Source organism: Lolium perenne, chromosome 3 (genome assembly GCF_019359855.2).
Source record: "Lolium perenne isolate Kyuss_39 chromosome 3, Kyuss_2.0, whole genome shotgun sequence".
NCBI classification, from domain to species: Eukaryota; Viridiplantae; Streptophyta; class Magnoliopsida; order Poales; family Poaceae; genus Lolium; species Lolium perenne.
Window position 1 is genome coordinate 31,810,524 of NC_067246.2, and position 59,080 is coordinate 31,869,603.

General features: G+C 42.9%; 6 protein-coding genes and 1 long non-coding RNA gene across 8 annotated transcripts; 2 read left to right on the plus strand and 5 right to left on the minus strand.

Annotated features, from left to right (window-relative positions):
* Positions 1 to 29,846: 29,846 nt before the first annotated feature.
* Positions 29,847 to 31,336, minus strand: LOC127338074 (rust resistance kinase Lr10-like). Its single transcript, XM_071826924.1, has 2 exons — positions 31,203 to 31,336; positions 29,847 to 31,100 (listed from the first exon to the last, which is right to left on the minus strand). The coding sequence occupies exons 1-2, from the start codon at positions 31,237 to 31,239 to the stop codon at positions 30,004 to 30,006; spliced, it is 1,134 nt and encodes a 377-aa protein (XP_071683025.1). The 5' UTR covers positions 31,240 to 31,336; the 3' UTR covers positions 29,847 to 30,003.
* Positions 31,337 to 31,443: 107 nt separating this feature from the next.
* LOC139829873 (uncharacterized) lies at positions 31,444 to 32,191 on the minus strand. Its single transcript, XM_071827137.1, has one exon. It carries the CDS (start codon positions 32,149 to 32,151, stop codon positions 31,444 to 31,446), a length of 708 nt encoding a protein of 235 aa, XP_071683238.1. The 5' UTR covers positions 32,152 to 32,191.
* A 519-nt stretch (positions 32,192 to 32,710) lies between these two features.
* Positions 32,711 to 36,095, plus strand: LOC127340820 (rust resistance kinase Lr10). The gene is made up of 3 exons (XM_051366572.2): positions 32,711 to 33,561; positions 34,649 to 34,672; positions 34,812 to 36,095. Exons 1-3 carry the CDS (start codon positions 32,790 to 32,792, stop codon positions 35,882 to 35,884), a joined length of 1,869 nt encoding a protein of 622 aa, XP_051222532.2. The 5' UTR covers positions 32,711 to 32,789; the 3' UTR covers positions 35,885 to 36,095.
* On the minus strand, positions 36,096 to 36,474 carry LOC139838391 (uncharacterized). The gene is made up of 2 exons (XR_011754721.1): positions 36,281 to 36,474; positions 36,096 to 36,195 (listed from the first exon to the last, which is right to left on the minus strand). It is a non-coding gene; the product is annotated as an uncharacterized lncRNA (long non-coding RNA).
* Positions 36,475 to 36,763: 289 nt separating this feature from the next.
* On the minus strand, positions 36,764 to 39,325 carry LOC127340819 (LEAF RUST 10 DISEASE-RESISTANCE LOCUS RECEPTOR-LIKE PROTEIN KINASE-like 2.5). The gene is made up of 3 exons (XM_051366571.2): positions 38,463 to 39,325; positions 38,164 to 38,324; positions 36,764 to 38,068 (listed from the first exon to the last, which is right to left on the minus strand). The coding sequence occupies exons 1-3, from the start codon at positions 39,155 to 39,157 to the stop codon at positions 36,966 to 36,968; spliced, it is 1,959 nt and encodes a 652-aa protein (XP_051222531.1). The 5' UTR covers positions 39,158 to 39,325; the 3' UTR covers positions 36,764 to 36,965.
* A 190-nt stretch (positions 39,326 to 39,515) lies between these two features.
* LOC139838392 (rust resistance kinase Lr10-like) lies at positions 39,516 to 43,024 on the plus strand. Of its 2 annotated transcripts, none has more exons than XM_071827835.1 (3): positions 39,516 to 40,619; positions 41,604 to 41,627; positions 41,772 to 43,024. In XM_071827835.1, exons 1-3 carry the CDS (start codon positions 39,647 to 39,649, stop codon positions 42,842 to 42,844), a joined length of 2,070 nt encoding a protein of 689 aa, XP_071683936.1. In that variant the 5' UTR covers positions 39,516 to 39,646; the 3' UTR covers positions 42,845 to 43,024. The 2 variants fall into 2 exon arrangements, with proteins under 2 accessions (XP_071683936.1, XP_071683937.1); XM_071827836.1 differs by having other exon boundaries at positions 41,775 to 43,024.
* Positions 43,025 to 45,794: 2,770 nt separating this feature from the next.
* Positions 45,795 to 46,594, minus strand: LOC127340817 (germin-like protein 8-14). Its single transcript, XM_051366570.2, has one exon. It carries the CDS (start codon positions 46,544 to 46,546, stop codon positions 45,908 to 45,910), a length of 639 nt encoding a protein of 212 aa, XP_051222530.1. The 5' UTR covers positions 46,547 to 46,594; the 3' UTR covers positions 45,795 to 45,907.
* Positions 46,595 to 59,080: the final 12,486 nt, after the last annotated feature.

The following is a 59,080-nucleotide window of genomic DNA, read 5'->3' on the forward strand; positions in this document are numbered from 1 at the left end:
GGGCATCCCCAAGCTTAGACGCTTGAGTCTTCTTGAAATATGCAGGGATGAACCACGGGGGCATCCCCAAGCTTTGACTTTTCACTCTTCTTGATCATATATCATCCTCCTCTCTTGACCCTTGAAAACTTCCTTCACACCAAACTTCTCATAAACTTCATTAGAGGGGTTAGTACTCAAAAAACTTGAATCCACCTTGGTCCTGTAGTGACACATTGCAAGAACTCAATAAAACATTAGCTGCAGCTCTCCATGTCTAGAAAACCTCGCTTAATGTCCACAAGAGACAATGCAAAAAACAGAGACAGAATCTGCCAAAACAGAACAGCCAGTAAAGACGAATTTTAAAAAGGTACTTCCGTTGCTCAAATCAGAAAACTCAAAACTAATGAAAGTTGCGTACATATCTGAGGAACACGCACGTAAATTGTCAGATTTTTCTGAGTTACCTACAGAGAAAACAGCCCATATTCGTGACAGATAGAAATCTGTTTCTGCGCAGAAATCCAAATCTAGTATCAACCTTCGATTAGAGGCTTCACTTGGCACAACATTGCAATAAAATAAAGATAAGGAGAGGTTGCTACAGTAGTAACAACTTCCAAGACACAACAAAACATTAGCAAAATAAACACATGGGTTATCTCCCAAGAAGTTCTTTCTTTATAGCCATTAAGATGGGCTCAGCAATTTTGATGATGCACTCGCAAGAAATAAGAGTTGAAGCAAAAGAGAGCATCAAAAAGGCAAATTCAAAACACATTTAAGTCTAATCCGCTTCCTATGCATAGGAATTTTATACAAAAATAAATTCATGAAGAACAAAGTGACAAGCATAAGAAGATAAAACAAGAGTAACTTCAAAATTTTAAGCATATAGAGAGGTGTTTTAGTACCATGCAAATTTCTACAACCATATTTTCCTCTCTCATAATAATTTTCAGTAGCTTCATGAATAAACTCAACAATATAACTATCACATAAAGCATGTTTTTCATGATCCATAGACATATAATTTTTATCAAGCTCAAAAATAGTGGGATTAAAACTTTCAAACTCACTTTTATCAATAACATAGCAAGATGATTGGTCAATCTCAAGAGATATGGGACTCCTAGATAAAGTAAAGACTTCTCCAATCCCATTTTCATTAGTAGTAAAATTAATATTATCAAGTAACACAGGACCATCATCTAGAGCTTTATCATAAACATTTGCTAAGCAAAATTCTTTAGTACCATGCATTTCGACATCAGGCACAAACAAAGCATTATCATAAGATTCATCAAAGTAGCATGGATTATCATAAATAACAGTAGCATAATTATTCTCACAAGTTTTACTCATAGGTAATATTTCAAGAGAATCCACAGGAACATAACATTCAACCTCTTTCGGTAAGCATGGAGGACAATCAAATAATGTAAGAGATAAAGAGTTACTCTCATTAGAAGGTTGGCATGGGTAGCTAATCCATTCTTCCTCCTTTTGTTCATCACCCTCCTCTTCATTTTCATCCAATGAGCTTTCAGGTTCATCAATTTCCTCCTCTTTTTCATCCAATGAGCTTTCAGGTTCATCAATTTCTTCTTCCACAGGTTCCTGCAAATTGTGAGTGCATTCTTGTGCATTAATGAGTCTCTCTTTATAATCAATGATATAAGGATTATCAGTGTAACTTTCATTGCAAAAATTAAGGATAGAAGAGACATAATCTTTAAGGTCCTTACAAACAACACAAGTTTCATAATTCTCAACCCATGAAGGATTCTATCTCAGAGGCTCCCATAAATATGACAAATTGTTCTACCTCTTCAAACCCAAAATGAATATAGCTATTCCGATTATAGTTCTTAATTAAAAATTCCTCACTAAAGCCACATTGAAATTTAAGATGTTTAGTGTCTTCTATAGAGCAACAGTTTATATCATGGCGTTTAAGCAAGATTTTAGCAATTGTATTCAATTTTTCTATCACAGCACTCATCACTTCACCCGCTCTTGATTTTCTATAATTATTATATAATTCTATAAGCTCCAACATGGTTATGCGTTCTTCCATAGCAACAATTTTTAATTTTTAGGTTTTTCAAATTTTTATGGATTTTGGGTATATGAGAAAAGTAAAACAAAACAAAAAGAAACTAAGCAAAAGTAAACTAAGGAAAATAATACTAGACAGAAATAAACTAAGCACAAATAAACTAAACAAAAGTAAACTAAGCAAAACAAAATAAAATAAAATAAAAACAGAGAGAGAGGTAGAGTGTACTCCCCAGGTGAACTTATGAGTAGAGCTATGCCTCCCCGGCAACGGCGCCAGAAAACAGTCTTGATAACCCACAAGTATAGGGGATCGCAGCAGTCTTCGAGGGAAGTAAAACCCAAATTTATTGATTCGACACAAGGGGAGGTAAAGAATACTTATAAGCCTTAACAACTGAGTTGTCAATTCAGCTGCACCTGGAAAAGCACTAGTAACAGGGGTGATGTGAAGGTAGCAGTAATATGAGAGCAGTAGTAACAGTAACACAGCAGCAGTAATAGTAACACAGTGGCAATGGCACCAGAAAATAGTTGATACTACTTCCAGTGACATGTAGAACAAGTATATAATGATGAGAGATGGACCGGGGTTCCCAGCTATCTTCACTAGTGGTAACTCTCCAATAACAAGTGTTGGGTGAACAAATTACAGTTGGGCAATTGATAGGATTGAAATAGCATTAAGACAGAACATCAAGATTATTAATTATGTAGGCATGTTTTCCATATATAGTCGTACGTGCTCGCAATGAGAAACTTGCACAACATCTTTTGTCCTACCAGCCGGTGGCAGCCGGGCCTCTAGGGAATCTACTGGAAATTAAGGTACTCCTTTTAATAGAGCACCGGAGCAAAGCATTAACACTCCGTGAAAACATGTGATCCTCACATCACCGCCATCCCCTCCGGTTGTCCCGATTTCTGTCACTTCGGGGCCTTTGGTTCCAGACAGCGACATGTGTATACAACTTGCAGGTAAGACCATAAACAATGAATATCACGATGAAACAATAACATGTTCAGATCTGAGATCATGGCACTCGGGCCCTAGTGACAAGCATTAATCACAACAAGATTGTGATGGCGTGTATTTCACACGTTCGTTGGGCAACCCCAAGAGGAAGGTATGATGCGCACAGCAGCAAGTTTTCCCTCAGAAAGAAACCAAGGTTTATCGAACCAGGAGGAGCCAAGAAGCACGTTGAAGGTTGATGGCGGCGGGATGTAGTGCGGCGCAACACCAGAGATTCCGGCGCCAACGTGGAACCTGCACAACACAACCAAAGTACTTTGCCCCAACGAAACAGTGAGGTTGTCAATCTCACCGGCTTGCTGTAACAAAGGATTAACCGTATTGTGTGGAAGATGATTGTTTGCAGAAAACAGAGAACAAAGATTGCAGTAGATTGTATTTCAGTAAAGAGAATTGGACCGGGGTCCACAGTTCACTAGAGGTGTCTCTCCCATAAGACGAACAGCATGTTGGGTGAACAAATTACAGTTGGGCAATTGACAAATAAAGAGAGCATGACCATGCACATACATATCATGATGAGTATAGTGAGATTTAATTGGGCATTACGACAAAGTACATAGACCGTCATCCAACTGCATCTATGCCTAAAAAGTCCACCTTCAGGTTATCATCCGAACCCCCTCCAGTATTAAGTTGCTAACAACAGACAATTGCATTAAGTATTGCGCGTAATGTAACTAGTGACTACATCCTTGAACATAGCACTAATGTTTTATCCCTAGTGGCAACAGCACATCCATAACCTTAGTGGTTCTTGTCACTCCTCCAGATTCACAGAGGCATGAACCCACTATCGAGCATAAATACTCCCTCTTGGAGTTACTAGCATCAACTTGGCCAGAGCATCTACTAATAACGGAGAGCATGCAAGATCATAAACAACACATAAGCATAGCTTTGATAATCAACATAACAAGTATTCTCTATTCATCGGATCCCAACAAACGCAACATATAGAATTACAGATAGATGATCTTGATCATGTTAGGCAGCTCACAAGATCCGACAATGATAGCACAATGGGGAGAAGACAACCATCTAGCTACTGCTATGGACCCATAGTCCAGGGGTAGACTACTCACACATCACACCGGAGGCGACCATGGCGGCGTAGAGTCCTTCGGGAGATGATTCCCCTCTCCGGCAGGGTGCCGGAGGCGATCTCTGGATCCCCGAGATGGGATCGGCGGCGGCGGCGTCTGGAAGGTTTTCCGTATCGTGGTTCTCGATGCGGGGTTTCGTCACGGAGACTTTTCATAGGCGAAAGGGCAGGTCAAGAGGCGGCACGGGGCCCCACACCACAGGGCCGCGCGGCCAAGGGGGCCGCGCCGCCCTAGGGTGTGGCCCCTCCGTGGCCCCTCTTCGTCTCTCCTTCGGACTTCTGGAAGCTTTGTGAGAAAATAGGCCCCTGGGCTTTGATTTCGTCCAATTCCGAGAATATTTCCTTACTAGGATTTCTGAAACCAAAAACAGCAGAAAACAGAAACTGGCACTTCGGCATCTTGTTAATAGGTTAGTTCCAGAAAATGCACGAATATGACATAAAGTGTGCATAAAACATGTAGATAACATCAATAATGTGGCATGGAACATAAGAAATTATCGATACGTCGGAGACGTATCAGCATCCCCAAGCTTAGTTCTGCTTTCGTCCCGAGCAGGTAAAACGATAACACAGATAATTTCTGGAGTGACATGCCATCATAATCTTGATCATACTATTTGTAAAGCATATGTAGTGAATGCAGCGATCAAAACAATGTATATGACATGAGTAAACAAGTGAATCATAAAGCAAAGACTTTTCATGAATAGCACTTCAAGACAAGCATCAATAAGTCTTGCATAAGAGTTAACTCATAAAGCAATAATTCAAAGTAAAGGTATTGAAGCAACACAAAAGAAGATTAAGTTTCAGCGGTTGCTTTCAACTTGTAACATGTATATCTCATGGATATTGTCAACATAGAGTAATATAATAAGTGCAATAAGCAAGTATGTAGGAATCAATGCATAGTTCACACAAGTGTTTGCTTCTTGAGGTGGAGAGAAATAGGTGAACTGACTCAACATTGAAAGTAAAAGAATGGTCCTCCATAGAGGAAAAGCATCGATTGCTATATTTGTGCTAGAGCTTTGATTTTGAAAACATGAAACAATTTTGTCAACGGTAGTAATAAAGCATATGTATCATGTAAATTATATCTTACAAGTTGCAAGCCTCATGCATAGTATACTAATAGTGCCCGCACCTTGTCCTAATTAGCTTGGACTACCGGATCATCACAATGCATTGTTTTTACCAAGTGTCACAAAGGGGTACCTCTATGCCGCTTTGTACAAAGGTCTAAGGAGAAAGCTCGCATTGGATTTCTCGCTATTGATTATTCTTCAACTTAGACATCCATACCGGGACAACATAGACAACAGATAATGGACTCCTCTTTTATGCATAAGCATATAACAACAATTAATAATTTTCTCATTTGAGATTTGAGGATTGTTGTCCAAAACTGAAACTTCCACCATGGAACATGGCTTTAGTTAAGCGGCCCAATGTTCTTCTCTAACATATGCATGCTTAACCCTATGGTGGTAGATCTCTCTTACTTCAGACAAGACGAACATGCATAGCAACTCACATGAAATTCAACAAAGAGTAGTTGATGGCGTCCCAGAAACATGGTTATCGCACAACAAGCAACTTAATAAGAGATAAAGTGCATAATTACATATTCAATACCACAATAGTTTAAAGCTATTTGTCCCATGAGCTATATATTGCAAAGGTGAATGATGGAATTTTAAAGGTAGCACTCAAGCAATTTACTTTGGAATGGCGGAAAATACCATGTAGTAGGTAGGTATGGTGGACACAAATGGCATAGTGGTTGGCTCAAGTATTTTGGATGCATGAGAAGTATTCCCTCTCGATACAAGGTTTAGGCTAGCAAGGCTTATTTGAAACAAACACAAGGATGAACCGGTGCAGCAAAACTCACATAAAAGACATATTGAAAACATTATAAGACTCTACACCGTCTTCCTTGTTGTTCAAACTCAATACTAGAAATTATCTAGACCTTAGAGAAACCAAATATGCAAACCAAATTTTAGCATGCTCTATGTATTTCTTCATTAATGGGTGCAAAGCATATGATGCAAGAGCTTAATCATGAGCACAACAATTGCCAAGTATCACATTACCCAAGACATTTATAGCAATTACTACATGTATCATTTTCCAATTCCAACCATATAACAATTTAACGAAGGAGAAACTTCGCCATGAATACTATGAGTAGAAACCAAGGACATACTTGTCCATATGCTACAGCGGAGCGTGTCTCTCTCCCATAAAGTGAATGCTAGGATCCATTTTATTCAAACAAAACAAAAACAAAAACAAACCGACGCTCCAAGAAAAAGCACATAAGATGTGATGGAATAAAAATATAGTTTCGGGGAGGAACCTGATAATGTTGTCGATGAAGAAGGGGATGCCTTGGGCATCCCCAAGCTTAGACGCTTGAGTCTTCTTGATATATGCAGGGGTGAACCACCGGGTGCATCCCCAAGCTTAGAGCTTTCACTCTCCTTGATCATGTTGCATCATACTCCTCTCTTGATCCTTGAAAACTTCCTCCACACCAAACTCGAAACAACTCATTAGAGGGTTAGTGCACATTATAAATTGACATATTCAGAGGTGACACAATCATTCTTAACACTTCTGGACATTGCATAATGCTACTGGACATTAGTGGATCAAAGAAATTCATCCAACATAACGAAAGAGGCAATGCGAAATAAAAGGCAGAATCTGTCAAAACAGAACAGTTCGTATTGACGAATTTTAAAATGGCACCAGACTTGCTCAAATGAAAATGCTCAAATTGAATGAAAGTTGCGTACATATCTGAGGATCATGCACGTAAATTGGCTTAATTTTCTGAGTTACCTACAGGGAGGTGGACCCAGATTCGTGACAGCAAAGAAATCTGGAACTGTGCAGTAATCCAAATCTAGTACTTACTTTTCTATCAACGGCTTAACTTGGCACAACAAAACACAAAACTAAGATAAGGAGAGGTTGCTACAGTAGTAAACAACTTCCAAGACACAAAATAAAAACAAAGTACTGTAGGTAAAAACATGGGTTGTCTCCCATAAGCGCTTTTCTTTAACGCCTTTCAGCTAGGCGCAGAAAGTGTGTATCAAGTATTATCAAGAGATGAAGTGTCAACATCATAATTTGTTCTCATGATAGAATCAAAAGGTACCTTCATTCTCTTTCTAGGGAAGTGTTCCATACCTTTCTTGAGAGGAAATTGATATTTTATATTACCTTCCTTCATATCAATGATAGCACCAACGATTCGAAGAAAAGGTCTTCCCAATATAATGGGGCAAGATGCATTGTATTCAATATCCAAGACAACAAAATCAACGGGAACCAGGTTATTGTTAATGGTAATGCGAACATTATCAACTTTACCCAAAGGTTTCTTTGTAGAATGATCAGCAAGATTAACATCCAAATAACAATTTTTCAGCGGTGGCAAGTCAAGCATATTATAAATTTTCTTAGGCATAACAGAGATACTTGCACCAAGATCACATAAAGCATTACAATCAAAATCTTTAATCTTCATCTTAATGATGGGCTCCCAACCATCCTCTAACTTTTTAGGAATAGAGGCTTCACGCTCTAGTTTCTCTTCTCTAGCTTTTATGAGAGCATTTGTAATATGATGCGTGAAAGCCAAATTTATAGCACTAGCATTAGGACTTTTAGCAAGTTTTTGCAAGAACTTTATAACTTCAGAGATGTGGCAATCATCAAAATTCAAACCATTATAATCTAAAGCAATGGGATCATCATCCCCAATGTTGGAAAAAATTTAGCAGCTTTATCACGAGCAGTTTCAATGATTTTAGCGATTTCAGCGGTTTTTAGCGCTTTGCATTCGAAGTGGAAACATTGCTAACACCAATTCTTTTATTAGTATGAGTAGGAGGTGCAGCAACATGTGTAGCATTAGCATTACTAGTGGTGGTAATAGTCCAAACTTTAGCTATATTCTTCTCTTTAGCTAGTTTTTCATTTTCTTCTCTATCCCACCTAGCGCTTGATTCAGCCATTAATCTTATATTCTCATTAATTCTAACTTGAATGGCATTTGCTGTAGTAGTAATTTTATCATCTAAATCCTCAGGTTTAGCAGCCATTTTATTAATTAAAGAAGATTGTGATGCGGACATATATGAGATTCGGGTTTCGCATTAGCAAGTTTAGTTTGCAACCCCGAGATCTCCCTATTCAAATTTTCAAGTTGATTCCCTATATTCTTCAACAAGGTAGATTGCTCATTCATAGTTTTAGTAAATAGTTTATTTTGCTCATGTTGTGATTGCATAAAGCTCTTAGTGGATCTTTCAATTTCTAGCATCTTTTCTTCATTAGATGAAGCATATCTACCATAAGAATTACCATTAGCAGGGTATGGCACGGAATCATTGTGATTGTTATTTTTAATGAGATTCACATCAACATATTCTTTTTGATCAACTAATGACGCTAACGGAACATTATTAGAATTAACATTAGGCCTACCATTCACAAGCATAGACATAATAGCATCAATCTTATCACTCAAGGAAGAGGTTTCTTCGACAGAATTTACCTTCTTACCTTGTGGAGCTCTTTCCGTGTGCCATTCAGAGTAGTTGATCATCATATTATCAAGAAGCTTTGTTGCTTCACCAAGAGTGATGGACATAAAGGTACCTCCAACAGCTGAATCCAATAAATTCCGTGAAGAAAAATTTAGTCCTGCATAGAAGGTTTGGATGATCATCCAAGTAGTCAGTCCATGGGTTGGGCAATTTTTAACCAGAGATTTCATTCTCTCCCAAGCTTGAGCAACATGTTCAGTATCTAATTGTTTAAAATTCATTATGCTACTCCTCAAAGATATAATTTTAGCAGGGGGATAATATCTACCAATAAAAGCATCCTTGCATTTAGTCCATGAATCGATACTATTCTTAGGCGAGAGATAGCAACCAATCTTTAGCTCTTCCTCTTAATGAGAAAGGGAACAATTTTAGTTTAATAATATCACCATCTACATCTTTATATTTTTGCATTTCACATAGTTCAACAAAATTATTAAGATGGGCAAGCGACATCATCGGAACTAACACCAGAAAATTGCTCTCGCATAACAAGATTGATAAAGAAGGTTTAATTTCAAAGAATTCTGCTGTAGTAGCAGGTGGAGCAATAGGTGTGCATAAGAAATCATTATTATTTGTGGTTGTGAAGTCACACAACTTAGTGTTTTCAGCGTTGGCCATTTTAGCAACAGTAAATAAAGCAAACTAGATAAAGTAAATGCAAGTAAACTAATTTTTTTGTGTTTTTGATATAGTAAACAAGATAACAAGTAAAGTAAAACTAGCAACTAATTTTTTTGTATTTTGATTTAGTGCAGCAAACAAAGTAGTAAATAAAACTAAGCAAGACAAAAACAAAGTAAAGAGATTGAGAAGTGGAGACTCCCCTTGCAGCGTGTCTTGATCTCCCCGGCAACGGCGCCAGAAAATATGCTTGATGGCGTGTATTTCACGTTCGTTGGGCAACCCCAAGAGCAAGGTGTGATGCGTACAGCAGCAAGTTTTCCCTCAGTAAGAAACCAAGGTTTATCGAACCAGGAGGAGCCAAGAAGCACGTTGAAGGTTGATGGCGGCGGGATGTAGTGCGGCGCAACACCAGGGATTCCGGCGCCAACGTGGAACCTGCACAACACAACCAAAGTACTTTGCCCCAATGAAACAGTGAGGTTGTCAATCTCACCGGCTTGCTGTAACAAAGGATTAACCGTATTGTGTGGAAGATGATTGTTTGCAGAAAACAGTAGAACAAGTAGTGCAGTAGATTGTATTTCAGTAAAGAGAATTGGACCGGGGTCCACAGTTCACTAGAGGTGTCTCTCCCATAAGACGAACAGCATGTTGGGTGAACAAATTACAGTTGGGCAATTGACAAATAAAGGGAGCATGACCATGCACATACATATCATGATGAGTATAGTGAGATTTAATTGGGCATTACGACAAAGTACATAGACCGTCATCCAACTGCATCTATGCCTAAAAAGTCCACCTTCAGGTTATCATCCGAACCCCTCCGGTATTAAGTTGCTAACAACAGACAATTGCATTAAGTATTGCGCGTAATGTAACTAGTGACTACATCCTTGAACATAGCACTAATGTTTTATCCCTAGTGGCAACAGCACATCCATAACCTTAGTGGTTCTTGTCACTCCTCCAGATTCACAGAGGCATGAACCCACTATCGAGCATAAATACTCCCTCTTGGAGTTACTAGCATCAACTTGGCCAGAGCATCTACTAATAACGGAGAGCATGCAAGATCATAAACAACACATAAGCATAGCTTTGATAATCAACATAACAAGTATTCTCTATTCATCGGATCCCAACAAACGCAACATATAGAATTACAGATAGATGATCTTGATCATGTTAGGCAGCTCACAAGATCCGACAATGATAGCACAATGGGGAGAAGACAACCATCTAGCTACTGCTATGGACCCATAGTCCAGGGGTAGACTACTCACACATCACACCGGAGGCGACCATGGCGGCGTAGAGTCCTCCGGGAGATGATTCCCCTCTCCGGCAGGGTGCCGGAGGCGATCTCCTGGATCCCCCGAGATGGGATCGGCGGCGGCGGCGTCTCTGGAAGGTTTTCCGTATCGTGGTTCTCGATGCGGGGTTTCGTCACGGAGACTTTTATAGGCGAAAGGGCAGGTCAAGAGGCGGCACGGGGGCCCCACACCACGGGCCGCGCGCGGCCAAGGGGGGGGCCGCGCCGCCCTAGGGTGTGGCCCCTCCGTGGCCCCTCTTCGTCTCTCCTTCGGACTTCTGGAAGCTTCGTGAGAAAATAGGCCCCTGGGCTTTGATTTCGTCCAATTCCGAGAATATTTCCTTACTAGGATTTCTGAAACCAAAAACAGCAGAAAACAGAATCGGCACTTCGGCATCTTGTTAATAGGTTAGTTCCAGAAAATGCACGAATATGACATAAAGTGTGCATAAAACATGTAGATAACATCAATAATGTGGCATGGAACATAAGAAATTATCGATACGTCGGAGACGTATCAGATTGCAGCAACAATAACTTCACAAACTTTATAGATAGACTAATCGTAATGTATCATCCATCGGATCCCAACAAACACAACACCGATTACATCAGATGAATCTCAATCATGTAAGGCAGCTCATGAGATCATTGTATTGAAGTACATAGGATAGAGAGTACCAACTAGCTACTGCTAGAACCCGTAGTCCATGGGGGAACTACTCACGGAGCATGATGGAGGTGGTGGCGTCGATGGAGATGGCTTCCGGGGGCACTTCCCCGTCCCGGCAGGGTGCCGGAACAGAGACTTCTGTCCCCCGAATTGGAGTTTCGCGATGGCGGCGGCGCCCCTGGAGTCTTTCTGGAGTTTCGTCAATTGGTCCTGCGTTTTTAGGTCGAAAGGGCTTAAATAGGCGAAGAGGCGGCGCAGGAGGGGCGACAGGGTGGCCCCACACTAGGCCGGCGCGGCCAGGCTTGGGGCCGCGCCACCCACGTGTGTGGTGGCCCCTTGGCTCTCCTCCGACTCTCCTTCGGTGTTCTGGATGCTTCCGAGAAAAATAGGATGTTTGGCGTTGATTTCGTCCAATTCCGAGAATATTGCCCGAACAGCCTTTCTGGAACCAAAAACAACAGAAAACAGGAACTGGCACTGTGGCATCTTGTTAATAGGTTAGTTCCGGAAAATGCATGAAATCATCATAAAGTGCAAGCAAAACATGTAAGTATTGTCATAAAACAAGCATGGAACATCAGAAATTATGGATACGTTGGAGACGTATCACAATGTTATTAGCATGAATTCTTTGAATACTATTATTGCTAATGCTATGGAAAAATCTAAGCTTGGGGAAGCTGGTTTTGATGAGCATGATATTTTTAGTCCCCCAAGCATTGAGGAGAAAATTTACTTTGATGATACTTTGCCTCCTATTTATGATGATTATAATGATAGTGGTCTTTTGGTGCCACCTACTATGGAGAGTAAATTTTGTTATGATTATACTATGCCTCCTACACTTGATGAGAATAATGATGATAGCTACTTTGTTGAATTTGCTCCCACTACAACTAAAATTGATTATGCTTATGTGGAGAGTAATAATTTTATGCATGAGACTCATGATAAGAATGCTTTATGTGATAGTTATAGTTGAGTTTGTTTATGATGCTACTGAAAGTTATTATGAGAGAGGAAAATATGGTTGTAGAAATTTTCATGTTACTAAAACACCTCTCTATATGCTGAAGTTTTTGAAGCTACACTTGTTTTATCTTCCTATGCTTGTCACTTTGCTCTTCATGAACTTGTTTATTTACAAGATTCCTTTTCATAGGAAGCATGTTAGACTTAAATTTGTTTTGAATTTGCCTCTTGATGCTCTCTTTTGCTTCAAATACTATTTCTTGCGAGTGCATCATTAAAACTGCTGAGCCCATCTTAATGGCTATAAAGAAAGAACTTCTTGGGAGATAACCCATGTGTTTATTTTACTACAGTACTTTGTTTTATATTTGTGTCTTGGAAGTTGTTACTACTGTAGCAACCTCTCCTTATCTTTATTTTATTGCATTGTTGTGCCAAGTAAAGTCTTTGATAGTAAGGTTGATACTAGATTTGGATTGCTGCGCAGTAACAGATTTCTTACTGTCACAAATTTGAGTCGCCCCGTCTGTAGGTAAGTCAGAAAAATATGCCAATTTACGTGCGTGATCCTCAGATATGTACGCAACTTTCATTCAATTTGAGCATTTTCATCTGAGCAAGTTTAGCGCCCCAGAAAAATTCGTCTTTACGGACTGTTCTGTTTTGACAGATTCTGTCTTTTATTTCGCATTGCCTCTTTTGCTATGTTGGATGGATTTCTTTGTTCCATTAACCTCCAGTAGCTTTGGGCAATGTCCAGAAGTGTTAAGAATGATTGTGTCACCTCTGAACATGTGAATTTTTGATTATGTACTAACCCTCTAATGAGTTTGTTTCGAGTTTGGTGTGGAGGAAGTTTTCAAGGGTCAAGAGAGGAGGATGATATAATGTGATCAAGAAGAGTGAAAAGTCTAAGCTTGGGGATGCCCCGGTGGTTCATCCCTGCATATTTCAAGAAGGCTCAAGCGTCTAAGCTTGGGGATGCCCAAGGCATCCCCTTCTTCATCGACAACATTATCAGGTTCCTCTAGTGAAACTATATTTTTATTCAGTCACATCTTATGTGCTTTACTTGGAGCGTCTGTTTATTTTTATTTTTGTTTTGTTTGAATAAATTCATGCTTGTGTGGGAGAGAGACACGCTCCACTGGTTCATATGAACACATGTGTTTTTAGCTTTACTTTTAATGTTCATGGCGAAGGTTGAAACTGCTTCGTTCATTGTTATATGGTTGGAAACAGAAAATGCTACATGTGCTAATTGGTATAATGTCTTGAATAATTTGATACTTGGCAATTGTTGTGCTCATGTTTAAGCTCTTGCATCATATACTTTGCACCTATTAGTGAAGAAATACATAGAGCTTGCTAAAATTTGGTTTGCATGATTGGTCTCTCTAGAGTCTAGATATTTTCTGGTGAGGTATTTGAACAACAAGGAGACGATGTAAAGTCTTATAATGCTTACAATATGTTCATATGTGAGTCTTGCTGCACCGTTTTATACTTGAGTTTGCTTCAAACAACCTTGCTAGCCTAGCCTTGTATTGAGAGGAATTCTTCTCGTGCATCCAAATCCTTGAGCCAAAAACTATGCCATTTGTGTCCACCATACCTACCTACTACATGGTATTTTCTGCCATTCCAAGTAAATACTTCGTGTGCTACCTTTAAACAATTCAAAATGCTTCTAAATTTGTGTCAATGTTTTATAGCTCATGAGGAAGTATGTGGTGTTTTATCTTTCAATCTTGTTGGGCAACTTTCACCAATGGATTAGTGGCTTCATCCGCTTATCCAATAATTTTGCAAAAAGAGCTGGCAATGGGGTTCCCAGCCCCAATTAATTACAACTTGCATTAATAATTCTCTTCACATGTTTTGCTCTGATTCATCAGTAAGCAACTTAATTTTGCAAATAGACACTCCTTCATGGTATGTGAATGTTGGAAGGCACCCGAGGATTCGGTTAGCCATGGCTTGTGTAAGCAAAAGGTTGGGAGGAGTGTCATCAATAATGAAACTAAAATACATGTGTAAACAAAAGAGAAGATGGATGATCTACCTTGCTGGTAGAGATAACGTCCTTCATGGGAGCCGCTCTTGAAAGTCTGGTTGATAAGGTAGTTAGAGTACCCACTACCATTCGTTGACAACAACAAACACCTCTCAAAATTTTACTTTTATGCTCTCTATATGATTTTAAAACTTGAAAAGCTCTAGCACATGATTTATCCCTGCTTCCCTCTGCGAAGGGCCATTCTTTTACTTTTATGTTGAGTCAGTTCACCTACTTCCTTCCATCTTAGAAGCAAACACTTGTGTTAACTGTGCATTGATTCTTACATGTTTACCTATTGCACTTATTATATTACTTTGTGTTGACAATTATCCATGAGATATACATGTTGAAGTTGAAAGCAACTGCTGAAACTTATATCTTCCTTTGTGTTGCTTCAATGCCTTTACTATGAATCTATTGCTTTATGAGTTAACTCTTATGTAAGACTTATTGATGCTTGTCTTGAAAGTACTATTCATGAAAAGTCTTTGCTATATGATTCAGTTGTTTAATCATTGTCTTTACCATTGCTTTGAATCGCTGCATTCATCTCATATACTTTACAATAGTATGATCAAGATTATGTTGGTAGCATGTCACTTCAGAAATTATCTTTGTTATCGTTTACCTACTCGGGACGAGTAGGAACTAAGCTTGGGGATGCTGATACGTCTCCGACGTATCGATAATTTCTTATGTTCCATGCTTGTTTTATGACAATACCTACATGTTTTGTTCACACTTTATATAGTTTTGATGCATTTTCTGGAACTAACCTATTGACGAGATGCCAAAGGGCCAGTTGCTGTTTTCTGCTGTTTTTGGAATCAGAAATATTCTCGGAATCGGACGAAATCAACGCCCAGCATCTTAGAATCCCACGAAGCTTCCAGAACACCCGACAACCACCAGAGGAGGGCCCTGTGGGCCCCACACATGTAGGCGGCGTGGCCCAGGCCCTGGCCGTGCCCCCCTACTGTGTCGTCGCCTCGTCAGCCCTCCGACTTCGCCTCTTCGCCTATTTAAAGGTCCCTGACCTAAAACTTCGATACGAATAAGCCACGGTACGAGAAACCTTCCAGAGCCGCCGCCATCGCGAAGCCAAGATCTGGGGGACAGAAGTCTCTGTTCCGGCACGCCGCCGGGACGGGGAAGTGCCCCCGGAAGGCATCTCCATCGACATCACCGCCATCTCCATCAACGCTGCTGTCTCCCATGAGGAGGGAGTAGTTCTCCATCGAGGCTAAGGGTTGTACCGGTAGCTATGTGGTTAATCTCTCTCCTATGTACTTCAATACAATGATCTCATGAGCTGCCTTACATGATTGAGATTCATATGATGAGCTTTGTATCACTATTAATCTATGTGCTACTCTAGTGATGTTATTAAAGTACTCTATTCCTCCTCCATGATGTAATGGTGACAGTGTGTGCATCATGTAGTACTTGGCGTAGTTTATGATTATGATCTCTTGTAGATTATGAAGTTAACTATTACTATGATGGTATTAATGTGATCTATTCCTCCTTTCATAGTATGAAGGTGACAGTGTGCATGCTATGTTAGTACTTGGTATAATTGTGTTGATCTATCATGCACTCTAAGGTTAATTAAATATGAATATCGAATGTTGTGGAGCTTGTTAACTCCGGCATTGAGGTGCTCTTGTAGCACTACACAGCTAGTGGTGTTCATCATCCAACAAGAGAGTGTAGAGTGGTTTTATTATGTGATCAATGTTGAGAGTGTCCACTAGTGAAAGTACGATCCCTAGGCCTTGTTTCCAAATACTGCAATCATCGCTTGTTTACTGTTCTGCTGCATCTTTACTTCCTGCAATATTACCACCATCAACTGCACGCCGGCAAGCACTTTTCTGGCGCCGTTACTACTGCTCATATTCATTCATACCACTTGTATTTCACTATCTCTTCACCGAACTAGTGCACCTATACATCTGACAAGTGTATTAGGTGTGTTGGGGACACAAGAGACTTCTTGTATTGTGGTTGCATGGTTGCTTGAGAGGGATATCTTTGACCTCTTCGTCCCCGAGTTCGATAAACCTTGGGTGATCCACTTAAGGGAAACTTGTTGCTGTTCTACAAACCTCTGCTCTTGGAGGCCCAACACTGTCTACAGGAATAGAAGCGCGCGTAGACATCAGTCCACATAGTTCGCGAACCGTAGGTGACACTCTTAAGGTTTGATGTTGTAATAGTAGAACTTGAATATGGAATGGAGTTCGAAGTATTGTTCGAAGTCTCGGATGGGATCCCGGACATCACGAGGAGTTCTGGAATGGTCCAGAGAATAAGATTCATATATAGGAAGTCATATTCCAAGTTTGGAAATGATCCGGTGCATTTATGGAAGGTTCTAGAAAAGTCCGAAAAAATCACTTTGGAAGTCGGAGTCCCGAAGGGACTCCACCTCCCATGGCCGGCCAACCCTAGAGGGGTGGAGTCCCAGGTGGACTCCACCAAGGGTGGCCGGCCACCCCCCTCATGGAAGGGTGGGAGTCCCACTTGAGGTGGGAATCCCACCTTGGGTAGGTTTCCCTACACATGGAAGGTTTTGGGTTGGGGTCTTATTCGAAGACTTGTAGTCCAACACTTGGGGGTTCCACCTATATAATGAGGGGCAAGGGGAGGGGGCCGGCCAACACAAGCCATAGCTTGGCCGCACCCCTCAAGTGGCCAGCCACCCCCTCTCCCAAACCCTAGCCGCCCCACCTCCTCCCTCTCTCCCGCAAGGCTTAGCGAAGCTCCGCCGGAGATCTCCATCACCACCGCCACCACGCCGTCGTGCTGCCGGATTCAAGGAGGAGCTACTACTTCTGCTGCCCGCTGGAACGGGGAGAAGGACATCGTTATCATCAACACCGAACATGTGACCGAGTACGGAGGTACTGCCCGATTGTGGCACCGTCAAGATCTTCTACGCGCTTTTGAAAGCGGCAAGTGATCATCTACCGCAGCAACAAGAGCCTCATCTTGTAGGCTTTGGAAATCTTCAAGGGTGAGACTCGTTCATCCCCTCGTTGCTCTCGTCTTCTAGATTGCATCTTGGCTTGGATTGCGTTCTCACGGTAGGAATTTTTTTGTTTTCTTTGCAACGTATCCCTACAATGGTATCAGAGCCGTGTCTATGCATAGATGGTTGCACGAGTAGAACACAATGGTTTGTGGGCGTTGTGTCAACACCCGGATTTTTAAGTCTGGATGCCTATTATATCATACATCGCAATCCCAGGAAGATTGTTTTTGCGAGACATAATAGTAAGTAGCATAGAGTCATCATTTATTACAACACGATAATTGTCTTACAACAATGGATCACATGATCCAATATTACACAAATAGATTGTTCAACATCACAAATAGGTAGCGGAAGCGTAGTAGTAGTGGACTATCTATTCCATAGGCAACGCTTGACGTTAGAAGACGATCCTAGTTATCGTAGACGTCCTGCTGTCCGTCATCCTGATACTGTGGCTCCTCTTCAAAGTGTGGCATTTGAATAGCCAGGGCAAAGCCATGAGTACTTTTAAAGTACTCGCAAACTATTACTAAAGTAAATACTTATTTAGTGTAGTGAGGGGTGCTAAGCTCTAGGTTTATTTGCATAAAGCCAAGTTTTAGTTCATCAAACATTTAGTAAAGATTCATCATTTGCTAGACTAACTCAAGTGGGAACATTAGTGTCATTCCCACAAATCATTTAAGATTCAAGTTAAAAATCACCTTTCAATTCATCATTCCTTTTTAAGATCAACAATTCTGATAACGGAACAGTATGGCCTTTCCAATCGTCCGTAACCATGGACACGGCTATTCGAATAGGTTTAACACTCTGCAGAGGTTGTACTCTTGTGCCACAACTTTTGATTACATCCGTCGAGGATAACCCCGAATCATCGTAACTCAGTACGCGGATCATCATCCTTAACCTTTCACTTATATATACTAGTATAGGCACCTCTCCCCATGAGCTTGGCCTCCCGGTGAAAACCAACTGTTAACCCGGGAACTGCACAGGGCTTGGGTCGTACATTCACCTCATATTCACATCATTTCTCATATACGGAGGCAGCCTCGGCGTAACCCCTATGATGCTTGTTTAGAGGGAACCCATACTAAAATACACAAGCTTCTAGTTAAGCCCTACCCATAATCAGGTATTGTGGGGGTACTTGTATAATTGGAAGGGTATCGCATTCAAACCCAATCATCAGTTTTCATTTAAATTCACCAAGTCAACCATGTCACCTTCAAATTCACATTCTTTCAAAGTCATTTCACTTCACCATGTTCCCATCTAGAGTAGTCAAATTTTATGTGATTGGCACTAGCCACTATTTCATGAGGGGTGCTATCTAGCTTGGATTTGCTCTAAGCTAACCTTAAGTATTGTTCTACTCTTAGACCAAGTGAATCATAAATCAAAAAGTACTTTGAAAGTAAATAAGCAAAATAGTTGCAAGGTAAAACATGGGATAGGTAATACATAAAATTAAAGTGTAATGGTGCCTTGCTCATGTAGAGCTTTGCATCATGGTGGTTAGCAAGGGTTAGCTTGCCTTGGTGGGGGTAGGAGTCAAAGTTTTCCTCCTCCTCTTGAGAGTAGCTTCCCTCCTCCAAGTATTCCTCGTTACTAGCGTCTATATACGAATACGAGGTACACAATCACCACACAAATACTTGCATGCTAGACTAAAACACACAAAAGGGTTCACACAACTACTTCTAATCATCACATCAATCATGGCATGGTGAATTACTTGGTTTGTTTTTATTTAAGAGAAAAATAATTTCCTCTCATTATAAGTATTTATTTGATTTGCTATTTAAGTCTTTGGAGAAAGTAACTCCCTCTTATTAAATCCTATCCAGATTTAATCTCCACAAATAATAATAAGGTATGAAATATAAGTTGACCAAGGTCAACATTTCATATCTATTATGAGGGAGTAATAATTTAAATGAGGTGCTACACCTCATACAATTTAAAACTATCATTTAAATGGTTTAAAATCTCTAAGTAATAACAATCAGAGGTTTATTAGCCTATGGTCATTTCCTCTTATTGTATTACTTAGGATAAAGATTTAAATGAGAGAGTAGCTCTCATACTATTTATAAGATTTAAATTCCAAAGTTTAAATGCACTAGAAATGGCTACATAGCCATTATTTTGATCCAGTACATGATCATGCAAATAACTTGGCTAGATTATTGCATAATCAATTAGAGTACATCATTTGTGATCTATGAGAGTTGAGATCAACTCAAAATCAAATTTGGTTGAATTTTAAATAAAGTTTGAATCTGCAAAAGTCCATGTCTTGTTATTTTTAGCAGATTAATTCTCCCACGAATTTGGGGGTGGGGCCAGTGGCATTAGTTAGATAAATTCATTGGCTTTCCAACGGTATAAAGTTTGCTAGATTTGGAAATGTAGATTTCAAACTATTCACATTTTACTAAAGCATCTGCAGGACATTTGAACTAAACAGAAATGTGGTTTTTGAATTACTGGGCTTGGCGGGAAGGCTAAACGGGCTACACAGGCGAAACGAGCTGGGCCGGCCCAGCAGTGTGACTCGCACACGCGGGCCGCCTGACAGGGTGGGCTCCGCCTGTCAGTGGCTCTTAAAGAGCGAAACGGTATGAGCGATAGGAGGCGTTGGATTAGAGGATAGATCGACGGCCCGCAGCCGTCGTCTTCCCCGGCGAGAAGGCGAGGTTCTGGCGGCGGACGTAGGGGGTCGGAGGACCTACCGGGGTTCCCGCGGGGTGCTGCTGGGGGCGAGGCGACGTTGTCGACGGCGAGGAAGCGTCTGGTAGCAGTGGCGAGGCTCGGGGAGGCGTGGATCAACGGCGTCGCTGTCCTGGCTCCGGCGGCTCCGATCTTGCAATTGGGGCGCCTCCGGCAGTAATTGGACGAGCTACGGTGGTGAGGAGAACGAGTGAAGAGAGGGGAGTGGAATGGTGTGAAGAGAGCGTGCTGGGAGTGGCTCTATTTATAGAGTCGAGGGGTGCCGCGGGGTGCTGTGAAGGGGCAAGCATGGCGCGACGTCTCCGGCGATCGAAGGGGCAAGTGAAGGACAGCACTCGATGGGCGGCGGCATGGCGATGCTGCAGCATCTTTCGGCGCTGCCAAAGCTGGACGGAATCGTTCAGCGTTATGAATTGAGTGCGGCAGTACTGCGGCATGATTCCGGCGAGGACGACGGCGACAAGGCTTCTGCGCGCTTGAGCATGTCTAGTGGCTAGAGGGCGTGGAGGCGATGCTCGACGCAGTGGTAGTCTTTGCAGGGGAGGAGTAGGGAGTTCGATCGCATGGCGTCCTGGCGCGTACAGAGCGCGGTCACCGCGTGCACTGGCACGTACTGGCACGTTTTGGACGCGGCTGTTCTGGCCAATGCCGTGCATTGGCGAGCTCGGGCTGGGTACAGGCATGGTCCTTGTGCTCCAGAGATGCTCCTGGACAAGGTTGTGGAGAGAGGGGAGGGCCAGAAAGGAGATGACCAAAGGTGGCCGGCATGGCCACGGCATGCCATAGTTTAGGTTTGTTTCTCTACTTTAAACGATGGGGCAAGGACGGGCTCGATGCAGGGGATGCAGAGGGACTTAATGATCACAAGATAAAGGTGGTTTAGTCAAGAATCCATCGTGTAATAGCATGCAACACATTTCTGGAAAGATGCCTGCCAGGTGTTCGGCATTATGGCCGCATGAACTTTTTTGTTGAATTTCGAAATTCTTTTTGGTGGAGTTCAAACATATTAATTATGTGTTAGAATGGTGGTGGTGTAGTTAAAATTGAAGAAGATTTGGAAAATTTTGAAATTGAGGTAATCTAGGTTTTACTCTCGGGTCCCATTTTGGTACATTATTTCTGGTCAACCTGGTCAACTCTAGCCTTGATGGTCAACACCAAAGTTGTTCATCTTCACTTGCTCTTGGATGAGGTGGTCATAGTTGACCACGTCTGGTTTAGGAATCAAAAGATAAATGAGGGCAAAGTGGTGAAGAAAATAAAAAGGAGGCATATGACCATTATCATATGTGTGTCAAATTTGAAATTTCCTTTGATTTGAATCTGGTTTTTTTTATACATTTGTGTTTGTTTTTGTTATATATGAGTTTTAGAAACCATAGGTCAAGCAATGGTGGCCTATAATGAAGATTTGCAAATTTTCTCTTATGTGTATGAGAGGGAATTTGGAATTATTTTCCAATTCTTTTAATTTCCTCATTTTAGGGTTTTGTGATCTTGGTTTAGGGTTTAATAGCAAGTGATCAACATATCAACACTCATCATGGAAATTGCACAAAAGAAAAACACATTATGCATAGAACTATATGGAACACTATATGCAAAATAGAAAAGTTTTTGTTTGTTGTGAAAATTGAGTAATTGACTTTTCTCTCTTTATTTATTTGGTTGAAACTTGGGATGTTACACGTTGATGCTTATGTTGTCTTTAGTTTGAGTACTTTGCATCTTTGTGGCATAGTGGGATGAAGCGGCTCGGGCTAACTTTACATGACCGCGTTCATGAGATTTGCTCCACGCTCGACATGCAACTTGTATTGCATAAGTGGATTTGCGGGTGTCTGTCTCTCCTACTATAGTGAAGATTCAATTTACTCTTCTATTGACAACACTAGTATCACCGTTGTGGTTCATGTTCGTAGGTAGATTAGATCTCTCTCGAAAACCCTAAACCACGTAAAATATGCAAACCAAATTAGAGACGTCTAACTTGTTTTTGCAGGGTTTGGTGATGTGATATGGCCATAATGTGATGATGAATATGTATGAGATGATCATTATTGTATTGTGGCAACCGGCAGGAGCCTTATGGTTGTCTTTAAATTTCATGTTGAGTAGTATTTCAAAGAAGTTGTAATAGTTGCTACATGGGAGAACAATCATGAAGACGGCGCCATTGACCTTGACGCTACGCCGACGATGATGGAGATCATGCCCGTTGATGATGGAGATCATGTCCGTGCTTTGGAGATGAAGATCAAAGGCGCAAAGACAAAAGGGCCATATCATATCACATATGAACTGCATGTGATGTTAATCCTTTTATGCATCTTATTTTGCTTAGATCACGACGGTAGCATTATAAGATGATCCCTCTCACTAAAATATCAAGATAATAAAGTGTTCATCCTTAGTAGCACCGTTGCCAAGACTTGTCGTTTCGAAGCATCTCGTGATGATCGGGTGTGATAGAATCAACAAGTGCATACAACGGGTGCAAGCCAGTTTTGCACATGCGGATACTAAGGTTGCCTTGACGAGCCTAGCATGTACAGACATGGTCTCGGAACACGTGATACCGAAAGGTAGAGCATGAATCATATGATTGATATGATGAACACTTTGAATGTTCGCCATTAAAGTTACATCTTGTCTCGTGATGATCGGACTTGGTGTGGTGGATTTGGTTCGTGTGATCACTAAAACAATTCGAGGGATATTGTTTTGAGTGGGAGTTCACCTAGTTTTTAATTATGTTGAATTAAAATTTGAACTCAATTTGTCATAAACTTAGTCTAAACTATTGCAAATATATGTTGTAGATATGGCGTCCCCAATCAATTTTAACCAGTTCCTAGAGAAAGAAAAGGTTAAGAGAAACGGTAGCAACTTCACCGACTGGTTCCGTCATGTGAGGATATTCCTCGCTGGCGGAAATCTGCAATATGTGCTTGATGCACCGCTAGGTGACCCTCCTGCAGAAACTGAAACCGATGAAGTAAAGAATGTTTACGCGACTCGGAAAACTCGGTACTCTCAAGTTCAGTGTGCCATCCTATGCAGTCTGGAAGTCGATCTTCAAAAACGTTTTGAGCACCACGATCCACATGAGTTGATCAAAGAGTTGAAAACTATTTTTGAAACTCATGCGGCCGTGGAATGCTATGAAGCATCGAAACACTTCTTCAGTTGCATGATGGAAGAGGGTAGCTTCGTTAGTGAGCACATGCTCGTTATGACCGGGCATGCGAAAAAACTCAGTGACTTGGAAATAGTTATTCCTAATAGACTGGGGATTAATCGTATCCTTCAATCACTGCCACCTAGTTACAAGAACTTTGTGATGAACTACAATATGCAGAACATGAACAAAGAGTTACCTGAACTCTTCTCCATGCTTAAAGCTGCTGAGATTGAGATCAAGAAAGAGCACCAAGTGTTGATGGTCAACAAGACCACCAGTTTCAAGAAACAGGGCAAGTCTAAAGGAAAATTCAAGAAGGGTGGTAAGAAAGCTGCCACGCCTCCTGTGAAACCTAAGACTGGCCCTAAGCCTGATGCTGAGTGCTATTACTGCAAGGAGAAGGGACACTGGAAGCATAATTGCTCCAAGTATTTGGCAGATCTGAAGAGCGGCCTTGTCAAGAAGAAGAAAGAAGGTATATCTGATATACATGTTATAGATGTTTATCTTACTGGTTCTCGTACTAGTACCTGGGTATTTCATACTGGTTCGGTTGCTCATATTTGTAACTCGAAACAGGAACTAAAGAATAAACGAAGACTATTAAAGGATGAAGTGATGATGCGCGTTGGAAATGGATCCAAAGTCGATGTGATCGCTGTCGGTACACTTCCTCTACATCTACCTTCGGGATTAGTTTTAAACCTCAATAATTGTTATTTTGTACCCGCGTTCAGCATGAACATTATATCTGGATCTTGTTTAATGCAAGACGGTTATTCATTCAAGTCTGAGAATAATGGTTGTTCTATTTTATGAATAATATCTTTTATGGTCGAGCACCTGAAAAGAAAGGTTTATTTCTGTTAGATCTCGATAGTAGTGATACACATATTCATAACATTGATGCTAAGCGAATTAAATTGAATGATAATTCTACTTATATGTGGCAATCGCTTGCCTTGGTCATATTGGAGTGAAACGCATGAAGAAACTCCATACCGATGGATTACTTGAATCACTTGACTTTGAGTCACTTGATAGATGCGAAGCATGTCTAATGGGAAAAATGACTAAGACTCCATTCTCTGGTATTATGGAGCGAGCTACAGACTTATTGGAAATCATACATACCGATGTGTGTGGACCAATGAGTGTAGCCTCGCGCGGTGGTTATCGTTATGTTCTAACCTTCCCAGATGATCTGAGTAGATATGGGTATATCTATTTCATGAAACATAAATCCAAAACTTTCGAGAAGTTTAAGGAATTCCAAAGTGAAGTAGAAAATCAACGTAACAATAAGATTAAATTTCTACGATCTGATCGTGGAGGTGAATATCTGAGTTATGAGTTTGGCATGCATTTAAAGAAATGCGGAATACTTTCACAATTGACACCGCCGGGAACACCACAACGAAACGGTGTGTCCGAACGTCGTAATCGAACTCTCTTAGATATGGTTCGTTCTATGATGTCTCTTACTGATTTGCCGTTATCATTTTGGAGTTATGCATTAGAGACAGCCGCATTCACTTTAAATAGAGCACCATCAAAATCAGTTGAAACGATACCGTATGAATTATGGTTTAACAAGAAACCTAAGCTGTCGTTCCTTAAAGTTTGGGGTTGCGAAGCCTATGTAAAGAAGTTACAACCGGACAAGCTAGAACCCAAAGCGGAGAAATGCGTCTTCATAGGATACCCTAAGGAAACTATAGGGTACACTTTCTATCACATATCCGAAGGCAAAATCTTTGTTGCTAAGAACGGAAACTTTCTTGAGAAAGAATTTCTCACTAAAGAAGTGACTGGAAGAAAAGTAGAACTCGATGAGATTGATGAATCTTCACTAGTTGATCAGAGTAGCGCAGTACCGGAAGTTGTTCATGTGCCGCCTACACCGACAACAGAGGAAGCTAATGATAATGATCATGAAACTTCAAACGAGATAGCTACTGAACCTCGCAGATCGACAAGGGAACATGCCACTCCTGATTGGTATGATCCTTGTCTAAATGTCATGATTGTGGACAACAATGATGAGGACCCTGCGACGTATGAAGAAGCGATGATGAGCCCAGATTCCAACAAATGGCAAGAAGCCATGAAATCCGAAATGGGATCCATGTATGATAACAAAGTGTGGACTTTGGTAGACTTACCTGATAGCAGAAAGGCTGTTGCGAATAAATGGATCTTCAAGAGAAAAACAGATGCTGATGGTAATATTACTGTCTATAAAGCTCAACTTGTCGCAAAGGGTTTCTGACAAATTCAAGGTTTTAACTACGATGAGACTTTCTCAACTGTAGCGAAGCTAAAATCTGTGAGGATTTTGTTAGCAATAGCTGCATTTTTCGATTATGAGATTTGGCAGATGGATGTCAAAACGGCGTTCCTTAATGGAGACATTGAGGAAGAGTTGTATATGGTACAACCCAAAGGTTTTGTCGATCCTAAAAATGCTGACAAAGTATGCAAACTTCAGCGTTCAAATTATGGACTGAAGCAAGCATCGAGAAGTTGGAACCGACGTTTTGATAAGGTGATCAAAGATTTCGGGTTTATACAGTCTCATGTAGAGGCCTGTATTTACAAGAAAGTGAGTGGGAGCTCTGTAGCATTCCTGATATTATATGTAGATGACATATTATTGATTGGGAATGATATAGAACTATTAAGCAGTGTAAAATGTTATTTGAATAATAGTTTTTCAATGAAAGACCTTGGTGAAACATCGTATATATTAGGCATCAAGATTTATAGTGATAGATCAAGATGCCTAATAGGGCTATCACAAAGTACATACCTGGACAAGATTCTAAAGAAGTTTAGAATGGACGAAAGTAAGAAAGGATTCTTACCTATGTTACCAGGCAAGGTCTTGAGTAAGACTCAAGGACCGGCTACGGCAGAAGAAAGAGAAAGGATGAGTCAGATCCCCTATGCCTCGGCAGTAGGCTCTATCATGTATGCCATGCTATGTACTAGACCGGATATAGCACATGTTGTCAGTTTGACTAGCAGATATCAAAGTGATCCAGGAATGGAACACTGGACAGCGGTCAAGAATATCCTGAAGTACTTGAAAAGAACTAAGGATATGTTTCTTTGTTATGGAGGTGACCAAGAGCTCGTTGTAACCAGTTACACCGATGCAAGTTGGAACACTGATCTTGATGACTCTAGTCACAGTCTGGGTACGTGTTTATATTGAATGGTGCTGCAGTAAGCTGGGCAAGCTCGAAGCAGTGATGGTGGCGAAGTCTTCAACAGAATCAGAATACATAGCGGCTTCAGAGGCTTCATCAGAAGCGGTATGGATGAAGAGGTTCATTGTAGAGCTCGGTGTGGTTCCTAGTGCATTGGACCCACTAGTCATCTACTGTGACAACATGGGTGCCATTGCCAATGCACAAGAACCAAGGTCACACAAGAGGCTGAAGCATATCAAGCTGCGTTATCATTCGATTCGCGAATACATCGAAGATGGAGAAGTAAAGATTTGCAAAGTACACACTCATCTGAATGTAGCAGATCCGTTGACTAAAGCTCTCCCTAGGGCAAAGCATGACCAACACCAGAATGCCATGGGTGTTAGGTACCTTACAATGTAATCTAGATTATTGACTCTAGTGCAAGTGGGACACTGTTGGAGATATGCCCAAGAGGCAATAATAAAAGTGGTTATTATATATATCTTTGTGTTTATGATAAATGTTTATATACCATGCTATAATTGTATTAACCGAAACATTGATACATGTGTGTTATGTAAACAACAATGAGTCCCTAGTAAGCCTCTTAACTAGCTTGTTGATTAATAGATGATTAGTTTCATAATCATGAACATTGGATGTTATTAATAACAAGGTTATATCATTATATGAATGATGTAATGGACACACCCAATTAAGCATAGCATAAGATCACGTCATTAAGTTATTTGCTATAAGCTTTCGATACATAGTTACCTAGTCCTTTCGACCATGAGATCATGTAAATCACTTATACCGGAAAGGTACTTTGATTACATCAAACGCCACTGCGTAAATGGGTGGTTATAAAGGTGGGATTAAGTATCCGGAAAGTATGAGTTGAGGCATATGGATCAACAGTGGGATTTGTCCATCCCGATGACAGATAGATATACTCTGGGCCCTCTCGGTGGAATGTCGTCTAATGTCTTGCAAGCATATGAATAAGTTCATAAGAGACCACATACCACGGTACGAGTAAAGAGTACTTGTCAAGAGACGAGGTTGAACAAGGTATAGAGAGATACCGATGATCAAACCTCGGACAAGTAAAATATCGCGTGACAAAGGGAATTGGTATCGTATGTGAATGGTTCATTCGATCACTAAAGTCATCGTTGAATATGTGGGAGCCATTATGGATCTCCAGATCCCGCTATTGGTTATTGGTCAGAGAGAGTTCTCAACCATGTCCACATAGTTCGTGAACCGTAGGGTGACACACTTAAGGTTTGATGTTGTAATAGTAGAACTTGAATATGGAATGGAGTTTGAAGTATTGTTCAAAGTCTCGGATGGGATCCCGGACATCACGAGGAGTTCCGAAATGGTCCGGAGAATAAGATTCATATATAGGAAGTCATATTCCAAGTTTGGAAATGATCCGGTGCATTTATGGAAGGTTCTAGAAAAGTCCGGAAGAAATCACTTTGGAAGGCGGAGTCCCGAAGGGACTCCACCTCCCATGGCCGGCCAACCCTAGAGGGGTGGAGTCCCAGGTGGACTCCACCAAGGGTGGCCGGCCACCCCCCTCATGGAAGGGTGGGAGTCCCACTTGAGGTGGGAATCCCACCTTGGGTAGGTTTCCCTACACATGGAAGGTTTTGGGTTGGGGTCTTATTCGAAGACTTGTAGTCCAACACTTGGGGGTTCCACCTATATAATGAGGGGCAAGGGGAGGGGGCCAGCCAACACAAGCCATAGCTTGGCCGCACCCCTCAAGTGGTCGGCCACCCCTTCTCCCAAACCCTAGCCGCCCCACCTCCTCCCTCTCTCCCGCAAGGCTTAGCGAAGCTCCGCCGGAGATCTCCATCACCACCGCCACCACGCTGTCGTGCTGCCGGATTCAAGGAGGAGCTACTACTTCCGCTGCCCGCTGAAACGGGGAGAAGGACGTCGTCTTCATCAACACCGAACGTGTGACCGAGTACGGAGGTGCTGCCCGATTGTGGCACCGTCAAGATCTTCTACGCGCTTTTGAAAGCGGCAAGTGATCATCTACCGCAGCAACAAGAGCCTCATCTTGTAGGCTTCGGAAATCTTCAAGGGTGAGACTCGTTCATCCCCTCGTTGCTCCCGTCTTCTAGATTGCATCTTGGCTTGGATTGCGTTCTCGCGGTAGGAAAAATTTTGTTTTCTATGCAACGTATCCCTACATAACGTGCCCAGTTTTACTCGATAAATCTATGTTGGTTAACTGCTGATGACAAGACATCGTTACTCTACTCAAGATCAAATCTCCGGGCTTGATCCTAGATCTTCCGAGATCTTCCGACTCGTTTTTCTTTGTCTTTATAACTTTTATTGGGTGTGCGTCCAGCGCTCCCGATGGGAATAGCCCCCGAGTCTTGCAACCGTGTGTAGACTCAAGTCGAGCAACCCAAAGTTGTTGGTCAAACTCGAGACGTGTAGCACCTTACATCGTAGAACGGAGTAGTAGTAAATAGCTATCCAAGTATTACTAATATTTACCTGACCAAGACGAGTGCCATGGCCTTTTGGAGATAACAACACATGGCCATGCCAAGCATCTTTGACATAAATGAGGAGCCGATACTTTTGATGACATTATCAATGACATGGCTTCCGCGGCGGTTCGATTGATAGGATGTGACCTGATGGGCCCATCCTACTCCTGCACGGTCAGTTAGGAAATGACTGATCATTGCGCATTGACCGATGCACCTCCTCGATTTCCACACGTAGTGGGGGTAATTGTCCTTTGGCGTGATGGTCTTGGTGACACGTGGTGACCTAATCGCAAATTTCTCGGGCCAAGTCCCGGGTAACTCCTCGCTGTATAAAGGAAAACACAGATTTTATCCCCTTTATTCTCCCTTTTATTTCTTTCTTCTTCCACCGTTCTTGCATCTTCGTAACCACTGCGCCACCTCCTATGAGCATATGAGCTAAAACGCCACCTCCTAAATTAAGCGCTGACATAGTTCCTGAAGAAGTCTAGTCTATATTTCCAAGACCATGCCTTCTTTACCTTTCACTGGAAGGCCGCGAATAATGTTTCCAAGGTAGGAGCAAATATGAGTCCAGCTTTTGCAAGCTACTATTCACATAACAGAGTATTCAGATAATAGTATGTCTTCCAGAAAGATGATTACATTTTAGCAATTTGGAATGGATATAGTTAGCAGTTGGAGGACTCTGTACTGTGACCGCTGGCTATTACATGTTTCTGCACAAAAGTTTGCAGGAATTGGAAACAATTATTTCATACTCGGCACAATTACAGCCATAACTTGAGCTTTTCATGAGCTAAGTGTATCACCTCAGCACGTATATCTGTTCACTCATCCTCTTCAGAGATTGTGGTCAATTGGGATGACAAATGGTAAGAATCCTCAACATGGGTATGCCCTTCGTCACAGAAGAATGGCCTAGAAGGCATTTGCAAGCTATCAACGCCACCTCCCAGCATCTCTATCACCTCGCTCATATTCGGACGGTCTTCGGACCTCATCTGAATGCACCATAATCCAATGATGCACAGCTTCTTCTCCAACTCATGCATGCCATCAACGGGAGATATCTCAACCACTTCTTGTTCAGTTAGCCTGTCATACACCCATGACGGGTAGTAAGACTGGCTTGAGTTGGCTGCATTTGGGTCAGCATTCCTTCTACCTCCGGCCATCTCTAGTAGCAGCATCCCGAAGCTGTAAACATCAGATTTGCTTGATATGATGCCAAAGCTCCGAGATATCATCTCCGGGGCTATGTATCCAATTGTTCCCCGTAACGCGCTCAATGGCACAAAACTGTTGTTCCTTGGGTACAGTTTGGCGAGACCGAAATCAGCAACTTTTGGGACAAAATTGTAGTCAAGGAGGATGTTGTGAGGCTTGATGTCAAAGTGCAAAATCTGCATCTCACAACCGTGATGCAGGTAGTTGATCCCTTGAGCAATCCCCAAAGCAATCTCATTGAGCTTATCCCAGGAGAAAATCTTCTCAGCTGAGAAGATGTACTTATCAAGAGAACCTCTAGGCATATACTCGTATACCAGAGCCCTCCTCATTTCTTCCGAGCAGAATCCCAAAAGATGGACCACATTGACATGGTGGATCCTGCCAATGGTGGAGACCTCACTGATGAAATCTTCTCCCTTGCAGTTGGAGTTACCTTCTAGCATCTTGACCGCGACATGAACATTGCCTGGCAATAGCACACCCTTGAACACGGATCCATAGCCTCCTTGACCCAGCTTATCTCTGAAATGTCTTGTGATTGCAGTGATGTCAGTGTACGCAAACCTTGTTGGGCCAAGCATTTCTTGCATTAGGAGGAACTTCTCGACCGCATCTATAGTTATCCTTGTTTTCCAGTACTTGTAGGCAAGGAAAATCAACACAGACAGGGGTGCCAACACAAACCTGCATAGTACTGCCCAAATAAGTTGGCAGGCGCCAGGGATACACGAGTTAGATAACCGCACATTTTCATACAAGACTGCAGCGGTGATGACTACTAATAACAGGCACGTACCAACAAGGAATCTTGGGACATCAATAACATATACCATGACTCTAGCAAACACAGCTGAGACTGCAGTGTCGTTGTCAGCATTTAAGCATTCGAAGAAGTGTATCCCACTCCAGAAGAAAGCACGAGTCCGATTCAAGATGCTTGTATCAGATATTCGTTCCTTGAAGTAGCTGCAATTCACACCATTAGTTGAAACAGGTTTAATTGGGGAACTTGGTTTCTATATGATTATAAGAGAAACCTAATTCAGGATAGGACCAATATATACTGACCTGGTTGAGTTGCTGAGGCATAGCTTGATGATATTATTATCAGAACCCTGGTCAAAATCCATAGGACCGCCGTTTGGATAATAGGGGAATTTAACAGAAAATCCCTTATTTATGAAGCCCATGATATCTAAATAACTTGCGTTCCCTAGATGTACGCCTCGGATAGATGAGACATGAAAAGGGGCCATGGCCAAGTATCCACAGGAATGTTCAAGATAAATAATCTCACAACCATTACTGTTAGCCCAGACATAAACAAATGAATCTTTTGCACCCAGGCAAGAAACGGGCTTGTACAGACTGTTATTCGTTATTGCTCGCGAACAATTAGCAAAGCATGCCCAAGGACCATCAACCTCAAGATTGGCAAGGCCATGTAAATCAAAATTGCTGCTGCTGCTCTCTGGAGAAGTGTAGTAAGGAAGAGGGCAGATGCTGCTCATATCCAAGTTGGCCTCAACGACCGAGAAGGACCAATCGGCGTAGTTGATGTCAACCACATAATATACGACATTGCTGATGCGAACTGTAGCTTTGCTATCTCTGCACATCAGCTCGTAGTATTCAGAACCGCACCCAGGTGGATCACCTCGCTGGCGGAATGGACTTGATATATTTTTTAGATGCCCGCAGGAGAAACGTGGGCAGCCATCTCCTCCCTGGACATCTACTACCATAACTGCAAGCAGAAACAAGACAACAAAGGCCTGCAGGGTTATGGAACAACAAAATACAAGAGTGTCCGCCATAGTAGATCGATATCCTGGTTATGGAGAAGGTTTACTTATTTCCTTGAGGTGGGGATAACTGTAGAGTGAAAAAATGCAGCCCAAATGCCCAATACAACAGGGATTTTTTTTCTCCTGCCTTATTCTTTGTAATCTATAATTTATAGCTCATATTCTCGAGAGATAGTGATTACAGTTATGCCAGGATTTCCACAAAGTGCTCCTTCCCGTACGGCACGGCGCAAGTGCTCCAAGTCAATAGGAATTTCACAGGCACATAGCTATCGGCACAGAAAGACTCTGACCAAAACGTAGCTGGACTTGGCTCAATTCTCTGGAGGTGGTAATCACACTATACTGGAATTTTCACACGGACTTCTATTAAGGACCACAGAAATTTTACAACCAGACACGGATCACCAGACCGTAGAAGCACAATAAATAAGGCATGCTGCTATCATACCAGCACGACTCTGAATGCTAGTTGAACCTAATCAATAAGTGTTCCTTTTTAATACTACTTGCAGCAGCTTGCTTGCCTTCATCCCCATTACTCTTCATCTGTATTTCTATTAGAGTACAGCAAGATGAGTAAATTCCTTGTTGCAGCTATCCTCCTATGTCTTGTCAACCATGGAGTCGACTTGGCCATAGCGTGGGAAGATAAAGATTTCTTCAGACACTGTCCACCGTCCAGGTGCAGCAAAGATGGCCCGGAGATCAGGTTTCCTTTCCGACTTGAATCCAGCAATACATCATCATCTTGCGGCAGATCATGCATAATATTAGCATGCTCTGGCCAGGACACCATCCTGGATCACCCACTCCTTGGCCTATGGAAAGCGACTGCCATAGATTACACTTATACTGTCATAAAGATCATCCCGCTCGTAGACTCCTTGTCTTCCAGTCCAATCCAGAAGCTCATCTCCAAAAGCATATCACCTGATGATGCCTTGGCAGGGTACCTGCAGAGAGATTGTATTCGATTCCGTTTTGCAACCCTAGTATGCTGCTCAAAAGAGTTCACGCCAAGCATTCATTATGTTGACACCGTTGCTGGCCCAGTTCCCTGCCTTAGCAACGCAATCCACTTCTCGTATTTGGTGTATGCTTTTGAAAGCATTTCCATTCTTCCATCAGACTGCAAGGTGTGTTTGGATGGCGTCATCCCGATTCCTTATGACAGAACATCTTCCTTCAAGACAGACGCAGAAAGAATCCTCAGTTTTGAGGTCGCGCTGGAATGGAAAGATCCGGGGATGGACAACGACATGGTATATTGCGAACTATGTGAGCTTCAAAGGCAACACTGTGCATTCAGCACACAAAGGAATGAAACATTCTGCATGCCTCATGGTATTGTTTCTAACTGGCCAAAAGCACCATACATTTGTACTAACCCCATTTGTTTTGTAACTGAATTTCAAACTTAATAAGGTTTTGCAGTTTTTATTTAGTTGTGGATTTACTCATTCTACAACTCATGCGTGCAATCCACGAAAGATTATAAATCATTTGAGTAGCTAGCCTGAGCAACCACACTGAGGCGCCCAAATATCACAAAAGCGATCTCACAGAAATGAAAGAAACTGTATTTCATTTTTCTATTGTATCAGAAACTGTCTTTTTTGAATATTACATCTGATCCAAATAAGTTGTCGCAGGTTCAATGGACGTCGACAGATTTAGGAAACATTTTGGCCAAATCTGCGACAATTCATTTGGATAGGAGGGAGTATTAAAATGTGTTATTTAGTCTAATACTCGGTAAGGAAATACATATACAACATTAGTACATAATGGAACCAACAAAACATCATCCAAAGCTGAAACCTGCAATCACATCATCTGCAATAGAGCAAAATATGAGCAACAACCCTGAGTTCTAGACATTGGCGTCACGGGCAAAATGAATAACCAAATAGCATAGATCACACAAACAGGAACATGACGGTTGCACACACAACAGCAACACAAAAGGATGCTTTTAGTTGGCAACTACTATGTAGAACAGCAGGTTTTGGTGCATTTCATTCTGCAGTAGAACCTTGAGTCCTTGTCTAAGCCCAGTGAAAAGCTTATGCATTATCTTTATACATTATCTCTTCTGATATTAAGACACACAACTCTGTTGTATTTTCCAAAAATAATGCCACGCCTGATGAATCTTTTCAATAAGATGTGATGAAAAACATAATCATCATAGCTGTGCCTCAAAATTCAGAACTGTATCTTACTCCATTAGAGAAATGTACTGCAACAGGTGACAGTTGTCCTTTACAAACATTTTTGTCAATTCTTGGTACTGTCCATGTGCTCGAGAAAAAAAATCTTAGTAATGATATCTTATTTCAAGAAGTACAATTATTTTTTATTCACTGAAGTTGTTTTTGCGACATGTGACACAAAGTCCATATCTCATTCTTATCTTTTGTATTTGCAGGTTCACATATCAGAGTTATCGCAGGTATAGTATAGTCACAAACCATGTCTTCCCGAACTTCACATGAACAAAAATGAACATAAACAAATCATCCTATTGTGCATAAAATTCTTCGTATTGATCACTTACAATCTGTTATACTCCTATTATCTAATTTATTCAGCAACATCATCGGTGGCCACATTTGTTGTTCTTTTGTTGGTGGTGGCCACTACACTTTACCTTTCACTGAAGACAAGATATAATGAAGAGATACATTTGAAGGTTGAAATGTTTCTCAGGACATATGGCACATCAAAACCCACGAGGTACACTTTCTCTGAAGTTAAGAAGATGGCAAAACGGTTTAAGGAGAAAATAGGGCAAGGAGGATTTGGGAGTGTATACAAAGGCGAACTCCCAAATGGAGTTCCCGTGGCTGTCAAGATGCTAGAGAACTCTACAGCAGAGGGAGGAGAATTCATTAACGAAGTCGCAACCATTGGGAGAATCCACCATGCAAACATTGTCCAGCTCCTGGGCTTTTGCTCAGAAGGAACTAGGCGATCACTTATTTATGAATTCATGCCTAACGAATCATTGGAGAGATATATATTCTCGACTGGTTCTAATATTAATCGTCAGCTCCTAGTTCCCGATAAAATACTAGATGTTTCTCTAGGCATTGCCCGAGGAATGGAATACCTGCATCAAGGGTGCAACCAGCGAATCCTCCACTTTGACATCAAGCCTCACAACATCTTGCTGGACTACAACTTCAATCCGAAGATTTCAGACTTTGGCCTTGCAAAGCTGTGTGCAAGGGACCAAAGCATTGTTACCTTGACAGCAGCCAGAGGCACAATGGGCTACATCGCACCAGAGCTATACTCTCGGACCTTTGGGGGGATATCCTACAAGTCAGATGTGTACAGTTTTGGCATGCTGGTGCTGGAAATGGTGAGCGGAAGAAGGAACTCAGACCCAGGTGTTGAGAGCCAGAATGAGGTCTACCTCCCAGAGTGGATCTACGAGAGAGTAATCACTGGCCAGGACTTGGCACCTCAAAGGGAAACAGCGCAAAGTGAGGACGAAACAGTGAGAAAGCTGGCAATTGTGGCACTGTGGTGCATCCAGTGGAGCCCAAGAAACAGGCCCTCGATGACGAAGGTGGTGAACATGTTGACAGGGAACTTGCAGACCCTACAGATGCCCCCCAAGCCGTTTGTTTCATCTGCAAGCAATCTGATGCAGTAGAAGAGAGTGCGCTGCCGTGATCCTGTAAACAGTGCGTGCACTAAGCTTGGCAGATGCCTAGTGATGCCTAGAGTGTACTGTATTTTATCTTGCATTGTAATAATGTATTGTAAGGTTCTAGAGTTGCAGCATCACGCTAGATTTGAGAAACATATGGTGAGCTGATGACAATAAGATAAGCCATTGCAGTGATTCAGTCATTGATTGCCTACCTTGTTTCGTGCTTCTACTGTCGTTTATGTCGTTTATCTGCACATCTGATTCTCTTCAGTGGAAGCATTCGGCCCAACAAATCCTGTTGAACACATGTGCTGAAGAGATACAATAAGGCTCTGAAATTCTCTCAGATCGATGGAATAATGTTGAGATTAGTTCAACTGAAGGTGAGTTTTTTACCTTGTGGTTGCCGAAATAGGAGGGACTGAAGTGGCTGAGGAGAGGCCGGCGTCGATGGGATCGGATGCGGTGATGGCATCGGCCGCGGCGGCGAAGATGGGGACCGGGAGTCGTGCTGCACATAGTTTTGGGCTAAGTAATGGCCGGGTTGCGGAGCTTGACGCGTGCAGGGGGCGGAGCGGGCCCGCGGCTTCCACGGCCGAGCTGTGGCAGCGCGGCGAGACGGTTATGGACGGAGTTGGAGTGACGCGGGCTCGCCGGCGAGGCCAGAACGGGAGGCTTCCATCAGAACTGAAACCCAGTAGTTTCTCACTGCAGATGCAGTCGGCGAGAGCATACTCTTCTTCAGGCCGTGTAACTGTTGAGATGGCACAAAACCTGACAGTATAAAATATTACTGGACACTGACGGTAGTAGAAAGCCCCAGAAATAATAATGTATTACTTAGACTTGCAAGTATTACTTAGACTTGCAATATTACTATACTCCTCTAACAGTACATTCAAACAATATGTCTTCCAGGAAGATTATTGCATTTTAGCACTTTATAATGGATATAGCAGTAGCACAGACTGCTAGCTATTAGTACATGCTTCCAGAGACACCTATTTCATACTCGGTAAAACTACCACCATAACTTCAGCTTCTCAGGCGCATGCATGAGATACATCACACGCATATTTTTTTACTCATCATCTTCACAGATTGTGGTCAGCTCGGATGACAAATCGTAGGAATCCTCAACATGTGTGTGCCCTTCGTCACAGAAGAATGGTCTACAAGGCATCTGCAAGATGTCAGCATCACGTTCCAGCATCTCTATCACCTCGCTCATCGTCGGGCGATCATGGGACTTCATCTGAATGCACCACAAACCAACGATGCATAACTTCTTCTCCAACTCATGCATGTCATCAACGGGAGATAGCTCAACCACTTCTTGTTCACTCAGTTGGTCATACACCCATGATGGGTAGTAAGACCGGCTTGAGTTTGCTGCATTCGGGTCAGCATTCCTTCTTCCTCCGGCCATCTCCAGCAACAGCATCCCAAAGCTGTAAACATCAGACTTGCTTGATATGACACCGAAGCTCCGTGATATCATCTCAGGCGCTATGTATCCAATAGTTCCCCGTAAGGCATTGGATGGCACAAAACTGTTGTCCCTTGGGTACAGTTTGGCGAGACCGAAATCAGCAACTTTTGGGACGAAATTGCTGTCAAGAAGGATGTTGTGGGGCTTGATGTCAAAATGTAGAATCTGCATCTCGCACCCTTGATGAAGGTAGTTGATGCCCCTGGCAATGCCTAATGCAATCTCGTTGAGCTTATCCCAGGAGAAGGACTTCTCTTTATCTGACGAGAAGATGTACTTGTCAAGAGAACCTCCAGGCATGTATTCATAAACCAGAGCCCTTCTCATTTCTTCTGAGCAGAACCCCAGAAGTCGGACCACATTGACATGGTGGATCATGCCAATGGTGGAGACCTCGTTGATGAAATCTTCTCCATTGCAGTTAGAATTTCCCTCTAGCATTTTGATGGCCACATGGAGATCACCTGGGAGAAGCACACCCTTGTACACGGAGCCGTAGCCACCTTGACCTAGTTTGTCTCTGAAATGGCTTGTGATTGCGATGATATCAGTATAGACATATCTTATCGGGCCGAGCATTTGCTGCATTCGAAGGAACTTCTCAACCGCATCGATTGTTATTCTTGTTTTCCAGTACTTGTAGGCCAGGAAGATCAACATAGTCAGCGGTGCCAACACGAACCTGCATAGCACTACATAAACAAGTTTATATTGAGTTTGGTGGGTACACACATGGTAGATGAGATGATGAAGAAACTGCAGTTAAAAGCACAAAATTCTGAATTACCAGCAATCAACGTCACAGTCGTGATGACAAGTGCTATATATAATGAGGCATAACCAAAACCAGTTACTTGCAGTGCGCAGATCAAGAAGAATTCATGAGCCCAGAAAATGCGCAGAACAGATCCCATGATGCCTTCACTAGATACTCTCAGTTCAAGGGAGCTGCAGAAGTACCATCCAACAACACAGTAAAGGAATGAAAGAGGAGATCGGCAGTTTTGGATAAGACGGGTATATACACCTGTTATACAGGCAAACAATAAAAACGACTCTGTACAGATATCAAAATCCTGAACTCACCGGAAGAAGTTCATTAGGCAATCTATGATGTTCCCCCTAGAAAATCTGAAAGGGAATTGAACAGCAAATCCGCTCCTCATGGATTTCACAACATCTGCATAACTTGAATTATCTAGCTGTCGACTTTCCCAAGGCAAAGGAGTCATGGCCATGTACGCACAAGAAGGCTCAAGATACTCCATATAATTAGATCCATAACCAGTTAACACGTAAACAGAGGTATCATTGGTGCTCAAGCAAGCAACAGGCATGTACATACCATTGTGCTTTACTTCCCGAGAGCATTTAAGAAAGCAAGCCTTACTACTTACAAAGGGGGCCAATTCGACTTCCTGGCCTTCCTGGAATATATAGGGATGCCAATTCCACCGAGGTAGAGGGCATCCGTTGTATAAATCCAATTCAGCATTGACGACCCAGAAGTAAGAACCACTGTAGTTGATGGAAGGCACATAGTATGTTGCATTGTCAATGTGAATTGTTGCCTTGGTATCACTGCAAACCAGCTCATAAGATCCATAACCACAACCAGGTGGATCACCTGCCTGACGAAATGGGGACGATACATTTCTAAGAGGGCCGCACGAGAAAGAAGGACAATCAGGTCGTTGATGCCGCCCTTCAACCTGATCTGCAGCAAGAACTGCAAGCACAAACAAAACAGTGAAGGCCTTCAGAGCAGCGGGCATCGCCATGGCAGACTGGTACGGAGAAGCACAAACACTCGGATGAATGGAGCCTCCCAACCCTGGAAGCTTAGAGATCTTACGGATATGGCTGCCAAATTAACAAAAAAATAACTCCAAGGATTTTTTTGAGAATAATAAACTCCAAGGATGATAATTACATGCCAGATAGTGGCTCTACATGAGTGTAAGGTCGCTGACTAGGAGACTTGGCTACTTGCGGTCAAGCCAAGTTGGAGAATTAAATACCGTCTATTCTACATGATTGTGACCTCTTGATTAATAGAGGACGATCCATAGCTCACCACTTGTCCAGTCCTATCCCGGTCACAATGAAATGCCTTAAGACAATTAAAAATAACAGGGACTAGATAAAAAAATTCCTTTTGAGCAGGATAATGATACAAACTTCATGTCCTCAGAGGTTTCAAATTCTATCCGAATACTAGTGATACATTATTCAAGAAAAACAAGGATGTATATGTGTGGTTAAATGGCATGTATGGTACAGCCAGTGATAAAACCACAGAAGTTGCTGAGCCACGGAAAACGTATGGCAGAGGTTTCAGTGGCAAATGGAATTCCTGCCCAGGCACACAACAATCATGGCCAGAGCCGCCCCAACCCTATCCATTGGTTAAAGCAAACAACCAATTTTTATACTCTTGGCTTTCTCTTCTTCCATCTTCATCTGCAATACATCCCATGGACTTGCATAAACTTTTTATTACGCTGATATTGCTACCTCTTCTCACCTATCAAACCTATGTAGCGACAGGATTGGATGATGAAGATTTCTTCAAAAGATGTCCGTCACACCGATGCAGCAAACATGGGCCGGAGATCCGGTTCCCATTCTGGCTTTCAACCCACCCACCAGCATGTGGCACACCTGGCATGCAGTTATCATGCTCCGGGGATGACATAATCCTGGATCATCATGTTCTTGGCTCTTGCAAAGTGACCGCAATCTATTACAGGCACCGCGTCATCAACGTAACCCCTCTTGTGGAACCATTGACGCAATGCCCACTTCAGAAGCTCATGTCAGCAAACTTAGCAACTGATGTGTACACACAACCTCAATCGTCAGAAGTTACAACCCTGGTACGTTGTTCAAGAGGTTTTGTACCAGCAGATCCATCTAGTATAGCTGGCCCAGCTCCTTGTATTAGTAACAATGCTAGCCAATTCTGGTATTTGGCGTCATCTATTGCATACATTAATGATCTTCCACGGGACTGCATGGCTGTTTCGAAAGACATCCCCATACCCTTCACTTACAATAAATATGGCCCAAACTCTCACGAGAACACCTTCCGTGAAAAGGCAAATACAGTCTTCAATTTTGGTGCAACAACATTCACTTGGCATCTCAGTAATATTACAGATGCCTGCCAGCGGTGTGAACAAAAAGGTCGACACTGTGGATTCAGCTCGCAAAGGCGACAAGCTTTTTGCCAGCACCGTGGTATGGTTCCTTTTCTCAAATCCCTATTGTTATGGTGTACCATTTTATTTTGGAACCACAGTCTAAATTTATTCCTCCATGTAATTGTTTTCTGGTTTCCTATAATATACTTCTGTTAAGTGTATTCAATCTTCCCACGTGATTTTCCCTATAGCAAAATTATCAATAAAATTGTAATGCAATAAGACCCATGACTAACTTGTGCAAACACATATTAGTCTCTAGGTTTGCATCAGTGGACATTCCTACAAAAACTTGGACAAGAGATCGCAGTGCCAAGTTATGATGGTTAGCTAATTTGTAAAATTCGCACAGACTTAATAGACCACTTTGCACATATTTTTAGATCTAAAAATCAATATTCATTTGAGGCAGTATAATTTCTAGTTAGAAAGTTGAATTTGATCAACCATGTAACTAATGATTTGTATTCTTCCTAAGTTGACTTCTAGAGTGGTGTAACTTGTAAGTGTATTAAGCAATCAACGAGCTATCTCTCTTCCTACTCGCTAAACAATTCAAAACATATGTTTCAAAATATACGATTCATGTATTAGATGCATGACCAGTAAAATAAAATGAAGCCAGAGTAAACCACGGAACAGAATTTCTCTTATAGTCCTCCTTTCCTTCCATGTTCCTGAATCCCGAGTCTCTTGAATATACCATTTGTATCTTCTTAAGTCTGTAATTACTCGTATACATATTCTGTATAGCACTTTTTAATAAATTCACTTCCGGGGCCTCAACTACAGTTTTCCTCAAAAAATTCAATAATGGCACAGCTATATCATAATGATGGCAAATATTAATCAATATACCACCCTATGTATGACGCCATATACCCTTCCTATACCCACACAGTGGACTTGTGTAAAAACCAGGAATGAGTGGTTCCTAACAAATTTGTAGAAGTAGCTTTCTTATGTTTTTGTCTACGTCTAATAGTGGAGGCAAAACTAATTATCTTATTCCTACTTGCAGGTAGGCATGTCATCCCAATTGCAGGTAATGCTGCAACTCTTAATCTTTTTAATTGAAATACTTACTGTTTACCACCCTAACTCTTCTGTGTTTGCAATGCAATAAGAGTCAGAAACTCATGGCTTCTTTTCTGAATGCAACTCGCTAATTTCCTTTCTTTTAAATCAGCAGCATCATCTGTAACAGCATTTGTAGTTCTTTCATCAGTGGTGACCACCGCACTCTATCTCTCCTTAAAGTCAAGGTATAATGTAGAAATAAGTATGAAGGTCGAAATGTTCCTCAAGGCATACGGCTCATCCAAACCCACAAGGTACACTTTCCCTGAAGTTAAGAAGATAGCAAGACGGTTCAAGAATCAACTAGGCCAGGGTGGATTTGGAAGTGTATACAAAGGAGAGCTACCAAATGGATTGCCTGTGGCAGTCAAGATGCTAGATAGCTCTACAGGAGATGGAGAGGAATTCATCAATGAAGTTGCAACCATAGGACTAATTCACCATACAAATATTGTCCGCCTCTTGGGCTTTTGCTCTGAAGGAATGAGGCGGGCTCTTATTTACGAATTCATGCCTAACGAGTCACTCGAGAAATACATATTCTCTCATGTTTCCGATACTTCCCGGCAACTCCTAGCACCAAACAAAATGCTAGATATTGCTTTAGGTATTGCACGAGGAATGGAATACCTACATCAAGGGTGCAACCAGCGAATTCTCCACTTTGACATCAAGCCTCACAACATCTTGCTGGACTACAACTTCAATCCGAAGATTTCAGACTTTGGCCTTGCAAAGCTGTGTGCAAGGGACCAAACCATTGTTACCTTGACATCAGCCAGAGGCACAATGGGCTACATTGCACCAGAGCTATACTCTCGGAACTTTGGGGGGGTATCCTACAAGTCGGATGTGTACAGTTTTGGCATGCTGGTGCTGGAAATGGTGAGCGGAAGAAGGAACTCGGACCCAGGTGTTGAGAGCCAGAATGAGGTCTACCTCCCAGAGTGGATCTACGAGAGAGTAATAACTGGCCAGTACTTGGCACCTCAAAGGGAAATGGCGCAAGGTGAGGACGAAACAGTGAGAAAGCTGGCAATTGTGGCACTTTGGTGCATCCAGTGGAGCCCAAGAAACAGGCCCTCGATGACGAAGGTGGTGAACATGTTGACAGGGAACTTGCAGAACCTACAGATGCCCCCCAAGCCGTTTGTTTCATCTGCAAGCAGTCTGATGCAGTAGACCAAGACGATGTGCCGCCGTGATGTAAAGCCTAGTGATGCCTAGAGTGTACTGTATTTTATCTTCAAATTGCATTGTAATACTGTATTGTAAGGTTCTGGAGTTGCAGCATCATGCTGGATTTGAGGAACATATGGTGAGCTGATGACAATAAGATAAGCCATTGCAGTGATTCAGTCATTGATTGCCTACCTTGTATTGTCCTTGTACTGCCGTTTATCTGCACAATTTGATGCACTCCGGTGGAAGCATTCGCCCAACCAAATCAGTTGGTATATTTCTAGGAAAATCCTGCAATGTGATTGATGAACAGATGCTCATGGCAATAAGGCTCTGAAATTCTCTCAGATCGACGCAAAAAAGCTGAGATTAGTTCAACTGAAGGTGGGTTTTTACCTTGTGGTTGCTGAAGTAGGAGGGGACTGAAGTGGCTGAGCAAAGGCCGGCGTCGAAGCGGGAGCACATGGTTTTGGGCTAGCGCCGTAGCGGAGCGTGCGAACCGCGCTGTGCAGGGGGCGGGGCGGGATCCGCGGCTTCCACGGCGCGCAGCCCCGGAGCCCCGGCCCCGGCATGGCAGCGCCCGCGCGGCGAGACGGTTAGGGCGAGGAATGGCGTGGGAGCGCACGGTCTCGCCGGCGAGGGCAGAACGGGAGGCTTCCGCCGCACAATGGATCTCCCTCCATTTCTCTGACGAAACTGAAACCCACTAGTTTCTCACTGCAGAAGTGCAGATGCAGTCGTCGAGGACATCACGAACGAACGGGCCCAAATGACCCCGCCGCCGCAGCACGTGCCTCCATTCCCAAATCCACGCCAGCGAGGAGGACGCCGGAATGGCCCCTCGCCGTAGCCCTCGCCTCCATCATCCAATCCAGGCGAGTGAGGAGGGAGACGGAGTCGCCCGCCGCCGCAGTCCGCGCCTTCATCCCCAAATCCAGGCAAGTGAGGAGGGAGCCGGAGTGACCCGCCACCGACGCAGCCGCGTCACCTCTCCGGCGGTGCCTGCCTCCCTGCCGGTCAACGATGATATGCTGCGGGAGATCCTCCTCCGTCTCCCACCGCAGCCCTCCTCCCTGCACCGCGCCTCCGCAGCCCCAAATTCCTCTGCCCACCACTACTCTGCGTCATCCAACACAGCAATCATGGGATTGTGTTCACCCCCGTCCTCAACCCTCCGACCGCATAGCTCCTCACCCAGCGCCGCCCGCCTCCCCTCACCCAGCGCTCCCGCTGTCAATGACGAGTTAGTCCGATTGATTTCACATCGTCGGCTGTTGATAATGATGAGGAGCTGCTGTTCCTCGTCCTCTCTCCCTGGGATTTATAGAGCGGCGTGGAGGCGCGCGGTGGCCGCAGCTCCGAGTCTGACCGGCGGCCGCCACCAGCAGCAGCAGCGCGACCTGCGCTACCTCCCCCTCCCCCTCAGGCCTCCCGCGCCGCCCATTGCAATCTCAGGATGCTCTGTGTTCTAGCTTATTTTGCAATCTCTTTGCAATGTGTGATTTTTCCACTTTTAATTAGACTTGTGTTTAATGTACTCCCTGCACCCAATTTCTTTACACATGGTATTTATACCCTATATAAAAATTATACAACTTAGCAATCCCAAAATGAGATCATTGAGATTCAAACATTGTTCCTTTTGAATATTTCAGTGAAGAGATGGAACTTGGAGAAAAAAAACATAAAATCAAGTTACTACCCAGATTAAAGATCATAAAACCTTTGGTCATCCCTCTTAGCATAACTATAGTATCTTAAAATTACAAAAAAAAAAGAACAGTTACATCAATCTACCCTTTTCAAAGGAGAGTTTACCTACAGTTCCAAAATAATTCACTATTCCCCCAAGGCACACGAGAGAATGAGTTAAACCTAGTTCAAAATATAAGGTAATTCAAAGTCATGAATTTTCGGTTATTAATATGACTTTTAGGATACATACTTAGTTAGCTACTATTTCTACCAAGTGTAAGGATAAAAGTTAAGGTGGAAAAAAATCATCAAATCCTGTAGTACCAGGATAGGAAGAAGTTTGGAAAAATCTGTCCGAAACAGAGCCTAACTATTGTTTTACCCGTCATACCTATCAAGGCATCAGTTGTTTAACTTGAAATTTCTTAAACAATCTACGTATGATGGGTCTCAGCAGCATCTCACGCTGAACCTATGTGGGTCATTAGTGGTAATCGTTTTGCCGTGAAGATGGGTTCATGCCTTTCTTCAGTTCACCCCGGGCCCTCTGCCTCTTTCAGTCTACCACCCTAGCTACAGAAAAAGCGTGAAAGAGTTCTATTACTGAACAAAATGATGTATTCGGGATACAACACGTTGTGCACCTGTTCCTTCCAACCTTTTTTCCGTTACCAGTATGGAGTCGCAACGTCGTCGGACAGCCCCTTTCGAGGGGCGGGAATCGAAGCCAAGCCAGCAAGTACGAAAGAAGTTTTTCAATCCCTCTGTATCTCTCACCATGATCACGCTAAATGTTGTTGTGACCAGACCATCATGAGCAGTACATGATGTAGGCTAGTAACATGTTGGATCAAGTTACATGGATTTTTTTTATTTCAACACGAGTGACGATTTAGCAATAATCTTAATTTGTAATGCCTAAGTTCTCAACATATTTTATCTTGGCATTTTTGAAATTTTGTTGCAGCCAAGTTGAACCTAAACTTTTTCATAATAATGACGAGCTATGTATCCGAGAGAGGTTCTGTCTTCAATTATGTAAAAACCAATAAAGATATGGGGAGGAATATTTGAAAAGCTATCTAGCTTATCTTTAATCCACTCCACGAACTGCCTTGCGGAATGGAGACATCACCAACAAAACAACCAGTGTTGTCGTTACGATAAATTACAATTTCAGTTAAGAAAATTATTGAGCCATGGTCTGAAATGAAACCAAAACGAGGAGGAATGAAACACAACTTTGAAAGAACTATTAATTGAAGAATTCATATGCATGCCAGGCGCATGCACAGAATCAATTTATTAATAATTCGACAAGCGCCACCACATAGACAATTAGTAACCTTTATGAAAACATGGTAATATTTAGGCGGTGCCGCCGAGCAAGACCTTGAACTTCTTGATCTGCGCATTGTCCAAGAAGGTCAGCTTCTGGACGACGTCGGAGGGCAGGTTGTTGCCAAAGACCGCGAAGGCGATGAACTGCAGACCGGGGTTGGGTCCGCTGAAGGCGACGAGCAAGACGGCGGGCGAGGTGCCGATGTTGTACTTGTAGTGGAGCAGGCCCTGGGGGAAGACCATGATGTCGCCCTTGTTGAGCGTCTTGGTGTAGACGGTGTTGGAGTCGGAGCTGATGAATGCGGCGACGATGGTGCCCTCCGTGACGAAGATGAGCTCGGTGGCGGCCGGGTGGGTGTGCGGCGGCATGACACCTCCCACGTCTATATCGACCCTGGCGGCTGAGATGCCTAGGCCGTTGACCCCGGGGAACTGATTGACGGAGGCCGGCGTGAAAGTGGCCTTGAAGAGGTTGTTGGTGTTGCCGGCGACGGCAAGACCGTGGTAGTAGAAGTCATCGGCACTGACGTGGGCCTTGCATGAGTATCCCGCCGGCGTGTCGCCGCGGGGCAGGTCAGCAACGCAGAAGTCCTGGGTTAGGGCCATGGCGGAGAAGGGCAAGATGAGGAAGGAAAGGATCACAGGGATCAACATTGCGTTGGCCATGGCTTGCTACTGCTGTGTGCTTCAGGTTTGCTACGTTTTGTGTGTGCTCTTGTGGCGTTTATATAGGAGAGGCGACGCTCGAGGTGGAACAATGTAACTTGTGCGATATTTGGCGATGCATGGCACTGCCCGGGTATTTTCGATGTCCACCCGCGCCCGTCATGATGGCGGACTTGATCCGGCTGTAGGCGGAACACGAACTCAGCGCGCGCAGACGTACGCAAGAAGGATCGATTCCATGCAAAAGACGTACTGTACGTGCACAAGTCGGCAGCAGTAATGTGTGTAGTCTGGGTGCAAGAGACGTACTGTACGTACGTGCACAAGTTGTTTGACTCGCCTTTTCTTAAAAATAATAAAAACGTATCTAAACAAGCACTGAAGCACAAGTGTGGTATTCGCTCGTACGAATACTGCTGGACCAAATACGTACGCGCGAGTGCAGTGCAACTAGAGAAAAAGATTTCTACTTTATATGAGCTACGTCAACAAAAGAGATACTAACCAAAATATAATCAACTCGCCGATAGATCTAGGGTTTGATGGAACTCCAACGGTTCCCTTCTTTTTTTTCTTTGTCGATTTTATAGGAGGAAAAAGTAACATCGGAATGAGATGCGGTAGGAGCGAAGAAACAAATCATCCAAGGAGCATTCGCGATCATGGATTACATGTTAGAACCCCCTCTGTGCTGCTGCAGAACGATGGGATCGACCTCTCCCCTCCATTAGCTCGATGAGCGAAATTTAAAATCTAAGTTACACGCGATGCACACATACATATCCTAGTTTTTCTACATCGACATGCGAATTTCTGCAGAATATATATTTTCGTAGATCCGTACAGATCCTAGATTTTCTACAACGTCATGCAGAATTTCGGCAGAATATTTTCGTACATGGACATGAATTTCTGTACAGATCAGTAAACAATTATTCAGATCCGTACATGGACATGACTTTGTGCAGGATATTTCGTGGATGTTCACAAATAGATTCTAGTTTTTCTGTAATAATTGATTTTATTTCTCTTTAAAAATCAGTGCCAAATACTCCCTCCGGTCTGAAAAAATTGACGCGGTGGGAAGGTAACAGCAGCCTATTGGTAGGCACACGCACACGTCGATTAAAGTGGACCGGAGGTGGTATATTTTTAGTTTCTAGTAATAAATAGTACATGGTAGAGATATAATTGATTTAATGTGCATAACTGTTTGTGTACGAATCAGTCATCTAGATGCTCGTAAACAGAATATTTTTGCACAGTATAATCTATACCTAATAATAAAAGCAAAAGAATTTTTTGTTGATCCGTTTTTTGTTGCCCCCGGTCATCAGTCGAAATTACAATGGTTGCCACCGCGAAGTCAAATAACGTTTCGGTACTCCGAAAAGAAAACGTCCATGCCAAAGTCAAGCCGGGGCCGCACAACGGCGATCTCCATCCCCATCCCCACGTTTCTATCCGGTCTCCGGCGAGATCCCTCCTTACCTCCGCGTCTGTACCCGGTCACAGGCGAGCTCCGTCCCCACCCCCGCCTCTCTCGGGAGAAGGAATCTAGGATGTGGTTGGAATCGGTGGGTGCCGGCGATAGAAATTCACAGGGGGAAGTTAGAGAAGGGATAATGGAAGTTTGGCTGCGGTTGGCGCCGGTCCGCTACCTAGTCGTCTCTCGACAAGTCCAACGAGAAGGATAGAGCCGGGAGGCTGGAAGAAATTGGGGCCGAATCCCCTTCCCTGCCTCCTTCTCTGCGCCCCGCTAGCGCCAACCTCACCCCTTCCTCCTGCTCCACTGGAAGGCGCGGCCCACCCATCATCGACAAATTCCCCTTCTCCCCCATCTTTCCTCTCGCAAGAAACGGCACCTCATCGTCCGCTTGCTGGACAGATGTGAGGAAAAATTCGCCGCCGCATCGCCCGGTCGCGGTGATGCGCCGGGCATGGGCCCCATCATGCTCTACCGCGTGCACGACCCTGCCCTCCCTGTTCTTCCCAAGCGCAACCTCCGGAGCTGGTGGCCAGGACGTGTGCCACCAGTGCTTCGGGATGGACATGGTCCTCGCCTCGTAATTTTGTAGAACATAGCGTTTGCTCAATCGCTAGAAAATGCGCGCTATTTTTTTCCTTGGTTTATATTTGCGATGAGCGTGGGCTGTGTAGAAACGCTATAGCGTGCTATTAGCGCCGAAATAGCGCGCTATTTTTTTCTATGATATAAACACCAGGATCTAAAGAAACGAAACCTATTATTCAATATTTTAGGAATTATTAGTCATCAGGATTACGGATTGAGCAAATGAACGATCTTCCTACTAGAAGGGCTTATATAAGGCATTGAGCTTTTGTGATGTCTACATTTTCCATTGAAATTGATGAAACGATCATCGCAAAGAAATAAGTTTGTTTGTATATTAGGAATATGGTTGTTAGGGGAAATTGCAACACACGATCTAATTGGGGAATGACAAATTCGTCTGTACCCTTTTCCAGTGCAATCTACTAGACTTGGAGGAGACAACCATGGCATTTCTTTGTTGTCATGGTGGCAGTCCTCGTGCATGTTTTCAGCTCCACGTGCCCGGTGATGTCTATCATGATGCTAGAGATATATACACCATATTTTATATAAATAAATACTACCTCCATCCCAAAGTTTAAGCCTGTATTTTTTTTTCAGAAAGTCAAACTATGTTAAGTTTGACTAAGTTTTTATAAAAAAATCATTAACATGTGAAATACAAAATTAATATTATTAGATAGATAATGAAATATATTTTCATGTGCTATATATAAAATATCATATTTATTGATAGATTAATCTAAAAATTTGGTCAAACTTTACTTGCTTTGACTTTCCAAAAATATATAAGCCTTAAGCCCTGGGATGGAGGTTCTGCCACAGAATTGCACATTTCTGCGCCATTTTTTTATTTTTACGTTCTAGATTTTCATTTTTTTAAGTTTATGAAATTTTAGAATCTTCTCCAAATTTTGAAATTCTAGTTTTTAAAATAAGTCATTAAAAAATTCTAAAAATTTATTTTTTTATTTTTTTATTTTATAGATTCTTTTTATTTTTTAATTTTAAAATTAGAGATTATTTGAAAGTTAGAATTTTTATATATTCTTTTATAATTTTTTAACCTTTAAGGATGTTTTGGTTTTTTAAATAGTTTTTTAAAAAAACTAAAATGTAAAATTTCTTGAATTTTCTTAAATGATTTTTTAACATTTTTTATGAAATTTTTCAAAAATAAGGATTTTTTGAAAATTTTGAATTTCCTTTGAATTTTATGTCTTAAGAGGGTTGATATGATACTAATATTAAGAAGAACTATAGTAGCATAAGGGTAGCTCAATTAAGTATAACTCATAAGTTAAGCGTGTTTGGGTTGGAGCAATTTGAGGATCGGTGACCTAGTGGGAAGTCATCATTTCATTGACCCCGCCCCACCTCCCGATAACCACCCCATCCCATCTCAGGCGGACCTAATGATGGGATTCGTAGCATAGAAAACAAAAAATTTCCTACCGCAATAATGAAAACCAAGCCAAGATGCAATCTAGAAGATGGTAGCAACGAGGGGATCACGAGACTAACCCTTGAAGATTTCCAAAGCCTACGAGATTAGATCTCGTTGTTGCAGAAGATGATCACTTGCCGCTTGCAAACACGCGTAGAAGATCTTGACAGTGCCACAATCGGGAAGCACCTCCGTACTCGGTAAAACGTTCGGTGTTGATGAAGATGACGTCCTCCTCCCGGTCCAGCGGGCAGCGGAAGTAATAGATCCTCCTCGGAATCCCGGCAGCACGACGGCGTGGTGGCGGTGGTGGTGGAGAACTCCGGCAGGGCTTCGCATATGCGCTGCGGGAGTAGTATGTGGAGGAGGGGAGGTAGGGTTTGGGGAGAGGGGGGGTCTTGGGCGCCGGCCACTTGGGGGCTGCGGACAAGAGGGCTTTGGTTTGTCCGGCCCCCTCCCCTTGCTCCTCATTATATAGGTGGAAACCCCCAAGAGTTAGACTACAAGTCTTCGAATAAGACCCGAAACCAAAACTTGCCATAAGGACGAATCCTACTCAAGATGGAATCCCACTCAAGGTGGGACTCCCACCTTTCTTTGAAGCGGGGTGGCCGGCCACCATGGTGGAGTCCACCTGGGACTCCTCCCCCTTAGGGTTGGCCGGCCATGCTAGGTGGAGTCCCTCCAGGACTCCGCCTTCCATAGTGATTTCTTCCGGACTTTTCTAGAACCTTCTAGAACCTTCCATAAATGCACCGGATCATTTTCAAACTTGGAAAATGACTTCCTATACATGAATCTTATTCTCCGGACCATTCCGAAACTCCTCGTGATGTCCTGGATCCCATCCGAGACTCCGAACAAAACTTTGAACTCCATTCCATATTCCATATCTACTTAAACGACATCAAACCTTAAGTGTGTCACCCTATGGTTCGTGAACTATGTAGACATGGTTGAGACTTCTCTCCAACCAATAACCAATAGCGGGATCTGGAGATCCATAATGGCTCCCACATATTCAACGATGACTTAGTGATCGATTGAACCATTTACATACGATACCGATTTCCTTTGTCACGCGATATTTGACTTGTCCGAGGTTTGATCATCGGTATCTCTATACCTCGTTCAACCTCGTCTCCTGACAAGTACTCTTTACTCGTACCGTGGTATGTCATCTCTTATGAACCATTCATATGCTTGCAAGTTAATTAGACGACATTCCACCGAGAGGGCCCAGAGTATATCTAGCCGTCATTGGAATGGACAATATCCCACTCTTGATCCATATGCCTCAACTCATACTTTCCAAATACTTAATCCCACCTTTATAACCACTCATTTACGCAGTGGCGTTTGATGTAATTAAAGTACCCTTCCGGCATAAGTGATTTACATGATCTCATGGTCGAAGGACTAGGTAACTATGTATCGAAAGCTTATAGCAAATGAACTTAATGACGTGATCTTATGCTACACTTAATTGGGTGTGTCCATTATATCATTCATCAATGACATAACCTTGTTATTAATAACATCCAATGTTCATGATCATGAAACGATGATCATCTATTAATCAACAAGCTAGTTATACAAGAGGCTTACTAGGGACTCCTTGTTGTTCACATAACACACATGTATCAATATTTCGGTTAATACAATTATAACATGGTATGTAAACATTTATCATAAACATAAAGATATATAATAACCACTTTATTATTGCCTCTGGGGCATATCTCCAACAGTCTCCCACTTGCACTAGAGTCAATAATCTAGATTACATTGTAAGATACCTAACACCCATGGCATTCTGGTGTTGGTCATGCTTTGCCCTAGGGAGAGCTTTAGTCAACGGATCTGCCACATTCAGACCAGTGTGTACTTTGCAAATCTTTACTTCTCCATCTTCGATGTACTCGCGAATCGAATGAAAGCGCAGCTTGATATGCTTCAGCTTCTTGTGTGACCTTGGTTCTTGTGCATTGGCGATGGCACCCATGTTGTCACAATAGATGACTAGTGGGTCCAATGCACTAGGAACCACACCAAGCTCAACAATGAACCTCTTCATCCATACCGCTTCCGATGAAGCCTCCGAAGCCGCTATGTATTCCAATTCTGTTGAAGACTTCGCCACCATGTACTGCTTGGAGCTGCACCAGCTTACTGTAGCACCATTCAATATAAACGCGTACCCAGACTGAGACTTAGAGTCATCAGGATCAGTGTTCCAACTTGCATCGGTGTAACTGGTTACAACGAGCTCTTGGTCACCGCCATAACAAAGAAACATATCCTTAGTCCTTTTCAAGTACTTCAGGATATTCTTGACCGTTGTCTAGTGTTCCATTCCTGGATCACTTTGATATCTGCTAGTCAAACTAACAGCATGTGCTATATCCGGTCTAGTACACATCATGGCATACATGATAGAGCCTACTGCCGAGGCATAGGGGATCTTGTTCATCCTCTCTCTTTCTTCTGCCGTAGCCGGACCTTGAGTCTTACTCAAGACCTTACTTGGCAACATCGGTAAGAACCCTTTCTTACTTTCATCCATTCTAAACTTCTTTAGAATCTTGTCCAGGTATGTACTCTGTGAAAGCCCTATTAGGCGTCTTGATCTATCTCTATAAATCTTGATGCCTAAAATGTACACTGCTTCACCAAGGTCTTTCATTGAAAAACACTTATTCAAATAACCTTTTACACTGCTTAATAGTTCTATATCATTCTCAATCAATAATATGTCATCTACATATAATATCAGGAATGCTACAGAGCTCCCACTCACTTTCTTGTAAATACAGGCCTCTCCATGACACTGTATAAACCCGAAGTGTTTGATCACCTTATCAAAGCGTCGGTTCCAACTCCTGGATGCTTGCTTCAGTCCATAAATGGAACGCTGAAGTTTGCATACCTTGTCAGAATTTTTAGGATCGACAAAACCTTTGGGTTGTGCCATATACAACTCTTCCTCAATGTCACCATTAAGGAACGCTGTTTTGACATCCATCTGCCAAATCTCATAATCGAAAAATGCAGCTATTGCTAACAAAATCCTCACAGACTTTAGCTTCGCTACAGGTGAGAAAGTCTCATCGTAGTCAACTCCTTGAATTTGTTAGAAACCCTTTGCGACAAGTCGAGCTTTATAGACAGTAACGTTACCATCAGGATTTGTTTTTCTCTTGAAGATCCATTTATTCTCGACAGCCTTGCGGCCATCAAGTAAGTCTACCAAAGTCCACACTTTGTTATCATACATGGATCCCATTTCGGATTTCATGGCTTCTTGCCATTTTTTGGAATCTGGGCTCATCATCGCTTCTTCATACGTCGCAGGGTCTTCATCATTGTTGTCCACAATCATGACATTTAGACAAGGATCATACCAATCTGGTGTGGTACGCTCCCTTGTCGATCTGCGAGGTTCAGTAGTTACGTCGTTCGAAGTTTCATGATCATTATCATTAGCTTCCTCTCTAATCGGTGTAGGCTGCACAGGAACATCTTCCGGAACTGAGCTACTCTGATCTTCGAGAGAAGGTTCAACAACCTCGTCGAGTTCTACTTTTCTTCCAGTCACTTCTGTAGTGAGAAACTCCTTCTCAAGAAAGGTTCCGTTCTTAGCAACAAAGATTTTGCCTTCGGATTTGTGATAGAAAGTATACCCAATAGTTTCCTTAGGGTATCCTATGAAGACACATTTCTCCGCTTTGGGTTCTAGCTTGTCCGGTTGTAACTTTTTTACATAGGCTTCGCAACCCCAAACTTTAAGGAACGACAGCTTAGGTTTCTTATTAAACCATAATTCATACGGTGTCGTTTCAACGGATTTAGATGGTGCCATATTTAAAGTGAATGCAACTATCTCTAATGCATAACCCCAAAACGATAACGGCAAATCAGTAAGAGACATCATAGAACGAACCATATCTAAGAGAGTTCGATTACGATGTTCGGATACACCATTGCGCTGTGGTGTTCCTGGCGGTGTCAACTGTGAAAGTATTCCGCATTTCTTTAAATGCATGCCTAACTCATAACTCAGATATTCGCCTCCGCGGTCTGAACGCAGAAACTTAATCTTCTTGTTACGTTGATTTTCTACTTCACTTTGGAATTCCTTAAACTTCTCGAAAGTTTCGGATTTATGTTTCATGAAATAGATATACCCATATCTACTCAGATCATTTGTGAAGGTTAGAACATAACGATAACCACCGCGCGATGCTACACTCATTGGTCCGCACACATCGGTATGTATGATTTCCAATAAGTCAGTAGCTCGCTCCGTTATACCAGAGAATGGAGTCTTAGTCATTTTTCCCATTAGATATGCTTCGCATCTATCAAGTGACTCAAAGTCAAGTGACTCAAGTAGTCCATCGGAATGGAGTTTCTTCATGTGTTTCACTCCTGACAAGGTATTAACTTGTCAATGCCTACGGGTTGTAGACTAGGGTTTAGTTGGAAGTAGAGGGCAAGTAGATCTCGAAGGTTTCAGCCGAAAAGTACTCGACGATTATGAAAACTAGGGTTTGAGAGATAATGATTCGATGCTTTCTTTGTCCCTCGACTCCCCCTTATATAGGAGGCGGAGCCGAGGGATTCGTATTGTACAAGTTACAGAGTCCGGGACGGTTTCTAACTCATCCCGCAAGATTACAAATAATGCTTCCTATTACAACTCTAGCTTTCCTTAATAATATCTTGGGCTTCCGAATCTTCTTATTCTTCGGGTAGTGAGCCTTTAGTAAACCCCGGGTACTATCTTCGGCAGGCCCATTGGGGATGCCTATGTCAGTAGCCCCCGAGATTTTGCTTGAATCGTAGAGTCAGGGAAAATCTCGACTGTTTATTTTTACTCAACAACTTAAAACTTTTCTATATTTCTTCACATAAATTTCTATATTGTACAGGGATAATGGTAATTGGGGCTAGTTCATCTGACGGATCAGGTACTAGTTAACTGCTCTAGTGGCAATCCGCAAAAACCTACTTCAAGATCACGTCCCTGGACATGATCTCGGGATACTGGTGCAAACTTCGACAGGCGCCGCTTAAGGTCTTACCATTCTGTCGAGTCCCAGTCATATTTATCGGGTACCTAACGCGTCCGTTAGGATTTTTCTTCGTATCTGTTGATACGGATAAAAGTAGCAAACCGACGCCAGAGACGGCGCCACGCCTCACAGAACGGATATGGGGTCTTACCTTCGCAAAGTTTTGCGGCATTCAGAAATTGATCGCAACTTTGGCGTTCTGAGAATATATTGTCGAGTGCTTATTCGGCTGTTGGAATGGCACATTTTATTGAGTCAAAGATGACTTATATTGCTCTCCCGATGGGAGTATATGCAGAGTTATTTATAACTCTAAATATACTCTTTTGCTCTTCTATCTTTCTTCTTTTCATTCTTTCCTTCTTTTTTTATAATTTCATCGGGCACGCGAACAGCGTTCCCGATGGGAGTAGCCCCCGAGGCTACAGCCAAGGACTTGTGCTTGGGTGTAGGCTCCACGTCTTATGCCGCTATATTTTCTTTCTCTCCCGAAGTTTTACAATTTTCTCGGGTGCGCGAACAGCGCTCCCGATGAGAGTAGCCCCCGAGGCTATGAACAAATATTTGTATTTGATCATAGGCTCACGCCATTTCTATTTTGTCTTTCTTGATCTTTTCATTTTTTCAAAGTAGCCCCCGAGCATTTGATCAAAAACTTATATTTGATCAAAGGCTCACCAATATTTTACATGTCGCCTTTTTTATGAAACTGTTGAGGCGAATTTTTTCCTGCAAAGGTGACGTTATTGCTGACGATAGCCACGATTTCGAGTCCGAAAATCGCGAGAAGTTTTCTCCCGCTGCCCTGCGGGCCCAAAGTAACCATTATCTTGACACGTCGTGCAGGTGGGGGACACACGTCCTCCGCTTTTCCTGGCGCACGTACCGTAACTTCTCAATGTTAAAATACTTTTTTACCCCTGTCTCCACGTGGTTATCATCTGCCGCACACTTTTTCCATCCAACGGTCCGCCGCTTCTCCGCACCTCTATATAAGATCCCCTTCTTCTTCCTCGAGCACTTCCGCTCGCGCCGTTCCCCTGCTTTCATCTGCAAAACTTCCTCCTGCGCCCCACAACTCCCAGAGCTCATCCTCTCCTAGCTGCATTCCCGCGCCATTGTTGATGCCACATCGTCGGTTGATCAGACACAGCACGCCGGAGTCGTCAATGGCTGCCGTAGATCTGGGAAGCGCGGAGTGGGAAAGGTCCAAAATTTCCACCCAGGACATCAATCTCTTGAAGAAGCTGGGGATCAGCAAGAAGCCGAAGGCGCTGTGCTTCCCTAGTGAAGAAAGCTACCCAACCCCTCCAATGGGGTATCGGGTAAGTTTCATTGACCATCTCATCCGCGGTCTCTCCGCCCCCATTCATCCTTTCCTCCGCGGACTGCTTTTCGTTTATGGTCTGCAACTTCACCACCTTACGCCCAATTCCATCCTCCATATTTCTATTTTCATCACCCTCTGCGAAGCCTTCCTTGGCGTCCAGCCTAACTGGGCGCTATGGAAGCGCATTTTCTTCTGTCGCCGCAATGGCTCTCCAAATGTCGCCTATAATATAGGCGGCTTTGTAATTTCCGTTCGCCCCACCGTTGATTACTTCGACGTCAAACTCCCTGACTCAGTTCAAGGGTGGCGCAAGAAGTGGTTGTACATTCAGGAGGAGAACCATGGATGTGCTGAAGACAACATCCCTCCTTTCGATGGCGCCGAGAAAATTCTTCGCCGCCGCTCCTGGGATGCAGAAGCTATCGAAGAAGAAAAAATATCGATAGAGGCCCTGATGACTCGCATCCATGAGTTGCAAAATACTCGCGGCAAAGAGTTGTCAGGTATCCAAATCACGGCGTATTTCCTTAGGACCAGAGTGCAGCCTCTTCAGGCTCGCAAATACCCTCTCTGGAAGTATGCTGGCGACAAGGACGCAGATCGGTTGTCAGCGGATTTAGAGGTCAAGGACTTAGAGAAGCTTGTCCGAAAAATCTCGTCTCTCAGCAAAAAAGATCCTGTCCCGTCTTCTTGCCGTGTAAAACCATACAGCACCACCAATCCACTTCCCAAGGTAACCTTTGTCGATTGATTTGTTATTGCCTTGCTATCTTTTTGTAACTCCTTTTTTGACATCTTCCCCTGTTTTTTGTACAGAACCATCCAAATCTTGTTTCGCTTCCCCCCCTTCCTGAAGGTGGAGAAGTCGAGGAAAGGGCCGTTGTCACTGACGACAACCAAGATGCCCCCTCTTTTGTGAATGAACCCGTGGATTCTCTAAAATCTGCGGGATCTTCTGAAAAGGAGGCTGCCTCCGAAGGCACTGCATCGGCACAATCTCCTCCTCCTGCTGTTTCTCCAAGGAACAAGAGGAAAAGGAATGATGTCGAAGATTCCGACACCTCCAAAGCCGAAGAAGTTGGTCCTTCACGTCAGAAGGCAACTTATGATCCATATCTTGAATCCCTCATCAGCTCGTAAGTCACCTTTATTTTTCCTTATTTTTGTACTCGAAGATTTTTGTCTATCTTGCTTTTTATGCTGTCGACTTTTAATCGCAGTGATGATGAGGAAGAAATACCAACTCTTGATGTGGCTGCTCGAACGAGTACGTCACATACTTTAATTGTTTCGGAGACGCCAGTTGAAGGAGAGGAATCCTCGCCTCCTCAACAAAACGTTGGCGCTCCCACTCCTCCTTCAAGCCCTCTTGTCCCTTCACCAAAAAGGACAAGGGTGGAAACGATCGTGGAGCCTACCCTCCAATTGGGTAGCTCCTCCAATCCTCTCTTGGATGATGTAAGTTCTTAATTTGCTTGTCACTATCTCTATTTCCTCTGTTTGCTTCTTTATGCCTTCATATTTTTCCCATACCGACGTTTTCTTTGTTTGTCCTTCTTTGACAGCCTATGATCAAAGAGCTTGTTCGTATCGGTGCCCAATTTATTGGGTACCGTGAATATGCCAGCAAGACTAAAGGTAATAACTTTTTAATGACCCTTGTTTATAACTTCTTGCTCCTGTTTTGTCGCAATTTTGACGATTCTTTACTATTTTGGCAGAGAAACTTGCAGAAGCCAACAAGCTTGTCGACACTCTTGCTCAGAAACTGGAGCAAAGTGAAACGGCTCGCAAGAAAGCTGAACTTGACGCTAGCCAAGCTAAAGCAGAGGCTGAGAAGGCCAAGGCAAAAGCTGCTGGTGTCGAAGATCTGCAAAAAAGACTTGATGACGCCGAAACTGCTTTGAATGAGCACAAGGCCGCCCAGGCTACTCGTGAAAAGGCGATCATCAAGCGCTTGAACACGCAGAATCGGCGCTTCCTCGGTAATTTTGTCGATCCCTTCTATGTTTCTTAGACTTGCTTTTCCTTGCTTGCTGTCGACCAACATATATTTTCTGCGGCAGGTAAAACAAACCAAGAATTTGAGCTTGAAGATCCCGACAATGATCCTCTCCTTGACGCACTCTCTTTCCTGGAGTTTCATGGAACCGAAGTTCGCGAAGGCATGGAGCATGCTGACGCAGGATTATCAAGGCTGTTCCCCTACTTCTTCCCGAAGAAAGAGGAGCCCAAGACTTTCCTTGCTCTTGCCAAGGACTTCAATCCACCAGAAGATCTTGGACTGAAGATGCGCCAGGAGAACATGAAGATTGCTATCGAAAGCACTGTTGCCTTGGTCGCGGACAGCCAACAAACTGTTGACTGGATGAAAGTTGGCGACACCGAACAGATAGAGCAAACAAAATGGCGATCTTTGATCAAGGCAGCCAAGCCCAACACGAAGAAAATCCTGGCCTATCTCGGGATCAAGCCATCTTCAACTCCTAGCTCATCAAGGCCGGAGGTCTAGTTGAATGCCTCTTCTTTTTCTTTCTTTGTTTTTTCTTTTTCTTTTGCTATTGTCGCCATACTAGCTTTGGCGACAATTGCCTTAGTAGCC

Bases quoted from the DNA above. Each gene is read 5' to 3' on its own strand.
- LOC139838392 (XM_071827835.1), top strand. From the start codon at position 39,647: ATGTATGGTACAGCCAGTGATAAAACCACAGAAGTTGCTGAGCCACGG. The intron at 40,620-41,603 runs GTATGGTTCCTT...TCCTACTTGCAG, and splicing joins AGCTTTTTGCCAGCACCGTG to GTAGGCATGTCATCCCAATT. The intron at 41,628-41,771 runs GTAATGCTGCAA...CTTTTAAATCAG, and splicing joins GCATGTCATCCCAATTGCAG to CAGCATCATCTGTAACAGCA.
- LOC139829873 (XM_071827137.1), bottom strand. From the start codon at position 32,151: ATGGTAGTAGATGTCCAGGGAGGAGATGGCTGCCCACGTTTCTCCTGC.
- LOC127340820 (XM_051366572.2), top strand. From the start codon at position 32,790: ATGAGTAAATTCCTTGTTGCAGCTATCCTCCTATGTCTTGTCAACCAT. The intron at 33,562-34,648 runs GTATTGTTTCTA...TTGTATTTGCAG, and splicing joins AACATTCTGCATGCCTCATG to GTTCACATATCAGAGTTATC. The intron at 34,673-34,811 runs GTATAGTATAGT...TAATTTATTCAG, and splicing joins ACATATCAGAGTTATCGCAG to CAACATCATCGGTGGCCACA.
- LOC127340817 (XM_051366570.2), bottom strand. From the start codon at position 46,546: ATGGCCAACGCAATGTTGATCCCTGTGATCCTTTCCTTCCTCATCTTG.
- LOC127338074 (XM_071826924.1), bottom strand. From the start codon at position 31,239: ATGGTATATGTTATTGATGTCCCAAGATTCCTTGTTG. The intron at 31,101-31,202 runs GTACGTGCCTGT...TTATTTGGGCAG, and splicing joins TGTCCCAAGATTCCTTGTTG to TACTATGCAGGTTTGTGTTG.
- LOC127340819 (XM_051366571.2), bottom strand. From the start codon at position 39,157: ATGGCGATGCCCGCTGCTCTGAAGGCCTTCACTGTTTTGTTTGTGCTT. The intron at 38,325-38,462 runs GTGAGTTCAGGA...GTACTTCTGCAG, and splicing joins TGCCTAATGAACTTCTTCCG to CTCCCTTGAACTGAGAGTAT. The intron at 38,069-38,163 runs GTAATTCAGAAT...TTGTTTATGTAG, and splicing joins GACTGTGACGTTGATTGCTG to TGCTATGCAGGTTCGTGTTG.